Raw genomic sequence first — 57,724 nt, 5'->3', positions numbered from 1 at the left:
CACCACGATTGCTCAAGGAAAGGTACAGGCTCAGTAAAGACCTAAACAGCCTTAAATTTATACCTCAAGTTCATCATCAGCACAGAGACAACATGCGGCACAATTAATTTTTTTTAAAGTAAACATTGAAAAAAACAAAAAAACATAATATTCAAGTGAAAAAGAAGAAAATTGGACCCTTAATTAACACCATATATAAAAACCAGCTCAAAATTAATATAAGACCTAAATATAAGATCTGAAGTTATAAAAGTCTTGGAAGAAAGTGAAGCACCGGGCAAAAGCTTGATGTTGAGTATTCCTAAAACCCAAGAACAAAACCAAAATAAAATTTTTAAATACTGAAGATACTTGAATAGACATTTCTCCAAAGAGGATATACAAAGGATCAATGATTAGGGACATTAGGTACATGATTAGGGAACATCCCTAATCATAAGAGAAATAGAAATCAAAACTACAATGAGATACCCTCTCACACCTGTAAGAATGGCTACTATGTGAAGTAAAACAGATGACAAGTGTTGGTGAGGAGGTGAAGAAATTGGAATCCTTGTGCATTGTTGGTAGGAATGTAAAATGGTACAGCCACTATGGAAGGCAGTATGACAGTTCCTCAAAAAATTAAAAATGGAATTAACATATAATCTAGGAATTCCACTTGAAGGTATAGACTTGAAAGAATTTGAAGAGATATTTGTAGAATTCTATTCACGGTAACATTAGCTAATACGTGGAATCAACCCAACTCTCCATTGACGGATGAATAAAATATGGTACATACAATGAAATATTATTTAGCTTTAAAAGGAAGGAAGTTCTGAAATGTTTACAAGACAGGTGAACCTTAAGGGCATTACTATTCTATGTGAAACGAGCCAGTCAGTAAAGGACAAATACTGTAAGGTTCCACTTGTGTGAGGTATTTAGAGTAATCGAAAAGTAGAATTTAGAGACAAAAAGTAGAATAGTAGCCTCCCAGGGCTATGGGAATGGAAAAATCAGAAATTATTGTTCAATTGATATAAAATTTCAGTTTTGCCAGTTGAAAAAAGTTCTGGAGAATTTCTTGGCCTTTTGGCTAAGATCAAGTGTGAAAAGAGTTCTGGATATGAATTGTGGTGATATTTGCACAACAATATGAAGAGACTTAGTATGACTACACTCTACACTAAAAGATGGTTGTGATAGAACATTTTAGGTTATATATAATTTGCCATAATTTTTAAAACTGAAAAGAAAAAAAGAATCATCCAATTTTGACTTTTGGACTGTGCTATTTCTACTCCCATGATAAAGTGAATGATACTACTGTCTGAAATACTGTCCAGATTTCAGACATGTTTAGAGAAGATTTTTTCTCATCTTTGTATCACTTGCAGTTAACAATGAATAAGTAATATTTATTTATTCAACAGAAAGCTATTCAACACTTTCTAATGTACTCGACACTGTGCTAAGATGAGTAAGACATAGCTTCTGAGATATTTGCAACATTTTCTGTTCTTTATATTTATTTTATAATTTTTATTAAATTGGTTGTAATGATGCCCATTTATTTTGTTATGTTTTTTAACTCAAGAAAGTGTTGTTTTACTCTATTTTAGTTTACAGTTTAGGTTGTTGCTTTTGATTCATTTATTTCTCTACTTTTTTGTTCCAGGACAGCACCTGTGTTGTCTCTGCAGTACGCTTTCCATCTTTGTCTTCATTATTCTAATCAGTTTTTTTATCTTCCTATGTTGAGGAAGCTGAAATTGTATCATTTGTTCCTAATCTTCTGCGGAAGTGTTGGGTCATCAATGCTGCTCTTCAATGCCTTCAATTTATCCATTTCCTAGTAGTCTTTGGTTACCTGTGTACTTTCCCCACACACACATTTGTCCTTATATCTTGTTATACTTTGTCTATTTTTGGGTTTCAATATTTTAAGCCATGTGTCCTCATAATTCCTAAAATTCATATGAGATTATATTATTTTAGTGATCTTTCCAGTAATGTTTTTTACCCCGATCTACATGGTCCTCCACTGGCCTTAATTTCGTTGTATTTTCTAGTTTCTCTGTTTCATATAAATGAGAACAATCTGGGCTTGATTTTCGTAGAGAGGCTGATGAATTTTTGGCCCCTTTTTATGTCTATTTCTGTGAAAATCAAATTCCTTAAGAGCTACACAACTTAAGGGAAGATTCATGTGCTCAGGTACCTCTTTCGATTCCCACTTTACCGGTTATAAAACTAAGGTACTAAGAAACTTGCCCAAGATTACACAACTGGTGAGCACGAGCAATGAAGTCACCAGTGAAACCCAGGCAGGCTGTCTTCAGAGTCTGTGACATAAACCACTGTGTCAAATACTTCCTGGTGCTTTTTTCTTTTACTTTTCATCAATGTATGCTATAGCCAGAGAAGAACACATACACCATCAATTTACAACTTAATAAATATTTAAAAACACAGCATAACTATACAGTCAGGGTCCGCAATATTGCTAGGTCTCTACCATGCCCCTTAGTTTTACCATTGTTCTATTTTTTTTAATAGGAAAAGATACTTTCACCAGTTTTTGTGCTTTACACAAATAGAATATCAGTATTTACTCCATTGTGCCTGGTTTCTTTCTTTCTTTCTTTTTTTCTTTTTTTTTTGGAGATGGAGTTTCGCTATTGTTACCCAGGCTGGAGTGCAATGGTGCGATCTCGGCTCACCACAATCTCTGCCTCCTGGGTTCAGGCAATTCTCCTGCCTCAGCCTCCTGAGTAGCTGGGATTACAGGCATGCACCACCGTGCCCAGCTAATTTTTTGTATTTTTAGTAGAGACAGCTTTTCACCATGTTGACCAGGATGGTCTCGATCTCTTGACCTCGTGATCCACCCGCCTCAGCCTCCCAAAGTGTCTTTCTTAAAAATTATGTTTACTATATCCATTCAATAATTCTGTTGCTATAAAGTAATGGTATTGTAGGAATATCTTCAATATGTATTAATATATTTACTCTAATACTGATGGACATATGGGTAGTTTCTATGTGTTTTTTTTCTGGAGGGAGGGGGCTATAAAAATATTGCATTTTAGTTAAGATTTCAGATGTGTATATGTCTAAGGGTGAAGTTTCTGAGTCTTAGGCTATTCCATTTTTCAGCTCTATTAGATCATCCTGAGTCATGTTCCAGGGTGGAACCAGTTTAACTCAGCTATAGTGTGTATAAAGGATTTGGTTTACACTCTCAGCTGGTATTTTATAATCATTTGTTGGTGTTTATCTTTTCAAGTAAACCAGATTTAAAATGTGTTTCCATTATATCTAAAGAACTTAACATCTTTTCACACATTTATTACCTATCTTGGTATCCTTTTCTTTTTCTTCTTTTCTTGAGACAGGGTCTCGCTCTGTCACCCAGGCTGGAGTGCAGTGGTGTGATCATAGCTCACTGCAGCCTTGACCTCCAGGGCTCAAATGATCCTCCCACCTCAGCCTCCTAAGTAGCTGCAGCTAGAGGCATGCAGCACCACACCAGAATAATTTATTTTTTATAGATATAGGATCTCGTTATATTGCCCAGGCTTGTCTTGAACTCTTGGACTCCAGCGATACTTTCACCTCAGCCTCCCAAAGTGCTGGGGTTATAGACAATGAGCCACTGCCCCTGGCTACGTTTTGGTGTCTGCTTCTTGTGAAAAGCCAAGACTTTTGTTCATTTTCCAATTTGGTTGTGTAACCTTTTCTTACTGAGTTGTAGATGTCATTAATGTTTTCTGAGTATAATGCCTTTGTTATTTAAGGATGATACAAAAGCAATTGCAGTTTTTTCCATCGAAAGTAATGGAAAAACAGAATCACTTTTGCACCAACTTAATATATTTATTGCTATGTTCTTTTAGCCTATAGTTTGCCTTTTTATTTTTATTAGTGTCTTGTGAGGATAATGTTTTTTTATTTTAGTAAATTTTAATTCTTCAATTTTCTTTCTTGTTACAGATTTTATATACTGTGAAATATCTTTGCTTATCTATCACAAAATGATATCTTCCACTATTTTTCTATAAATGTTTTTACTGCCTTTCCAATCATTTTTAAATTTGACAAACTTTTTCAAAGTGAGTATTGAGTATGAAGTGAAATAAGGATCTAGATATATACCTAATTGAGATATTTTCCTCGTTATCATACAGTTCATTTTCTCGGTGACTCACAGTGGAGATACAGGTGTAGCTGCTTTCTAGATTCTGTGTCCTTGATTGTTACTTCTCCTTGTGCCAACATAATGATGGATTTGCCGCAGACTTGAAGTAATATTGCTGTTTGATCCTGTACATTCTTCAGCTTTCTTCTTCTGCGTCTTCAACATTGCCTTGGGTTATCTTGTTATTCAATTTATATTTGAATTTTAGAATTAACTTGTTAATTTTGACTGTGACTAACGTACTCACACACACACATACACACAAACTACTGGTATGTACTCGATTTACAGATTAATTCAGGGAGGATTTGTATCTGTACAAAATGGAATCATTTAAGCCATAAACATTCTGCAGCCCTCCATTTCATTTGTTTCCTTTGGTATTTTTAGGGTTCTTTCAATAATAGTTTTAGGGGTTTTTTCTTTTTTTGGTTTTAGTGTAGAAATATCATACCTTTATATATATATGGAGAGAGAGAGAGAGAGAGAGAGAGAGAGAGAGATAGAGAGTGAGAGAGCACATATTTCTAAACGTTTGATGCTGATGTGTTAATGTTTTTGGAAATCACAGCATTTATAATTTCTTTCATGCTATTGTAAAGAGTGCCATTTATAACTTCATTTTCTAGTAGTGTGTATAGAATCAGGTGTGAAATATTTAGTTAACCATGTATTCAGTGACTTTGACATGTAGACCAATTAATATTAATACTTTGCCCACAGATTACTTTGGATTTCCTAGATAAGCAAGCTTCTATGGTAGTGTGGTAATTGTAATTTCAAATCGTAATTTTATTTCTTTTTTCTTCTACTTGGTAAGGTATTATTATTTTCTTGTTTTATTTCACTTATTGATACCTCCAGCACAATATTTTTAAAAAGAAATTTAAGATAGAGAGTAGAGTTTTTTTTTTTTTTTGTTTCCTACTCTCAGGGGAATTCAATATTCCACAGTTGTGAGTGATCACAGATCACATGTAAAGCAGTGAAACCTGGGCCTGGTTGTGTATGTGTAAGGAAGGGAGTCTATTTTATTCTTTCTTCTTTCCTACCACTGAGCTTCCGGTTAGTCTCCATCTCATTTTTAGCCAATCACACTCTGGCTGTGCCATCAACACTTTCACCATTGGTAGTCAGGTGATTCTTTTCCTCGGCAATACGTCACCAAGCCAGGTTTTATGGAACAACTCTGAGGATATTCCTTTCAAGAGGATGGATACCTAGTATGAAGTCCTCCAGGTCAAGTTCAAAATTTGTTCCTAGACAAATTGATGCCCAAGATACAACATATACTCCTTCTAAGGTCTTGTGGCCCTCCCAGGGTCCCCCAGAGTAATACCCTTACCCACAAACACACTTTCTCGCCCAGCCCTGTGTCCTCCACCACTTTGCCCGGAGCCACCCAGCCCTGTGTCCTCCACCACTTTGCCCAGAGCCACCCAGCCCTGTGTCCTCCACAGCTTTGCCCGGAGCCACCCAGCCCTGTGTCCTCCACTGCTTTCAGTTTCCTGGGGTCTTCTCTCCAGATGGTGTGAAATTTATGTTATGAGAGTTTCCCAGCTTCCTGGGTTTAAGGATGTCTTCTGATTTTTTCTGATTATTTGAGCAAGAATGACATCTTAATCCCTAATTATTTCCCTAGAATCTTTAGCTTCTGAATGAGTTTCTATTTTCAACTGCCAAATCTTTTTTTTTTTCCTGAGTCCTTGAATATTCTGTCCTAGAATCATCTGACCTACTGTGCAATGTATTAAGGTCTAGTTTTTGCCTTATTCAATCCAACAGTTTCTATCCTTAATAGAATTAATTTAAAATGTGAAAATGAAAAGAAAAATACTTTGTAACATGTATGTGACTTATGTTCTGAGAAGGAAAAATAGCAAGCAATTTTTAAAATTCCACTTCTTTATAGTTTCTCATTGTTTAGCTCAGAATGCAAATTGGCAAGATCTCTTAATAGTGTGGTAATTAATACTCAATGTGTGATGTCTCATTTTATTCAATTTATGCTTAGTATGCCCTGCCAAAATGCAATAAAAAGAAAATTAAAATAGCCAAGAAGGCATAAATTATTAAAGCTTTTTCCCCCTGAAGAGTAACTTTAAATAATATTCAGCAAGTACAATGTCATCCAGGGCATTTGGAAATTATACATTTTATTATTAACAAATATTTGGGCCAAGGCTCATTACATGGGCAGAGGTAAAGTAAGTTTTATGTATCTTTCTTTGAGTGTAAGTAGCTAAGTGCGTGAGGATGGGTGTTTGGTGCCCTTCATCTGTCAACTTCATGATGCAAGAAAGCTTAGTTGATGAGAGTTTCTGGAAAATATCTGAGAATCAGTGCAGTGGTGGTAGAGACAAGGCATCAGACCTGGTCTCACACTCAAACACACTTTATTCAAAGTGGACTTGTAGGCAGAATTGAAGAAGAAGAACCAGTGGTCTCAGGCCTCCACTTCATTTAGTATCCTAGGAGGAAATAATGATTATAAAGTAACTTAATCTTCAGTTCCTGAAAACGTGCTCTCTGGGCACCTTGTCAACACCATGGCTTCAGTGTTGATGGTTATTAGATATATTTTGTGTGTGCAACCTCATTTTCCTATGAAGAGGGAAGCAACAAAGAATAGAAGACACTAGCCTGAAAACAGGAACAGGAGGGAGCATAAGCAGAGAACAATGGGAATCCATCTGCTTTTCAAGATTTTTAAAGATATGGAGGATTTCTCTCTATCTGAAGTGCTGAAGGAAAAGAGGTGCTGGCCTCTGCAGAGATCAGATGATAGGAAAGAAAAAATTGTGATCTCATCCTATCCAAGTCTGGGGGATCCTAAAACTAAAACTGGATTTTGGCTTCTTTACATCCATGTTATGTCTGCAATTTGGACTGCCACAGAAGGGAGTAGTTGACAGAAGATGAACAGAGTTAGCACAGTGATTTTTATTTAGTTAATTTCAGAAAATAAATTGACTTGGAGAGTTCCTTGACCATTAGCTTTGTATTCCGCACCTCTCTGCACATTCATACGTAAAGACCATCACAGCCAAGATTTTCCTAATATGTCATTTTCATTTAAATAAGTCATTGGGCACTGTTTTTTTGTTTCATTCTTGTTCTCTTTTCTTCTCTCATCTCTCTTCTTACTAAATATATAGACTTGAAATGAAAAAAATATATGGTCCTTTTCTCATGAAACCTACAAGATAGGTTTGTATGCATAAAATGGGACCCCAGACTAAAGTCCTGATAAATCAACCTTGTTCAGATTAATCGTAGAAGAGTTTGGTTGGGAGTTGAGTATTGAGAAAGGTAAAGAACTTGGATAGCCAAGGAAAGTGGAGAGAAGTTAAGAGTATGAGTAAATTTCTAGTGTTTAGGGAGAAACACTGTATGTGCAGAGCCCAGCCTGGTTCAATCAAGGTATTCAGATAAAAACCCACTCTGGAGACCTAGGTCCTAAGCCACCGCCTGCTTTGGCACACCCCAATCATTCTCAAAGTTTTATATTCTTGATTGTGTTCTATTAGTCAAATTATGAATGAACTAGGGTCGTGAATCATGATTTTTTGGTTGATTTTTATCCCTAGAAGTGGACATAATGCTCTGGTATTGGTTACACAGCTGGGAGCTTTTGGGGAGTTTTCCAAGTAACTTCTAATCTACTTAGCATTTTTGCTACTTTCTCGACCTAAATATATGTGTGTGTGTATATATATATATATATATACACACACACATACATATATATATTTCCAATGACATTGGGCACAACAGAAACAGAAAATATCACATTACTATATATTACTATATATATATATGTATAAATGTATATCACATTACTATATTTATATATAATATATAACATATAAATAAATATATATATGTCATATGTAATTGGTGTGGTCCTGCAGGTCCAAACTGTGAACCTTGTATAGCCAATAAGAAAAACAAGAACTAAGGTGGTAAGAAGTCCTTGAGCCAAAGTTGTAGAGCCCTTCTATCACAAAATGTCCAGGAAATGACTGTTTATAAAGGGCATGAGATTGTCCTGACTGGTGAGTGGATACCAGTCAGAGGTCTCTTGTAGAGACATTTTCAAGATGATGGTTCCTGTCTCCCTGGAGGAGCATTTATCAGTCTTGCTCAGTGTGGCTTCCCGTTTTGAAGGGGAGGCAGTAGAGAAAACTCAATATGAAAACACAGTTTTACAATCTCCCTCACCCAAGAAATAGCTTTAAAATCTTAAACGTATTCTTTCTTTAAAAATGAACAAGCTGAGTGTAGTGGCTTACACCCATATATTCCTAGCTATTCAGGAGGATGAGGTGGGAGGAAAGCTTGAGACCACGAGTTTGAGAACAGCCTGGGCAACATAACAAAACCTTGTCTCTGAATAAATGAATGAATGAATGAATGAAAAAACAAACTGGTCAGATTTAGTACATTGTTTGCCTTTAATTGCTCGATTGTGAGTCTTACCCTATACACAGTGAAATTTTCCCTCCATTTCCCTTTATATTGATTCTCCCTGGAAGGCCTCTATACAAAATCATTTTGATATGTATAATAAAAAGTACATTATGCTTATGCATTATGATGATTGTTACAATTGAAACTCATGAAAAGAGGCCTTGAATTCATCCTTACTAATAATAGCATTGAGTATCCCCACTGCATCTTAAAAGGGAGCAGAGGGAGTCCAAACTGGCAGCTTGTCATTCTTCAGAATCTGAATCTCTGCCTGAGAAAATATTTACAATGATGCTCATTGTAGCATTTCCTGTAATAGAAAAGAAGAGGAAATGACAGAAATTAGAAAATATAAGAAAATAGCCAAATAAATCATTATGTAGAATATTCTTTAATGTGGATATTTCATCATTACATAACAATGTGAAAGATTTCTAAAACTTAATATTGAGTGAAGATAGAAAATTGTAGAACAATATGAGCACTTTGAAATAATTAAGGAAGCCCTAAAGTAATACTGCATATACAAATACATGCCTGCATTTATATGTATAGAAATGGACCTGGAAGTGGGAGCATCAAGATGATAACAATGAGAACCTCTGGAAAGCATCTAGGATTGTGGGTGGTGAGAGACATACTTAAGGGAGAATTTAGTTATGTGGGATATATGAAAACATGAATAATATTCTGTATTTTAACTCTAGAATTAACCAATATAAAATCTTATCTATTTATTAAGGCTTAATTTTCTTTTTGTTAAAAGTGGTATGTGCCTTCCAAAACCAAAATTTTAAACAATGATGAAAATATCAAAATGAAGTTGTAATTTAAACTAATCTTTATAGTAAGCGGGAATCCAAATAACTCTCTAAGTATTGAAGTGTGAAAATAGGTAGATCCACATTAATTAAAAAATTCTAAGAGTCAGATCAGGTTTTATTAAAAATGTAATAAAATTTTTAAAATACAAGTTTACTTATAAGGAGAACAGACTGTAGTGATGGCTGAAATTCAAATAAACGCCACCTTATGATAAGATGTACCGTTTCCTAAAACACTCTTTCAAGGGCAGCTTTTCACACTGGATGCCATAATCTTTTTTCTCTATTTCTTGATTTTTCCTAGTTATGTTAATATTTTTAAACAGACAAAGTTTTTGAGGTTTTGTCCTATAGCCATATTTTTTAAAAATGTTGCCTTAAGTTCTGGGATACATGTGCTGAATGTACAGATTTGATATATAAATATACATGTGCCATGGTGATTTGCTGCTCCTATTAACCTGTCATCTAGGTTTTAAGTTCCATATGCATTAGGTATTTGTCCTAATGCTCTCCCTCCCCTTTCCGCCTACCCCCTGACAGGCCCTGGTGTGTGATGTTCCCCACCCCTTGGGCAGTATGGCTATTTTCATGATACTGATTCTTCTATCCACGTGCATGAAATGCTTTTCCACTTGTTTGTGTCCTCTCTTATTTCCTTGAATGGAGGTTTGTAGTTCTCCTTGAAGAGATCCTTCACATCCTTGTAAGTTGTATTCCTGGGTATTTTATTTTCTTTGCAGCAATTATGAATAGGAGTTCACTCATGATTTGGCTGTCTGTTTATCTATTATTGGTGTATAGGTAGGAATGCTTGTGATATTTGCACATTGATTTTATGTCCTGAGACTTTGCTGAAGTTGTTTATCAGCTCATAGAGTTTTTGGGCTGACACAATGGCACTTTCTAAATATACAATTATGTCATCTGCAAAGAGAGACAATTTGACTTCCTCTATTTCTATTTGAATAATCCTTATTTTTTTTCTCTTGCCTGATTGCTCTGGCCAGAACTTCCAATACTCTTTTGTAACCAGGTGTCCCAGGTTCTTGGGCTCCCTTTTTCCAAGAATGGGAGAGGGCCTGGCAGCTCGTGAGCATACTGGTTAAGTAAATATTGAACCCAAAGAGTTTTTCAGAGCACATTTATTAGGCAGAGAGAGAAAGAGGTAGAGAGAGAGCTCCCATGCTGTTGTGGGAGGGGATACCAGAGAGGGAAATCAGCACAGGTAGAGAGGAAAAGACAGCTCCCACGTTGTCATGGGAGGGGATCCCAGAGGAATCCGTACAGGTAAGGGGCAGTAGAGTTTAAACCTTGAAGTTATTCCCGCCCCATTTATGTTCTTGTCCAATGAGAGCAGTTCTTTGAGAATTCTTCTGGAGTGATTGATCTTTGACTTTGATCCCAGATTGGTTACTTGGGCTCACAACAGAGCCCCTTCTTCCAGGGCTTTTGGCAGTGTTTTCAAACAAAGGAGCACACCTGACATCTTATCTAGCCTGCATAGGGAAGTTAGACAAAAATCTCTAGGTTTCCAAGTGGAGAGTGTTAAAACATGCACTTTGAATGAAGAGACCCCCCCCAAACAGGCTTTGTGTGAGCAACATGGCTCTTTATTCACCTGGGTGCAGGTGGGCTAAGGCCGAAAAGAGTGTTAACAAAGGGCAGTGGGATAGGAGTTGGTTTTTTTTTTTTTTTTTTTTTTTTTGAGACGGAGTCTTGCTCTTTTTGCCAAGCTGGAGTGCAATGGTATGATCTTGCTTGGCTCACTGCAACCTCCGTCTCCCTGATTCAAGCGATTCCTCTGCCTCAGCCTCCTGAGTAGCTGGGACTATAGGCATGTGCCACCACACCCGGCTAATTTTTTGTATTTTAGTAGAGATGACGTTTCACAATGGCCGGGACGGTCTTGATCACCTGACCTCATGATCCACCTGCCTCGGCCTCCCAAAGTGCTGGGATTACAAGCATGAGCCACCACGCTCTTCCAGAAGTTGGTTTTACAGGTTTGGGGTGGGCAGTGGAAAGTTACAGAGTAAGATCAGTGACAGTGGTGAGGGTAGGGGCTAGGAGTATACATTACCATAAATTCAGTTACAGTGGGGGGTGGGGTAAGGCATAGAGTAGTTAAGATGGCAGGGTCGGGTGAGGAATAGTCACATTATCATAATAACAGTTAAGATGGCAGGGTAGGGTGAGGGGAAGCTTATGACCAGGGGAAGCTCAGTTGAGTTATCAGGGATAATGGTAAACACAGGCAATGAGTTGGGGGTGATTAGCCAAGGCAGGCAAGACTTCAGACTTTCTGGGTCCGGGCTTGCACATGGAGGCCTGACAGGGAGGTGGATGGAGGCATGGCACTGGGAAGTTCTTGCCTTTGAAACCATACCCCCTGTGGACCCAGGAAGAGAAGTTAACATAGTCCCTCACTATGTTGAATAGGAGTGGTGAGAGAGGGCATTCTTGTCTTCTGCTGGTTTTTTAATGGAATGCTTCCAGTTTTTGCCCATTCGGTATGATATTGGCTATGTTTTTTTTCATAAATAATTCTTATTATTTTGAGATAATTTTATGTTAATATTGAATCTAAATTCAAATGGATTCATTTCTTACTACCAGTTTCCAGTTAAAAAAAAAAATCAGTTTCTTCATTCCTACATTCTTTCTTTGATTAACAAACTTTAGATACTAATCTTTTATCTTTTTACATTAAGTTTGGATGTAGGAAAGTCTGAAACTAGTCTGATTTAAAACATATAATATATATATAAGGTTTCTGTTTTCATGGGCTAATTGTTTTCTTATTCTTGTAGTTTAATAGCTTAACTTTCATATGATTTAGAATTTAGTATTTTCTGTCTTTTTTTTGGTATAGTGTATGTCCCTTTAAATAATATTCCGGTTTTAAAAATTAATTTTAGAAATATAACTTTACATTTTTAAACAAATTATTTCTTGACCTCTTTTTTTTTTCCCACAAACAACAAATTTTCTTACATAAATCTTTTATTCATTTGCTTTCTCTCTAATTTTATAATCTCTGTTTATCTCTATTTGCTCTGGTTACGTTTAAGTTTTTTTTATATTTCAGTTTTTTTCAAGGTAACTATTTTGTTCCATGTTTTCCTAATTCATTTATTACTTCTGCCTTTGTACTGGATGTTCCACCTTGGATCTATCTGGACTATTACCTTTCATTTACTTCTGACAGCATTTCCTCTTCTCAAGTTCATCTTGAAGTTCTTTATTGGCTGTTATATAATTTTAAATGTTGAGAAGATGTAATTAAAATATCTTCCTCCCTACCCACAAAACCTCTTCAAAAGGTAGAAGAGAAAGAAACCAATATTATTATTAAATGTGCATTAAATCAGAAATTGATTGCATCACAAGCAATCTGCTAAGAAATTGTAGCCTGAAAGAAACCTACATTTTTATATTTCCAAGAAAATACAATCCATTACATACAAGTTCTCAAGACAAATAAGAACTAGTCCTCAAGTAATAGAACTGAACAGTACCATTGTCACGCATAGTTCACATGGTTACTACCTGTATTTGCTGTTTGGTTTTATCCAGAGGAAAAATAAACTTCTAATATCTTTATGACAAAAAGTATTTTTTCAACTTAGGACAAGGCATTTGTGAAAGTAGCTACCCTCCTGCAAACATTGGGAGAGATGAGTGCTATCGTGATCACTACATTTCAGAGATAGCCCCCAGGTTTTTGGAAAGAAATGCTTAAGTCTTAAACCTGGCAAGAGGCTCATTTAGAGTTTAGAAAGACTAACCTGCATTTCAAAGAGACAGAAAACAACTTGAGTTTTCTAAAGTAAATGCTTTAAGAAATGAAGGAAGGAAAAGTTTCTTTCTCTATATTCAGGAGATAAATGAAACCTTACTTTAATTTATATTTCCACTTCCTTTCACTTGAGCTGCGTTTTCTTCTACATCTGAATCTTTGACTTTCTTATTGTTGATGCAAACAGCCAACCTCTGTAAAATATTTGAAGATGTTTCATCTGAGCCAGATATTAGTGACCATGCCCATCACACAGCCTCACAAGGTCCTGAGAACACGTGCCCAAGGCGATTGGGCTACAACTTGGTTTTATACATTTTAGGGAGACAGAAGTTGCAGGCAATGACACACATTAATACCTGTAAAGTATACATTGATTTGTCCTCGAAAGGCAAGATATCTCAAATCAAGCTTCTAGGTCATACGTGGATTCAAACATTTTCTTACTGGCAATTGGTTGAAAAAGGTTAACTTTGCCTAAAGAGTTGAAGTCAGTAGAAAGAAATGCTTGAGTTAAGATAAAGAAGGTTGTAGTCAAGCAGAAAAAGCTGCAAGACAAACCTCTAGAACACTGAACTGGGAAGGAATGGGTGATTTATGTGACTAGGAGCAACAGCAGCATAGTTGCCTAACAGCCCAGCTCACCTAACAAAAAAAGTCCCTGCCCTTTTAAAGGCTTACAACTCTAGAAATTACATGTGAAAGGGTCTTGGGCTTACAACTGTATGTGAATAGGTCTTGGGTTTACAGCTCTAGAAATTACATGTGAAAGGGTCTTGATCCCCGAAGTAGGCACAGAGTATGTGACTTAAGTGGGGGTTTGATCCTGTCTAACTAAAAACAATGCCTTTGGAAATATTCCTCTAGGGGTCTTATCCTTAACCTGGCTGTCTTGCCAACTGGTCCCTCCTCTGGCTAACTTCTAACTTCTCCTTTTGAGATAAAGTGTAGAAGGTGGAAGGTGATTAAGGGTCTCCTTCCACAGCAGAAGCCAAGGTTCTTGTTATGTAGATGATGTCTTTAAGTAGCAGACTCCAGAGAGAATAAATGTAAATGTCTTTTATCAGAACTTAAAAGGTGTCAGATGCTCTGGAAAAGACCTTGTGGGGGCCATAGGGTCTTAGCTCCCTAAAGGTCCACTGAAAACCACTGACATCAGGCAGATTGATTAATAGGAGAATAGGCATACAAATTTATTAAACATGTGTACATGTGAGCCTTCAAAATGAAGACCCAACTTCCCAATGAATTATGGAAACTTATATGCTATCCTGAGGTGAGTAAATTATGCAAACTCAAAACATGACCAGAAGAAATAGGTAAGTCAGGTTCAGTGGCAAGAGAGGTTAAGAGAGAGAGAAAATAAGGAGCTTGGCTAGCAAAGATGGCCTTGCTATGTAGATGAACGTTCCTTCAGAACGTTCCTTCAGAGTGAGTAGATGGTAAATGTTTCTTTTCAGATATTTAAAGATGTCAGACTCTCAATCTTTTCTGGATCAGGGAAAGCATAGAAAGGGAAAGGACTTGCATTAATGGGATTCTCTACAGGTGCAAATTTTCTTCACTTAAGACAGCTTTGCAAGGCCGCTTCTGCCTGTTGGTCAAACCGTAGTAATTTCAAAATACGTCAAAGAAATAAATTTTGGCATATATTATTTTAATTTCCTTAATCTAGTAAGGGAAGGAGATCATCAACAGAATGCAAATTTCTCCCACAAGAGATGACATTGTAGGGCCATTCCAAAATGTGTCAAAGAAATACATTTTGGTGTAAAAGATTTTAATTTCCTAAACCCAATAAGGGAAGGAGATAATTCACAGAATGCATATTTTCCCTACAAGAGTTGGCTTTGCAGGACAATTCCAAAATATGTCAAAGAAATATATTTTGGGGTAAAACACTTTGATTTCCTTCAGGGCCTGCTATCTGTCATGTGACTGTGTACCATGCTCAGGTTGGAGTTTAGTATCCAATTGTTACAAAGAGTCTATTTTGTCAGTCTTCTGACCTCTTTTTACATGTTAATGTTGGTCAATTATGTCTAAATTTCTATCTTGACTTGTGAACTGCTTAAGTAACAATCAGAATGTCAAAAGTCTCCTGGCCCTCAGAAGGTCTGGAGCCCCTCACCCTCATCTCCGCCCAGGAGGTGATTTACAGAATCTACTAGCCCTTGGAAGGTCTGAAGCCCCTCACCCCCACCCCCACCCCTCACCCTCACTCCCGAGGTGGTTGTATGGGCATAAAAGGTCTTGACACCCTCCTTTTGGGGCCACGAGTTGGAGAGACGTGAGTCCTCCGTGGCCGCCGGCAATAAAGACCCTGCAATTTTGCATACTTTTGTCTTGGTGTTGACTTTCTATGCTCAGTTCAGTACAACATTAGCTCCTATTGGAATCCTTCATTATGTTTCACTAAAACTCAGATTTACTCATTTACTTCATTTATTAAATACATTTTAAAGATTTCAAAGAAAAAAAAGACACTGACTACTGGTGTGGTAGAGGAACAGAAAGACTGTGTGAATGTTTTATTTAAATTCTCAGCCCTTGGTTTCTCCTATTAGCTCTATCTCTATCTGACTTCTCCCTTGACCTTAGATTCTAGGCCGCATTATTTTCACTAACTTGCTAATTATAAACTGACGACCATTGGTTTCTATCGGCTCAATTTTGTCTTCTGTTAAAAAGAAAATTGTGTCTCTTCTCCTCTTATGTCTAACCATTCATTGTGTATTGCACTCCACTCCAACCTCCTGTTAAGAGACGTTGGTTCCTTGTTTTTGCTCCACTCTTTCCTAAATGTTCGAATACTCTTTAAAAATTAAAAATTAAAAAAAAAAAGAAAACCTCTACAAATCTCCTATTTCTCACCAACCCCTGCCATGTTTCTCCCATCTCTTCATAGAGAAAATATGTAAAAGGGTAGTACACAGTCGTGGTCCCCATTTACTCAGTTTCCATTAATTTTCCTGACTTATCTCCAGTCTGTGGTCTGAAATAACTTCCCTATTGTTAAGTTCCAATTGGATTTTCTTAATCCTATTTTCCCCCAAGCTCTGGGTAGCACTTAACATTGTTGAATACTGTGAAACAAAAAGTGTTTGAGACAGGTCTCAATCAATTTAGAGGTTTATTTTACTGTGGTTGAGGATGGGCCCAGGAAAAAGAGACACAAGTCACAGTAGGATCTGTGGCCTCCATTTTTCCTAAAGAGGGTTTCGAAGGCTTCAGAATTTAAAGGAGAAAAATGCAGGCAGGAAAGAAATGAAAGAGAAAAAAAGAAGAGGGAGGGCACATAGTGAGGTAAGTGCTCACATGCTTGTGAGGTTTGCTTAGCACATGCAGAATCCACATGCTGCATGTGAAAGGAGAGGACAGTGGAAGAGTATTTGTCTTGTGCTGAGTAAGTCTCCATGTTACATAAGATAAGGTAAAACTAGAGTCAAGTAGTGGAAGAAGCCAGCTCTCTACATATCGCCCTAACCTCTTTCTATCCCTACTGTAGTGTATTACTTGACACACTATGCAAGTCTCTCCTTCAGAACTTAGTCAACTTTCCTTTTGCTTTCAGAAGTTTTGCTTGGTGCTAGCTTTCATATGAGCTTCTCCCCAGCAGTTGCTCCAGCTGACAGGTACTGTCTCATTTGATTTCAAACTCCTCCCCCTGACAGCCAATATCATATGAACTGTCAATGTATGGTACAAAGGCTCATCATTCTTGTTTTAGTCGGAAACATCTCTAACAGGTCATTTTCGTCCCTGTAGAATGTGTTGAAACCTCTAATTCAGCAGCATCATAGTTCAATATCTCCCTCTGCCCAAGCTGGTTTCCTTCATCCAAGCCCTCCAGTAAACTATGTGTTTCTCTTTATCAGAATCTGTTTCGTTGTGGAACCAACCTGTCACTATTCACATTTACACCACTGTGATCTCTTCCTTGTCCCTCTGACTTCACTCTGGCTCTGAAAGTACCTTCTGTACACTGTCCCTTAAGTCACCCTACTAAAATAGCTCTGGATCCCATCAAAACTTACAAAAGATCATGAGATAGATTCCCAACACAGTTTAGATTTTAGTGCCCCATACTTTATATTATAAATAATGTGAGTTAAAAGATTATGCTTTTCTAATCAATTTCTGCATCCCAAGTGCCTGACACACAGTAGGTTCTTAGCATTTTTTAATAAAAGTAAATGATTGATTAACTTCTCTTTAATTAAACTCATCAATCAATCTTCAACAGTCAAGACAATTTTAATTTCCTAATTAAGTAGTCTTTCACACAATAAACAATCTTAGCTTAGTATCTAAGATGTCGTGCTTAGCAGTACATTCTTTGACACCAGAAATAGCAATGGAATTCCAGGGAGTGACATATTACCTCCGGGTATCAGGCCTCAAAGGAGCAAAATATATTAACAATACTGTCATGAATAGCTTAAGAATTGGTAATGATTAGTAAATTAAAATAAATGCTCACTACCACGCTACGATAGATGTGGTAGTCTCCACACACAGTAATAACTAAAAGCTGATTCCTGCGGTGAAAAATAAATACAACAGCAGCAGCTAGAGGGGTTACTCTTAGTCATGTAATGTGATAGTCCTTGTCTGCTCTTCACATAGGAGTTGAGTGACACTGGGAAAATCGTGCTGGAGAAAAAAATGACTTTCGGTGTCTCTCCATTTTACCTTGGTGGCCTGCAAGAGATATTTCAAATTAAAACTAGAATGTTTAGCCATTGTATCATAGATTGACAGGTCATACAACATGGGATATGCCTGGGGAGGAGCTTGAAATTGGGTGACACAGCACCTGTCAGCTTTGAAAACTGCTGGGGAAAAGCTCATATGGAAGCTAATACCAGGAAAAACTTCTAAGGAATGGCGGCTCGGTTCTGAAGGAGAGACTTCTGTGGCATGCCTGGCCAAGGTATGCATTACAGTAGGGCTGGAGAGAGGTTAGGGAGAAAGTTAGAGAGTTGACTTCTTCCTCTATTTGACTCTATGTTTACTTTATCTTATGGGATGTGGAGAGGTTAGGGAGAGCCTCTACCTTAATGCAAAATATAAATAAGATATGTGAAGAACTTAATGACATTGTATAGATGTTAATCTCTCTTGGCTTTTGTAATTATCTGGTTACATAAAATGTTAACTATTTCGGGAAGCTGGTTGAAGGGTTATACAGGTGTTGTTTGTTTAAAAATAAATGAAAATGCATTCTGCAGGATTCAGTTCTGCTATCACAGAGCAGGAAAAAGAAGGACTTGTTTGGAGCTGACAGGTAAAAAATTAGTAACTGGCCTAGTTCCTCTAAGGAGCTGTTGCTCTGTCCCTGGATCCCAGCCTGCTCATCTAGGACATATTGCTCCATTAGAGGTGAGAGTCATGACTTCAAAACGGGTTGCTGGCTCCTCTCAAGGCCTCCCACTGTGGCTTTAGCAAGTATAACTGCTTTTTAGAGAGGTTGTCACCTCTGTAAAGGTCAGCCTCCTATTTCTCTGAGACTTGAACGTTGCCATTACTGCCCAGAGAATGGGAATAGAGAGGATTTACTGCTTGAAAGTCTTCTTAATAAATCATTAGCTCAGCAGAAATGTGTTTCCTTAATCTATAGAGGAAGTGATGAATCGCTAGAAAATACATTCTTCCCATTAAAGTGACTCCTTGGCTTCTTGCCCAGCCCCTCCTGGTAAACGGGATGGTGTAGACCAAGGACACCTGGAGCTGTATCGATGCTCCAGGGGCCCTGAAAAACTGCCATTCAAGAAAGCAGGTTATTGATTGTGTGTGTGTGTGTGTGTGTGTGTGTGTGTGTGTGTGTGAGAGAGAGAGAGAGAGAGAGAGAGAAAAGCAAGAAAGAGAGAAGAGAGAGAGATAAGAGATGTGAGGGGAGAAGAGGTTCACATTTCATGGGGCAAGGCTGAGAGGGAAGCTCTGACTGTTCACTCAGATGATGAGGAAGCAAATGTGAGTTAATGACTCCTGCATCTGTGGCCAGGTATTCATCTAGAAGGTTAGGATATTTGAATTTGGTGGATATCCAGGGGTCTGTGGGACACATAAGGAGCCTTTGACTATTGCAGAGAAAGAGATAAAAGCATGCTAATGAGATAAAAGCATAGCAAATTTATTTGAATCATATCTTTACATGCCACAAGAGCCTCCAGATTAAAAACCCCAAAGATGGCAGAGAAGCGATCTGATTTGATGCTTATGTTTGATGAAGTGGGAGCAACCATGCAGAAATATATTTGGACAAAAAGCCTAATAGTTAATGGAAATTGAGTGAGTGGGGAGGCCCAGCAAGGCCTGTCTGTTTATGTTCTTCTTGGCTTTTCTGTGGGGCATTTCCCTCTTCCTGGGTTTGTGGCTTGACCCTTCTGGGATGAGGTTTTTAAATTTGTGAATGGCTAGATGCTACACAAAATAGCTAGGGAAGCTTAGAGTAATGTTTTTGGCTTCATGGCTGGCCTTGTGGGAAACAGGCTCTGGTTTCAATGATCCACCTTGGAAAAGAGGAATTTCAGTTTCTGTGGGTTTCTTTGGAGAATAAGGAGAGATAACAGGGCAAAAGAAAGTCATATAGAAACTGTGCTTCTGAGACTGCTTCTGAGGCCTTCATTCGGTGGTATTGTTTTCTGAGCCCCAACACTATCCAACCTCTATTTCTCTTATAGAATAAGGAAAAAGAGCAGGAAAGAGACGAAGAAAGAAGAAACTGAGAAAAATAGAAAAGACAGGATGGATATAAAGGAAAGTAAAAGAATGGTTGCTTTTAAAAGAAGGCTAAGATACAGCAAATTGAAATCTGAAATCATACTGTTTCTTTAATAACCAGTTGCCTACCACCTTGGGTGAAATCTGATGTCATTTTTATTTTTAAATTGTTCAGGAGTTATCAGAAATGCATTTGTTCTGTCCCCTCTAATTTATAAAAATGAAAAATCCCAGACATAATGACAGCTTGGCAGACATTTCCTGACACATTGGCCTGAGCTCCCGCTAATTGTTCTAACCTTATGGCAGCAGATTTGGGGGTCTCAATTTGCTTAGCCCACAGGTTTCTGCAGTCAGCTCCTTGGGCGGGCTGTAATCTCTGTACTTTGGGAGGCGGAGGTGGGCAGATCACCTGAGGTCAGGAGTTCAAGACCAGCCTGTCCAACATGGTGAAACCCCATCTCTACTAAAAATACAAAAAATTAGCTGGGCATGGAGGCAGGCACTTGTAATCCCAGTTACTCAGGAGGCTGAGGCAGGAGAATCTCTTAAACCTGGGAAGTGGAAGTTGCAGTGAGCCGAAATTGCTCCACTGCACTCCAGCCTGGGCAACAAGAGCAAAACTGTGTCTCAAAAAAAAAAAAAAAAAAAAAAATCAACTCCTTGACTACCAAATAAAAGACAGTCTAATATGAGCAACTGGAAATACTCTCCCTTAATTCTCTCCAAAGATATTGCTTCACAGGCTTTCTCCAAACTGTGTTACAGAATGCCTCCTTTTCTTCCCTGTCTGTAGATTAATTAGGGAGTCTCAAACTCCTAAAACTGGGTGGTCTGTTTCAGAGAAAGCTTTTCTTCATACCTACCTATGACACTTCTTCCTGATTCCAAGTTTCTGTGATCTTATGTGTTCTCATAATTCTGAAGGTCCTTCCCTTCTAGGTCACTATTAACCCATGATGGTTAACTTTAATTATGAAAATTTTAAACATCCTGTCATTCCTGTGTATTAACTACACTCACAGCAGTACATAAAAAGGTATTTTGAATGCTGCAGATTGACTTGTTAGATATCTCTGCAGACCACTTCTCTTAGCTTTTGCTTAACCTACATTCCTACCTCATCTTTCTTACTTACCTATTTTGGATCCTGCCTTCTGCTTTCGCTTCTCCTGGGTGGTTGTTATTTTTCCTGCCCATTTCCTTTCCCAGTCAACCATTACTGCCCAGCTCATTCTAAATGTTTCCCCAAGCACAAGACATTTGTGTAAACACCCACAATTTCCTTCTAAATTCCTCCATAAGAAGTTCCCTCTAAATGATCAGGTCTCCTCACATTTTATGATACTTTCCTTATGAAAGATAGTGTTGAATCTCTTAGTATTTTAAAAAATTATTTCTTATCTAAGTTTGTGTAGGTCTCCTGTCTCACTCACTGTCTATATTAGTCTGTTCCCATACTATTATAAAGAACTGCAAGAGACTGGATAATTTAGAAAGAAAAGAAGTTTAATTGACTCACAATTCTGCATGGCTTAGGAGACCTCAAGGAGCTCACAATCATTGTGGAAGGCAAAGGGGAAGTAAGGCACCTTCTTCACAAGGCAGCATGAGGGAGAAGTGCCAAACAAAGGGGGAAGAACCCCTTATAAAACTATCAAATGTCATGAGAACTAGCTCACTATTATGAGAACAGCATGGGGGAAACTGCCACCATGATTCAGTTACCTCCACATGGTCTCTCCCTTGACATGTGGGCATAATACGAATTACAACTGAAGGTGAGACTTAGGTGGGAAGACAAAGGCTGATGATATTATTAAGCGCTGCCCCCCTCCCATATCTCATGTTTTCTTCATATTTCGAAACCAATCATACCTTCCCAACAGTCCCCAAATGTGTTAATTCACTTCAGCATTAACCCAAAAGTCCAAGTCTAAAGTCTCATCTGAGACAAGGCAAGTCCCTTCTGCCTGTGAGTCTGTGAAATCAAAAGTAAGTTAGCTACATCCTAGATGCAATGAGGGTACAGCTATTGGGTAAATATACCTGTTCTAAATGGAGAAATTGGGCAAAATTAAAGGACTACAGGCCTCATGCCAGTCCAGAATTAAGCAGGGCCATCAAATCTTAAAGCTCCAAAATGATTTCCTTTGACTTCATGTCTTACATCCGCATCATACTGATGCAAGAGGCATGTTCCCATGGCCTTGAGCAACTCTGCCTCTGTGACTTTGCAGCATACAGCCCCCCTCCTGGGTGCTTTCACAGGCTGGCATTGAGTGTCTGCAATTTTTTCTAGGTGCATAGTGCAAGCTGTGGTTGCATCTACTATTCTGCGGTCTGGAGGATGGTGGCCTTCTTCTCACAGCTCCACCAGACAATGCCCCAGTGGGGCCTTTGTGTGGAGGTGCTTCTACTACACTGCCCTAGCAGAGGTTCTCTATGAGGGCTCAGTCCCTGCAGCAAACTTCTGCCTGGACATCTAAACTGCCTCCATGATTCAATTACCTCTACCTGGTTTCTCCCCATGGAAGAGCATGGCAGTCTCCCCCATGCTGTTATCATGATACTGGCTGAATTCTCCTGAGATCTGATGGTTTTATAAGGGGCTTTTGCCACTTCACTTGGCAATTTTCTTTTCTGCCACCTTGTGAAGAAGGTGCCTTGCTTCCCCTTTGCCTTCCACCATGATTGTGAGGTCCCTGAGGCCTCCCCATCCATACTGAAATGTGAGTTAATTAAACCTCTCTTTCCTTTATAAATTACCCAGTCTCAGGTGGTTCTTTATAGCAGTATGAAAAAGGACTAATACATCCTGAAAACCTGATTTATCTTCTCTTTGTTCTGAACCTTCCAACTTTCTCCTTCAAGTTCTCATTCTATATTGTCAATGTAAATAAATTATGTGTAGTTTATAGTATTAAAAATAGTATTTTTTTGTATCCTTAAAATAGAATTCTGTTAAGATATTCAATATGCGTGTTCAGTTATGTGTATTTCTACTAACAGAAAGCCAGTTTGTGTCTACTTCTCATAAAGTGCCAATGTCTTCAGTGGCACTTTGGCTGCCATTAGAATTACTGGGGAGTTTACCAAAAAACACTGATTCCCAGACCACACCATGTATAATTTGCCTATATTGTATACAAACTGAGTTCCATGTTCAACTCAGGTTTTCTAGGGATATTTCTCAAATGTGTAGAAAACCAGAGTACCAACAGAGAGCTGAAATTTCACTTCATGAAAGAAACATAGCAAAGTTCAGAGATGTTAAGGCAACTGTAATTTGCAAGGTAGAATATTGTAGAGTAGTATGTAAAATTTGTTTGGGGCTAGCCCCTTAATTCTTGGCTAAATTTCAGATTGCATGTGGGCAGGAATGAGATAGCCCAAGGTCTAGCAGAACATAAATGAGGGTTTGAGAGCTGAGAAAAAGATGTTAGACTTGGAGATACCTGGAGATAGCTGGAGTTTTGATGTAAAGTTGAGATCTTAGCAAAACATTCTCTTGAGAGTAATGTTCATAACATACTAGTAAAGGCTTTTCCTTAGTAGAAAGAAGAATACTAAAATAGACTTTCCCTGACAAAGTCAAAACCTAGTCTTTAGCAGATTAAAAGAATATGCTAATAATATTCGTGCCTTTAAGAAAAATACATGCAGAATATGTAAGTACAACTGTGTGTTGCAGAGAAGAAGGAATAATATCTTCAATATATCATACAAATTCTAGTATTATTTTTAGAAGTAGGCATTAATAGGGTCAGAAAATGTAATCTATATGGAAAAAGACAATAGTTAGCAATAGATATATGAACCAGACATAGGAATTAACATATGTGGATTTTAAAATGACTATTATAAATATGTTGAAGAAATTAAGGAACTTTAGTCTGATACATTTAAATTTAAAATCAATCAAATGAGAGTTTTAAAATTAAAGTTATAACATTTAAAATATTTAATCCATTGGATATGTTTAAAAGCAGATTGTACACTGAAAAATTTGAGATCAGTGAAAGCCAACATGGATCAATAAAAATGATATAAAGAGAGATTGAAAAATCAACAGGGCATCATAGAATATTGAGACAATATTGAACATTCTACCATACATGTACTGAAGTCACAAAAGAAGAAGAGAGAGAAAATGAGGCAAAGTATCACTGATGAAAGACATTAACCCACAGATGGGAATCTTAGAAATCCACAAACAGAATAAATAAAAACAAAGTCACACTGAGTACTTCATAAAGGAACTGTTGAAAACCAAAGTAATGGCAAAATAGGCATTTCATAATGCCATGAAATATCTGTTCACCATGAAAACAAAAAATAAAGAATGCATGCCTATCTAAACAACATAGTTTCAAAATAAATGAAGAAAAATTGACATACATAACTTAAAAGAGGAATAAAACATCTAACAAGTATATTTTGAATTTTCAATATTTCTTTCAAGGCACATAGCTCAATGGAACAGAATACAGTCCAGAAATAGAAAACTTGTAGAAGAAAATATAAAAAAATGTAGGTGATGCTGGGTTTGACAATGAATTTTAAGATACAGCATCAAAAGCACAATACATGAAAAAAAATGGATGAATTAGACTTAATTTCAGCTTCTGCTCTGCTGAGTACATTGTTAAAAATCAGAAAACATACACAGTCTGAAAAAAATATTTTCAAAATAGACATCTAATAGGATTAGAGGATTTATGTTCAAAATAAATAAAAATGATTAAAATTTACTAATAAGAAAGTAAATATTCCAATTATATAACTTGGCTTTGGCACTGGATTCTTAGTTGTGACACAAAAAGCATTGCTTGAAAAGAACAAGTAAATAAATTCAACTTAATCAAAATTAGCAAAATGTGTGCATAAAAAGACACTATCAAGACAACCGAAGACATTGTACAGACTAGAAGGAAATATTTTCAAATCATACATATGACAAGAGATTAATATTCAGACCATATTTAGAACTACTAAAACTCTGCAACAAAAACCAAACAACCCAGTTCAAAAATAAGCAAATAATTTTGATAGACATTTCTTCAAAAAAATATACAACTAGCTAACAAGAACATGAGCAGATGCTCAATATTACCAGGAAAGTGAGATGAGATGCCATTCACTCTCACTAGCATGACTATCATCAAAAAAAACAAGATCAAAACATAGCGACAACAAAATGAGAAATAACAAATGTTGTTCAGGATGTGTAGAAGTTAGACCCTTCACACATGAATAATGAAGATGTAAAACGGTGTAGCTTCTGTGCTGAGGAATGATAGTTCCTCAAAAAGTTACATAGACTTGCCATTTGACTCAGCAATTCTACTCCAAAGAATCTACCCAGTAAATTAAAACAGGTATTTAAACAAACTCTTGTACATGAGTGGTCAGAGCAGCATTATTCACATTAGCCAAAAGGTAGAAACAACACAAATGTCTACAAACTAATGAATGAATCAACAATATGTGGCATATTCATAAAATGTGTATTATGCAGACATAAAAAGTAATTAAGTATTAATATACTCTGTGATGTTGATGAACCTAAAAAATTATGGTAAGTGAAAGAAGCCAGAAACAAAAGAATACATACTGCATGATTCCACTGACATGAAATATACAACACAGATAAATCTTTGTCACAGAAAGCAGACTAGTGGTTGCTAGGAAGTAGGGAGAGGAGAGAGAGAGGAATTTCCTCTTGGATAATGAAAATGCTGATGGTGGCACAGAATAGTGAATGTACTAAATGCCAGGAAATTATACATTTTAAAGGGGTTAATTATGTGAATTCTAACTCAATTTAAAAAATATCAAAAAGTGGGTAAAGAATATAAAGACTCATTTCTCCAAAAAAGATAGAAAATGGAAAATAACTATATGAAGAGATACTTAACATTGTTTATTGTTTATCATTAGGGAATTTAAAATTAGAACAGCTGTGAGGTATCGATACACATTTATTAAAGTGGCAGAGAAAAAAAGATACCACCAATTACTGGCAAGAATGTACAGCAACAGTTCTCTTTCTTTGCTGTAGGAATTCAAAATTATACAACTACTTTGGATGACAGTTTTACAATTCCCTACAAAGCCAAACATAGTCTTACTATATGATAGACCACTAAGTAAACAAAGCTAGTCTGAGAAAACTATATATTATATAATTCCAATTACATGATATTCTGAAAAAAAGCAAAAAACAAAAAATAGAAATCAGTGATTGCCACGTGTAAGCACAGGGTAGGGAGGAGGTAGGCTAAGTGAAGGACAAGACTTTTTCTAGGGTGGTGAAATTATTCTATATGACAGTGTAATTTTGGATAATTAACACTACATATTTGTCAAAACCCACAGAACTTTATTGCACAAAGAGTGCTGCATCATTTATTAGGTCAGAAAATCCCAGGATGAATTGAAAATGGTGATAAAATACCATATCAAAACATATGAAACAACCTTATTGAAGGGGAAGAGGGAAAATAGTAATAACTAAGAAACCTTAGTTATAAGTAGAATCTGGAAGACTAACTAAAGGCAAAAGGACCCATCTATAAGCATTGCCCTCTAGTTGATAACCTCTTTAGAGGGAATACTGGTTAACTATTCTGATAGGGCTATTCATGTATGCTGAAATCGAACAATTAAGTAAATGAATGGTGGACCGCGGGAGCAACTTTCTTATTGTGACATCAGAGTTTACAGATAATCAAGGAAAGACAATGAGAATGACCCATGTGGTCGTGGATTTCAGTTAGAGACCTCCAGATGAATTCTTGTTTACCTTAATACAGATATAAGTAATTACACACACATATTTATAGATATGTGTATAAATCAGCTCCATCATCCCATATGTCACTAATTATGTAGCTTCTAGTTGATAACCCCTTTAGAGGGGATACTGGTTAACTCTTCTGATAAAGCTATTCATGTATGGTGAAATTGAACAATTAGGTACATGGATGGTGGATTGTGGGAGCAGATTTCTTATTGTGAAATCAGAGTTTACAGATAATCAAGGAGGGGCAATGAGAATGACTTATGTGATTGTGGATTAGAGATAGAGACCTCCATATGAATTCATATTTACCTTAATAGAGATACAAGTAATTACACATAGACATATTTACAGATGCATGTATAAATTAGAACCATCATCCCATATATCACTAATCATTTAGCTTCCTGGAAACCCCTAAGTATGTATTTAAATTTTGTATCCTTCTTCAGAATGTTGTAATTGGAAAGTGTATTTGTTAAATTCTTCAGGGAGAGGATGTTAAGACAAAGTTTACAATGTAATGTTTGTTAGGGATCCATGCTTGATTAAGACAAAAGTGGAGAAGGCAGGATGGAGCAAGGGGAACCTCAGACAATTATGCAGATCTGAGGCTTCAACTAAGCTAATGGGGAATGCCAGGACAAAGATGTGCCAATGGAGAACCCACATGAAGAGAAATGGCAGAGCCCTAGTAAGTTCCTCCTGTGCAGTCAACTGGTGGGAGGCTGCCCGAAAGTCCATGACCTTGACTCAGAATCTCAGGTGGTTCCCACAGGTTCTAACAGCTAGAGGATCTTAGCTCTAACAGCACACCTTGAAACTGAATGACAAAACCTTTCTTTAAGAAAGATCTGAGCAGCAAGAGGTAGGAAGAAAGTTAGTCAGCCAACATTTATTTAGACTCAGTCTGTGTGTCTTGTATTGTTCCCATCTGTGAGTAGGTCACTACCCACGCAGGGCTGGGGTTTGTGATTTGTATGCCTTTTGCTGTCCCATTGCTGTCTGTGTGAATATTGAGTTGTCCCTATCAATGTTCAATAAATAAAGCAAAGACAACAGATTATTACTCTGTGTCAGGCACTATAGCACAGTTTTGGCACTGGAGAAATTAAAGATGAGAAAAATACAATCACTTCTCTATTTGTTTACATAGCCTCAAATTCACTACTAAGAATAAGTGGGTGAAACAGAAGTAAGTCACCATTTGTTTAATATTGCTGTGCCATGCTTCCTTTGCTGGAAACGTCATTGAGGACATTGGCTGAGACCTACTCAACTCTACATCTCTGGAAGTGCCTTTCACCAGCATTTAAATGGTCATTTTGGAGAGACTCATCTATCCTGGAAAGAAGTGTATCATGTATATGGAAGAGTCGAACATCATAAGAGATACAGATCATACTGATAGGACAATATAGAAGGGAATCAGAAGATAACTCATGCTCAAGAAATTGAATTAATTTTTGAAGACAATAAAGAAATTGAATATCTAGTTGTTTAAATTATAGATCCTCAAAACATGTAGGAAAAATGGAAAACACAAGGACCCAAAATAGCCTAATTTATTTTAAAAGAAGTATGTGAACATGTGGAGAAAGATAAGAGCGTGCGGGTTTTGAGAACAACTGTGGATACAGGTTGTTTTTTTCAACGAAGTGTTATTGTGTAAATTATTTGATAATTTGGTATTATTTGATAAAAGTGCACCTCAGATAAAGGTAAATGAGGGGGAATGTGTGAGGATGGGGTGGAATGGGGGGTTAAGTGACTCATAACTTCAAAAGTCAATAACTGGCAGGCAATAGGCACCCCTTTTTAATCCACGGTCACACATTTCATCAAGTTGAAATGTTTTTAAAGTATTCTGCTTCCAGCATTAAGAACCACAGCATCTCACTGAGCACTAGGGACGCCACCTGCTCTTACCTCGTCTCTCCACTTAATACTGATGATTTTCACCATCAGTTTACTTACTATCTTAGAGCTTTTCATGGTTTTACACAACGTGTTAGCTCCTTTTATCAACTTTTATTTTAAACCAAAGTCAACCAACCAATGAACCAAACAACGAGAAAACACAACTCCTGTTTTAGATTATGCTGACTCCTAAGTTACAACAAGGCCAGTAATTTAGTACATTTTGCTTTACTGTCTGTTTAAAACACCCAGTAACCTTGGCTGGAAAATCTCCTTTTTATTCTTCAAATGACTTTCAGAATTTCTACATCTTCTAATTTATCTATCTAACCCTTTTCCCTGAAAGTAGGGTCCAGCAGTTTTACCATGATTTATGGAATTGTATAGATGTTATTTTACAGCCTCTCTAAAGAATTTTAACATTTGTGCTTCTAATTGTCTCTCATATTTGAATAGGCAAAATCATTCTAAGAAGTTGAGGATTCTGCCATTTGATTTTCTCTTTGCATCCTTTCCAAAGACATTAGAAAGAATTGTGAGTCCAGGAATGGAGACAGAAAGCAAGGGAATGCTTTCACTGGTATAGTTTCATATTCCCTGCTGCTGCTATGAGAAAAGCTTTTAGATGGGAATAGGGAAGTGGGGCTCTGAGTTTGGTGAAGACTAAAGATTGTGCTTTTTTTTCCTTTTTTCTTTTCTCTTTCTTTCTTTCTTTCTTTCTTTCTTTCTTTCTTTCTTTCTTTCTCTCTCTCTCTCTCTTTCTTTCCCTCCCTCCCTCCCTCCCTCCCTCCCTCCCTCCCTCCCTCCCTCCCTCCCTCCCTCCCTCCCTTCCTTCCTTCCTTCCTTCCTTCCTTCCTTCCTTCCTTCCTTCCTTCCTTCTTTCTTCTTTCTTTTTGAGACAAGGTCTTGCTGTCTATCCCAGATTGAAATACAGCAGCATGATATCAGCTCACTGTAATTTCTCTGCCTTCAAGGCTCAGGGGATCCTCCCAGCTCAGCCTCCCAAGTTGTTGGGACCACAGGCGCATGCCACCATGCTCAGCTAATGTTTTAATTTTTATGTGGTGACAAGGCTCCACTATACTGCTCAGGCTGTGCTCAAACCCCTGGGCTCAAGCGATCCCCTTTCATGTCAGCTTCCCAAGTGCTGGGTTTACAGGCATGAGCCACCATGGCCAAACAGACTGTCCAATTTTATCACAATTTTATAAATGCAAATACAAATTTAGAGACAAAAGTTTACATTTCATTAGTTCCCAGTGAAATAATTTCATCCATTGTAGCTACCCACTGCTACCAAACCTCAAGATCTTGTGAGGATGATTGACAAAGCGGTTAAACGCCACGTGAGAAAAGACCCCTGGCATTTGGGGATGAAGTGGTAAAAGAAGACATCCTGTAGTGGGTGAGACATGGTTCAGTTCACCCAGACTACCTGGACCCCGTCTGACACTGTTTTTCAGACCACTTCTTCCTGAGCTCACTGGGTCCTGCACTGGACTGTTTGTTCAATTTAGGTCATTGTGCTGTCAACTACTGTTGAAATTTAAGTTTGACTCAGATCGTTTACAAAAGTTGGGAAGCTTCTGTTTCTGATTCTGCTTTCTTGTGTATTAGCCTGACTACTCTAGTTTGTAGGAAAAACTCTTCACCAAATTAATTTCAACACAGTGATAATAGTTCCGATCATGCTTATGTGTTTCATAAGTCCCTGTGTCTTCCTCTCAGGACATTATAATAATTCCTTTATTTTCATTCCTCCCAATGTTTATACACCGTTCCCCTATGAGTGCCTCAGGAACAGACCTCTTTCGCTCAAAAGCAGTCCCATTGTTCATGCATTACGGGGATACTCACCATCACTGATTTTCTATTCATGGGTTCTATTTATTCATGACTGAATAATATAGCATCTGAATGATTGATGACTTCTGCACACCTATGCAATAGCAAGATATCTCTTCATTCTTGCAATTCAGAGTAAGCTTGAATCTAAGTTTCGCAGTTAAAAACAAGTTATATAAGGGAAAAATGTTATCTGGGAACCTCTGAAAATGCTATGGTTGTTACTCCCAAGTATCCATGTAAGCAGGAGCTAATAGCATATTGGCTGCAGGGAACAAAATGTTATCAAAGATGCACATCACTGCTCTGTGAGTTTACACTTTGAATAGCTGTGTATGCATTTCAAAATACTTATGTATGTGTGTGTGAAATGTGGTGTACACATAACACAAACACACAGAATCCATGGAAAACCAAAGAAGGAAATGGACTGAACACTCTAGAAAATAGTAATATTACAATATTAGTTAAGGGTGTGCTATGTGCATGAATTGGGGTGTGTTTCTAAACAGATGGTATCACAAAATTCAGAATTTATTAGAAGGCATTTGTGAGACCCTTAGAACATTTTCATTGATTAAAGACGTGCAAAAATTAGTTTTCAGTGGGACACTTAAAAAAATTTTTAATTTGTGTTAGGTAGGTGATAAGAGACCAAATGTTTAGTAAAGCTACGTAGAGATCTCTAAATTTGAGCAGTTTCCATCTGGTCATTCCCAGTGCCTCACATGTTATGATATGCCTGTTTTAAGCAACATCCAAGTCATTTAGCCAACAAAAATGGAGAGTATAACCACTGCATACCACTCACTGCTCTGAGTTCCATAGATACAATGGTGCACAAAAGAGACAAGGTTCCTGTTCTTTTAGAGTTTACAGTTTAGATGGGAAGGCATATTTACTTGTGTGAATATGTGTTTAATTAAAACTGCCATAAAGAGAAAGCTTGAGGATGAGGAAGGAGAACTAACCTAGTCTAGGGATGAAAGTGGTCAGTTTTTTGGAAAATAAAAATACATATACAAGGATCTAGCAAGTGTAGGAGTTAATTAGCAAAATTAGGGAGGGCAGGATAGTAAAATTTAAGGAAATTAAAGCTTATAAAGGCCCTTTAACTATGAAGACCACATACCGTACATATGTGGACACATCTGAGAACATGGATTATGGCCAATGTGGACAGAATGCAGGTAAGACAAACCCATGGGAGGCTAGAGAGATAACAAGACTAGATCAGGCAGGGTGTGGTTTATCATGTTAAGGATTCTGTATTTTATCTCAAGAGCACTGTAAGCCCATGCAATGTGTTAAATGGAGCTAGAATTTGTTCATCGGCCTAGTAACTGTAGATAATTTGAGAATTATAAATTATGACTCCTTTTAGGTGGCATGAATAAGCAATACTTTGTTTCTCTTCTTTTCAATTCATTTCCCAAAGAACCTTAGAATTGCATCTGCTGCCTTTATTTAAACTTGCAACATCCATCTGGAATCTTTGCTATTGACCACACTCATATGTAGAACGAGGAAAAATTTGGTTCTCTTTCTTCCTTGGGGATTTGTAGAGTCCTCTTGTGAGCTGCCTGTCTGCCCTCTTGTTGTGAGGTCGAGAAATCCTTGCTCTGAGGATTCAGGGTTTGAAAACTAATGATCTTAAAGCTGTGATCTCAGGAGTTGGGAGTAGCGGGGGGGAGGGGATGAATAGGGTCCTGCAGGAGAGTAACAGCTCTGTACCATGTGGAGGAGAGTCAAACCACTTTCTGCAGTCATCTCCCCAATTGCCCCCCTTCTGGGACCTTGTTCAAACTTTGTTTCTACAGTTTAACATGGATAGCAATGGGACTTTTTTTTTTTTTTAAATGGATCAATATTAAGTCAGCTGGCTGAGAATTTACCAACTTGACAGCAATGACCAAAATCAATGTCTAAAGAAATATTTCAGCTGAGAGAGAGCCCCGAGTAAGGGAGAAAATCTGCTATCGCTTCCAGACCACTGCTGCCTCCTCAGATCTGTTCTTATTCGTATTCAAAGTCATATTTTCTTCACTATTCCTTTTTGTGTGCTTTTTAAAATATACCTTGGCACTGCCTCCTTCTAAACTTTCCTGGCAGAGATAAACAGTTCCACCTCTAAATCAATATTTTTCTCTTTTTAATTTAGTTTTAATTTATTTATGGAAATAAATTGAATAAAGGAGAATTTATATCAAGAAATTGAATCCAGCTATAATATAACAAGAAAGACTATATAACCGTTAACTCCCTTATCTTAGTGAATGGGTTCCCACCTGAAATTATGAGACCCATCACCTGATTTATTTAAAATCAACTGGAAAAAATCATTCCGTGATGGGCTACTAAAAAGTCCCCACCTCCAGCTAAACTGGAATAAAGAAAATAATCACTATAATAAATGTTTTTTTTAAAAAATTCAAGTTTCTGTAGACTGAATCTTTTTAACTCCTGCTGCAATCAGTTTTATTAATCATCAATATTCACATATGTTCTTTGGCATCATTAATCAGGAACTAGAACACAAGAAGAATAAGTGATGTTTAGGAAGCTGTTCTTCACATACCAGCTTTGGTCCCATAGGTAAAATGTTGACTTTGCTGTGGCAGGATCTGTGCTCCTTTTTTTTTTTTTTTTTTTTTGATCATGGCTCCTTGCAACTTTGATCTCCCAGGCTCAAGCCATTCTCCCACTTTAGCCTCCCAAATAGATGGAACTAAAGGTGTGCACCACCATGCCCAGCTAATTCTGTTATTTTTATTTTTTTAAGAGACAACATCTCCCTGTTACCCAGGCTGGCCTCAAATTCCTGGGCCCAAGCAGCCCTCCCACCTTGACTCTCCAAAGTGCTTGTGTTACAGACATGAGCGACCACTCCCAAACAATCTGAGATCTTATTCTTGTTCTGCTCCTTTTACTGTGAACAACAGGAAAATTCCCTGAAAACAGAACAGTAAGTCTTAACATCTCATGGTAAAATTGCTTGAGAATACATCATATCTTGAAGTGTCTAAATATCAACTTCATTGACCAAAAGCAAAGCTTCCACCTCCATACAAGTTTTTTCCTATTCTAAGTTCATGGCAATTTTACTAAGGTTGGTTTGCTTGTTTGATTTTTGTTTTTGTTTATACATCAGCCTTGAAAAGCATTACAAAAGTTTTGCTTAACTTAAAAAAAAAGAGGGAATAGAAGCATTGCTATATTGGGGCTTTCATTGCTGACATTATCAAAACCATAAACCTCTCCAAAATTTCAACAGCAACAATATCTGTTATTTTATGAACTAAGTAGACTATGTACCTAGTATTTATAGTTTATGAAGCACTTCTGCAAATATCTCATTCTTTGACCTTCAATTTTGGTATTAATACTAACCACATGTTGCAGATGAAGAAACCATGGTTCAGAAACAGAACTAAATTGGCTTCTGTTATACTCCTAGTTGAATAAAAAGAGTCTAGTAGACTCTACACCTAGTAGAATGAAAAGAGTCTCTGAAATCAATAGATCTAGGTGTGTGTTGCTGAATGCCACTTATACACCTAGTAAGTGGCAGACAGTTACACACACCTAGATCTGTTGATTTCAGAGACTCTTTTCATTCTACTATTCTTTTCTTTTGAAGCCTTTCTGGGGGGCCTCAGCCTCTGGTAACAGTCAGATGATTCATTTTATCTGCTAAATGCTTACTCTGCTGATTACCTGCATTCTGTTCTGCCTCTATATGTGCCAGTCTAAATTACCAAAACAGGTAATGCATAGTGTTGCTTATCTACTTTCCTGCACTTTCTCATTCAGGAATAAATTCTCATGCAAATTCTCTAAGACTCTAAGGATTTCAAGTTGAAGGAACTATCTTCTCACCTGATCACACTAGAAGAATATCTATCCACTCTACCTACTCACTTTGCATGGCTCTCTGATCTTAACATTTATCAGGTTCATGTTCCTCTCCTTCCCCAGACCAGGGTACTCTAGGACAGGCACATGCTCTGAGAAGGCGTAATATGAGGGTCACAGTGACCCATGGTTTATTAGGCTTAAGAAGAGCAAAACAACCTCAAAGCCAAAGAACGATCAAAGTCTTCAAAATCCTGACGACAAAGATAAGAAGGAATAGATACAACTGAGCGAACAAAGAACCAATGCTTTGAGTTATGTGAGTGCAGTGTGGGAAAAGGATCTTAAGTCCTTCTGCAGGTGTTTCCAGAAAGATCTTAAGTCCTTCTCTCAGTAGCCTTTTAGTGCTCAGATTCTTGGTGTGCACCATGCGTGCTGCTCTGACAGACCCAATTCTGTCTTTGTCATCTCCAAAGTCTTCCTTTGTCAGGAGGATCTGGTTCCTCATTTACTTGATGATAACTCTTCGGGCAGATATTGGCTGCAATTCCTGAGTTGCAGGTCTCCGTTAAGCAAGTTTAGCTTAGAATAAAAAAAAAAATCTAAAATCTGCTTCTTCCTTTATTGTTTGTAAGGCATTCATCCAGATTTTAATAGAAAGGATTGCCTTTTTATTAAAATACAGACGAAACTTCTGTCTCCAGCCATAGCCAACAAATGTAAATCCCAAATGTGATCAGAAGGCAGAACAGGGCAAGCCTTTAGGTATTCCAGAAAGCACTAATATAATGACTGTCCAGGATTCATTTAGTCACTCTGTTAAAAGAGTAATACTAATCACAGTATAAGAATAATACTAAATACAACCATATCCTAGTAATAACAGCATATGCTTTATATATTATCCCTATAACTAGTATTAGAATAAGTACGTTAGCACATTTGCTCAGTTGCTCCATCTCACATCAATCCTATCAAGCAAATGCTGATACCTTCATCTTTTCAGATGCTAAATCCAATCCTTGAGTTGTGCATCTTTCTGAGAATCACTCTCATAAACTTAATTCTTATTTTCAAGCCCTCTCTCTGGCTGCTTGCACATGTGAGTGCCCAAATAGCTTTCATAGTTGGTGGTGTATTGTGAGCCATATGTATCTCACTCCCATTTGCACCACCATGGTGAGTAGGGTCGAGGAATAAATTGGTTGGAGCTCACAGTCAAGATAAGAAGTGGCAAATAAAAATTCAGGTAAATTGCTCGAAGGAGATATCTGTCCATAAGGGTGGGACAGAGAGAAAGAGTCTGACTATGAGGTTGGTGGTATGGAAGTTGGCCTGATTAGGCAGAACCAAGATTAGAGCAAGGATGAGGGGCAGCACTAGAAGTAATCCAGAAAGTCAATCAGCAGCATCTTATTGTATTCCTATGTTGGGAGAATAATGCTAGAGTTTTAAGACACAACACAGAATGGCAACACAAGAGTGGTGCTTTCCCATGTAAACAGTGGGTCACTGGTGAAACCCACGAGAAATGGATGGCTGGTATAGATATATTCAAGTAGGTACATGACTTTAGAAGAAAATGAGAAAAAAACTTAGAAAACATAAATAGAGCATCAAACTCATGACATCCTAAATAACACATCTCTAAGTGATGAATCGGGGAGATTTTTAAAAAATTTAACAAATAATATTGAGTTGGTACTATATAGCTTGGAAGTTTGCACCCTCCAAATCTCATATTTAAATTGGCTCCCCAGTGTTGGATGTGAGGCCTAATGAGAGGGCATAAAGGGAGATGTTTGTGTCATGGGGTGTATTCCTCTGCACAGGTTAATGCCCTCTCTCATAGGGGGAGGAAAGTTAGCAAGTTCTCATTCATATTAGTTCCTGTGAGAGCTGGTTGTTAGAAGGAGCCCAGTAACCTCCTCCCTTGCTTTCTCTCTTGCTGTGTGATCTCTGAACACACTGGCTCTCCTTTACTTTCCTCTGTGAGCAGAAGCAGCCTGAGGCCCTCATCAGAAGCTGAGCAGATGCTGGCACCAAGCTTCTTGCACAGCCTGCAGATCTGTGAGCCAAATAAACCTCTTTTCTTTATAAATTACACAGCCTTAGGTATTCTTTAATAGCAACACTAAATAGACTGAAACAAGTGGTAAATGAGAGTGTCAGCAGTTATGAAAGCAGTCCTAGAATACTGTGTAAAGTGTGGAAAACACTTGATTACACTATATGATTGAGCATTCCTTATTATGCTGCACTCGTCAGAGTGCTAGATAGAAACAAACAGGGAAGCAAAGGTTAAATCTCCACTTATCTTTTTCAAGAAATTTGAATGTTTAAAATTCACATCATTCCCATTTTTTCTTCATTGAAAATATTTTAATGCATTTCATATTATTATCTTTTGTACGATCATCAAATATGTTACATTTGGACACATACTAATTTAACTTCCTAATCTAATATAAAAATACTGATTTGCATAGACTTGACACTTGTGCCTCTCTCAGTGCCCTGGCTACTAATTTTTACAAGCATTTATTTGTTAATTTTTGTTTTCAAGTGGCAAGTCCCTGGGTCTGTGCTCACCAGGCCTGAGACCACAGCCACTTGAACCTTTTGTCTCATGAACAGTAACCCTGGATCTTGAGAAGAGTCATCTCCCATAATCCTCTCTGTTACAGCATCTTTATTCTCGAATCCTAAGCTTAAAACAAGGAATAGATAGTCACCATTGCAGTCAGAATACCAAGGCTGACAGTACTAAAGCCGATAGAGTACCAAGACTGAGAGAGGTCTATTCTTTTTATGTTTCAATTTTCTTTGGAAGGTGTATTTTTTTTCTTTTTTTCCCCTTCTTTCCTTCCCTCCCTCCATTCTTTCCTTCCTTCCTTCCCTCCCTCCCTCCCTTCTTCCTTCCTTCTTTCGTTCCTTCCTTCCTTTCTTCCTTCCTTCCTATTTCTTTCAGTTTCTTCTCTCTCTCTTTCTTTCCCTTTCTTCTTTTTTGTCAAATAGTTGTGTGCAACATTCCTCAGGGTCAGAGTCTTCTATCTGTGCTAACTTGGAGTTGGGAGGAGAGCCCACTGTCTTCCATAAACAAATTGGTAAAGTGATAAATACCTAAAGTTTTTATAACTTTGCATCATTGCCTTCATTTGTATATATATATTTTCTTCATTAGTCAAATCAGTGAATCTAAATTGTCTCTGCTATGACTCCACCTTCAAATATTTCTGACTCTCACATTTTAAACAGGCATCTACTGTATATTTTATTCCATGAATGTTTATGGGATGGAAGAGCTCTGTATTGAGGTTCCTTCTGTTTTAGTTCCCCTTTAGACAGTCTTTGGTAAAGAGGTCAAAGCACCGTCAGGAGAAAAGAAGAAAGATCACATGGTTGTAGGAATCTGTAAAGTTCCTCCTCGCCCTCTCACTCTGAGAGTAAGTACAGAGAGTTCTTCAACTCTGCAGAGCTACCTGTCAGAGCCGGTAAAGATGCTGGTGAAGTTAAATATGTGTTAAAATAAAGCTGAAGCTCTTTCTAAAGCCAAAAATATCTTCATTACTCATGGTATAGACCTTTGCTAGTGTTCCTCCTTCCTGAAAAATGCAAGGGGGTCTCTATATCTTATTTTAAGACTAAACAGTTTTTTTTTTCATTCTGCTCCATTCTGCTGTGACATGCTCTTATCCTTGGGCATGAGGTTGATATCTTAAGGTATTTGATCACTAAGCTGAAAATGACAATTGCTTCATAAAATCATGTTGGTTGATATTACAAATGTGTCCTTACTGAATAGAAAATGAGGATGAGGTGAATTCACAGACAACTTTTTGAGAGAAGGCAAGTCATAAAGGCATAACTTGTAGCAAAGCATTTCCCATCATCTAATGCCAAGCATAAAGACTGTAACTTCCTGTGACCGAGTCAGATGTAACACCAATTTGTCTTCTGGGCTCAGGTCAACTCTGGCTATTTGATTCCTTGAACATACCTGGGAGATCTCACCATTCCCATGCCCCGCAAATGACGGAGTATGCAAGTATACCAAGAAGATGGGTCAAAATGTGTTCACCTTAAAATAGTAGATATACAATGTTTTTATATTTGACATTCACTAATCTTTAATGTGGTAAACTGGTGGCATGACTTTTTCTCCGAATGATCATCCATACTCTGAGCAGGCTCTTGGTCCATGGGCTTTGAATCGTTAAGGTTGATCTTATTCACAGGAAAGGTCTTGTATAGCAAATGGTTCTTCATGCTGTGTACACACTGGAATCACCTGGAAAGTTTCAGGTGATATAAAAGGAAGAGGGGGAGCTTGTATCGTGTTTCTTTCAGCTCTAATTATTATTTCTTTTATTCCTATTTCTCTGAGTTTCATTTCTCTTCTTAATTTTTTTAAAGTGGAAGATTGTTATCTAAACCATTTTTTTATAAATATTGGCATTTACTGCTATAAGTTTCCCCCTAAGGACTGATGACACAGCATTTCATAAATTTTGTTATATACTGTCTTAATTTTCATTTCTCTTGAATTATTTTTCTAATTTATCTTTGATTTATTCTTTGAGCTATTAGTTATTTAGAAATGTGTTGTTTAATTTTCACATGTTTGTGACTATTCCAAATTTTCATATTATTGAGTTTTGAACTCATTGTAACATGGTCAGAGAAAAAATATATGTAATTTCTATTTTTTAAAATGTATTGAGGTCCTTTTATGGCCTGTCATATTGTGTATTCTGGATAATGTTTGATGCACCATTGAGATGAATATTTATTCTACCGCTATTGGGTGAATTTTTCTACGATTATCTGTTAGGTCTCATTGTTCTTGTTGTTCATGTCATCTAGGTACTTGTTTAACTTCTGCCTAGTAATTTTGTTTATTACTGAAAGCAGGTATTGAAGTCTCCAGTTATTATTGCTAAATTTTATATTTCTCAATTTAATGCAGGCAGTTTCTGCATAATACATTTAAAGGCTCTGTTGTTAGGTATTTATTTGCTTATAATTTCTATATCTTATTGATGTGGTGATGTTTTATTATTATAAAATATCTGCTTTGTCTATGGGATTTTTTTTTCCTTATAGTTTGTTATTAGCATGGCTACTTCATTTAGTTCTCTTCTGAGCTGAGGTAACTATCCTAACAGTTGCTGTTTTTATTTTATTCATTAAATTTTATTTTCCACCCATTGACTTCAAATGCCTTTTTTTTTGTTTGTTTGTTTGAAAAACAAACAACTTCAAATGTTTGTTTTTTTTGAGACAGGGTCTTTCTCTGTCACCCAGCCTGGAATGCAGTGACACCATCTCAGCTCACTGCAGCCTCCATTGCTCTGGCTCAGGTGATCTTCCCACCTCAACCTCCCAAGTAGCTGAGACTATAGGCAAGCACCATCATTCCTGGCTAATTTTTGTACTTTTTTGTAGAGATGAGGTTTCACCATATTTCCCAGGCTGGTTGGTCTCAAACTTCTGAGCTCAAGCAATCTGCCTGTCTCGCCTTCCAATGTGCTGAGATTACAGGTGTTAGCCATCAAAGCCACCTTTCTGTTTTTAAAACTAAGGTGTGTTTCTTTTATATACCATATTGTTGGAACTTGAAAAAAATGGATTCTGTTAATCTCTAACTTTTAATTGAATTTTTAATACATTAAAATGTAATATTATTTACATGGCTAGAATTATTTCTGCCTTATTTTTTTGACTTTCTCATACAATTTTGTTCTTCATTCCTCTTTTTTTTTACTTATAATAAATATGTATTTTCTAATGTGCCATTTTAATTCTGTTGACTTTTTCTTTATATTTTTCAGTTTATTAGAGTTTGTACTAGAAATTTCTATTAAATTCATACCCAAAACAATGTAAATTGGAGTACTAAAATTAATTTCAATTGCATACAAATAATTTTCTTCAGTATAGCTTTATTCTCTCCTTCTTTTTGTGATTATTGTTGTCATACAAATTACATCTTCATAAATTAGAAATCCATCAATGCATAATTACATCTTTATTCAACTGTCTTTTAAATCAGAAGAAACAAATAAAAGTACATCATAACATTTATTATATTTACCAATATACTTTTACTGATTACCAATACACTTTTACTGATTGCCAATACCTTTACTGATTTGCCAGTATACTTTTACTGATTACCAATACCTTTACAGATAGTGTTTATTTTTTCATGTGGATTTGAGTTGCTGTCTACTGTTTCTTCACTTCAACCTAAGAGATGTTTTGAGAATTTCTTGTAGACCATGTCTGTTGGTGACATATGTCTTAGTTTTGGTTTATCTAGTGTTTTAGTCTGTTTTCACACTACTATAAAGAAATGCATGAGACTGGGTAGTTTATAAAGAAAAAAAGCTTTAATTGATTCACACTTCTGCATGGCTGAGGAGGCCTCAGGAAGCTTACAATCACAGTGGAAGCTGAAGCACACATGTCTTAATATGGAAGCAGGTGAGAAAGAGAATGAGAGAGAGAGAGAGAGAAGAATAAAGGAGGAACCTCCAAGCTGGGTAAGATGGCTCATTCCTGTAATCCCAGCACTTTGGGAGACCAAGGCAGGTGGATCATGAGGTCAGGAAATTGAGACCATCCTGGCTAACAAGGTGAAACCCCATCTCTACTAAAAATACAAAAATTAGCTGGGTGTGGTGGTGCATGCCTGTAATCCCAGCTACTTGGGAGGCTGAGGCAGAGGCAGGAGAATTGCTTGAACCAGGGAGTTGGATGTTGCAGTGAGCCAAGATGTCGCCACTGCACTCCAGCCTGGTGACAGAGTGAGACTCCATCTCAAAAACCAAAACAAAACAAAATAGGAGGAACTTCCAAACACTTATAAAAACATCAGGTCTCATGAGAACTTACTCACTGTCATGAAAACAGCATGGGGAAAAACCACCCTCATGATTCAATCACCTCCTTCCCTCAGCATGTGGGGATTACAGGTCCCTCCTTCCACACATGGAAATTACAGTTCAAGATGAGATTTGGGTGGAGACACAGAATCAAACCTTATCATCCGGGAATTTATTAATTTTGCTATGATGTTTTAAAGATAGTTTAATTAGATATAAAACTTTTGATTTATGATAATTTTCTTTTATTAATAGCACTTTAAACATGTCATCCCATTGCCTTCTGGTCCTTACAGTTTCTAACATTGCAGCTTGTTAATCTCATTGAGGACCTAGTATGTAAGAAGTTCTTGCTGCTTTCAAAATTCTCTCTTGGTCTTTCTTCTGAGCAATTTGATGATGATGTCTCTAGTGCAAATACCTTTGAGTTTATCCTGTTTAAAATTTGTTGAGCTTCTCAGATGTGTAAATTAATGTTTTCCTTCAACTTTGGAACTTTGTCAGGAATTATTTCCTGACTTTTTTTTTTTTTAATTTTTTTCTCTCTTCTCTCCTTTTAATATTTCTATTATACAAATGTTGGGTTGTTTGAGGTGTCCTGAGTTTCTCTTAATTTTTCTTCATTATTTTATTTTTTACTTTCTATTTAGCAGAATGGATAATCTTAATTGACTTATCTTCACATTTGCTATTTTTTTCCTTTGCCAGCTTATAGTTTCTGTATTTTTGTAAATCTTAGTTATTGTACGTCTAAACTCCAGAATCTTTTTGGTTCTTTTTAAAAATCATTTCTCTCTGTCGTCAATATTCTCTGTTTAGTAAAACATCATTCTTACGTTTTCCTTTAGTGTTTAGACATGCCTTTCTCCAGTTCTTTGAAGAGCTGATTTAAAATTTTTATCCAATAAGTTCAATATATGAGATTCCTCAGGGATAGCTTCTGTTGATTTATTTTCATTCACATGTATGGGACATATTTTCCTGTTTCTTTATGTGTCTTGAAATATTTTGTTAAAAATGAGACGGGTATTTTTCTTCAACAAATATTCCTCAGATTGTTGAAAGCCTTTGGTTAATTTTCAGAGTCTTGGAAAAAAATGGCTTTCATACTAATAGTCTTTAAGGAGGAGTAAAATTTTAAATGTTTTTGTTCTAGTGTATTGAGGACCACGATTATGTGACATTTCCTCTGTTGTTCCATTATTTTTATATGCAAAGTTGTTACATTGATTCATTAACTTTTTCTTGCCATCAAGGAAGATTCTATTCATGTAATTTGAAGTGTTAGAAAACATGTCAATCTATTGATATAAACTAATGTTATATCGGATGAAAGTGTATTTGGAGAGTCTGCTTAGATGTATTTAATTTGGCATGTGATGCCAAAAACATGTGAATAGCCAGTTTCAAGGACAAAGATATATATATATATATCTTTTATATATATATTTTAAGACTAATTACTTGTCTGTTGTGGAATTTTATCTCTTAAAGGCAGTGTGTTGGTGAGGTAGTATTCTGCCATTAGTACCTTATTTTCTATAAAAATTAGATGTCATATGTAATGCTCAAGAGATACTTGGCCTTGAGAAGCCATTAGAGGATCCTTTAAACTGGAGTTTTTCCCTTTAGCTAAAAAAAGCAATGCTTGGGTGAACTCAGTTGTCTGAAGCTGCAACTCATACCTTTTTCTTTTTTCCAGAGGTCAGGTTGTTATTCTGATTTAAAGCCTTCTGTGATTATTATGTAGGCCAGTGGTTTCAAACAAAGATGATTTTTTCCTTGGCCTCTAGAAGTAATCCAAGCTACTTTTGAATTTGGGAGGATGGAATGAGAAAAAGAAATGCTGGCTAATTATTTCCAGGAATGCAAGAGCTAGAGTGTACTATTGGTGTTGCTTTATAATCCTAGAACTTGATAAGATCATTATAACATTTGTCATAAAATATCATTTAATCTTCATCTGTAAAGAACTGTTTTAAAATAGAAAACACTGTTGTTCATCCTTCAAAAGCCAGTCTAGTAATTATATAACCATAATTACTATGACAAGGAAAATTGAAATAATGAGTAAAAGTTCTATCTTCACTTTTTTCCCAATCAGCTTACTACTATAGCAAACATATAGACTAACTAGTATGCAATAACTAGTAATTGAGATATAATTTGAGTATATTACTGAAAAGAAAAACAACATGTGGAGAAAATAACTTTTGTGAAACATTATAGAATAATTCTCATTCTTGGTAGCCAGGAAGAAAATAATATTATCAGTGAATGACGATTATTTCATTAAGAATTGTTAAAGTAATATGTACAATTACAGAGTATCTTTAACTTAACTTATTAAATAATAATGTTTAGAATAGAAGATTATTATGGAAGATAGGAGGAAAAGGTATGTGTCTTTTTGAGGGAAAAATGGATATGAATTAAACCAAATGCTTCTCTCTTATATGTGAGCTCAGAACAAATTATCTTTGATATTCTTAATTCCAAGTCACTTTTCTTAGAGGATAAAATGCTCCTTCAATAGCAAATTGCAACATCTATGATCCTCAAATTAATATCACAAGAATAATCAAATACAATTAAACAAAAGTGCACCAGTTTACCATGGGTTTCAACTATTGTATTGAATATTTAAGCTTAATAAACTTTGCGACTTCTTAGAAGCTGTGATGGACTGCCCTCTAAAATTTTATTTTGTTTGGCAGTTTCTCTCTCTGCTGTCATCCCCAGGGAAAGGAAAACCAGCCAACTTGTTTTGATAATATGCAACAAAGCCAAGGATAAAATAATGAAGGAAGGTGAATTTACAGTCAAAACATTATCATTGTTGGGCCCAGATTGGTTTAGTATAAATTTATGAGTGAGTAACATTTGAACAATAAATTAACTCATCAGCTCAGATCTTTAATCATGTTTATGAGACTGACTAGGGGAAACAGTCTCTTGTTCAAAGTTGATGGCGTTATTTTTGATGCTTGGATAATTTTTATGATTGGGTTGAGAACCGTGAATGTAATGGATTTTCCATACACAAATTTTTCAAACAACCTGTTTGAAAGTGGGGGCTAAGAAAACTTGTTTTGGAATTGTAGTTGAATATGAAGAATGCAAATTTTGTTGGGGTTATGGGGTTTTTGGACTGGTAGGGACTGAGGAGATTCGATTTGGCACAGTTGAGCTCTCACAGGTCATTTTTCTGCACGATGGGTAGGAAACTAGGTTTGCCTCTGTCCCCTTCCAGATGGACAGACCTAACACAGTGACCAGTTGCTTATTACTGTAAACATCCTGCCATTGATGCTATGAGAGACGACACTCACAGCTTCAGTGGTATCACAAGCAAACTGGGGCTCAATTTCTCTTCCTAGCTTCTCATCCTTTTCACTAGTTTGCCTAGGTAGAGAAAACAGTAGAGTCTTCCAACATTTGCCTTTCTAAACTAGGCCCGTTGAACATCTCCAAAATGAAAAGCCTGCTTCAGTAGCTGATTTCTTCTTTGTATCCAAATTGTGTTTCTCATGTGCAGCATAATATTTTGAAGAATGGGTATACTGTGGAATATCTAAATTGAGATAATTTACAAATTCATTACTTCACAGTTGTCATGTTTGTGTGGTGAAAACATGTAATATCCACACTTAGCATTTTTCAAGAATATAGTGTATCATTGTTAACTGTAGTCACATGCTATACAGTAGATTTCTTGAACTTATTTCTTCTAATTGTAATTATTTATACTTTGAAATATGTATCTTTGATCCTCTCCCCTACACACCCCAGCCTCTGGTATCACCATTCAGCTTTCTATGAAATTAACTTTTTTAGCTTCCACGTATGAGTGAGATCCTGTGCTATTTGTCTGTATGTGCCTGGCTTATTGTATGTACATATGTATATAATATGTGCACACACATGTACCCCCCACAGGTTTTCTGTATCCATTCATCAGTTGACAGTCACTTAAGCTGATTCCATATCCTGGCTATTGTCAATAGTGCTGCAGTGAACATGGGAGTGCACGTATCTCTTTCACATACTGATTTTATTTCATTTGAATATATAGAAAGCAGTAGGATTGCTGGATCAAATGATAGTTTTAGTTTCAATTTTTTGAGGAATGTTCATGTTGTTTTTCATAGAGGCTCTACTAATTATATTCCCACAGTGTGCAAAGGCTCCATTTTCTTTGCATTCTCATCAACAGACATTATCTTTTATCTTTTTGATAATAGCCATTATAACAGGAGTGAGGTGGTATTATCATTGTGGCTTTGATTTACCTTTCTCGGATGATTAGTGGTTTCTTAATCAATCATTTTCTCCACCACCACCACCAACAACACTACTAACGACTTAAGGGCACAGTTCAGAGGTGTATTCCCAGATGCTGCACCCACCCATAACTCTAACGCAATTAACACTAGGCCATCTCTGGGCCTGGAATTCTAAGCTTCCTGATTAGAGAATTTTAAGGCAGGAAAGGTCAAAATGCTTTTCTCCTGCTTTTATACTGTCAACCTTCAATTGTCCTGATGCCTTGGCCTCTCGTATTCCTGTCTCATTAGTTGCACCAAATTAAAATTAAAGACATTTAAATAAATACAATCTGTAAAAGGGAGCATGACAGTGGTACCAGCAAGAGGAATGAGGGGTGACATGACATGGTTTTTATTTAAAAACCATACTATCTATGTTTCTTCTTTCACTGATCCTTGTTTGCAATACAGGCTGAAATCTGCTGCCTTATTTACTACGGCTGAAAATACGTATGTAATATGGTGCATTCTGTTCCTCTAAGTGGCCTCGCTCCCTACCCCTGCATTCTCTGACCATGATTAGCTTTTAGCAGTGATGTCTGAGTTATCACAGATGTATTACAGGGGCTCATGTTTTCTTCATCTAGAAGTTTCTCAATTTAGAATCTGCCATATACATTGGGTGCAATGGTATTGACGGTATTGAAATACACAAAGGATAGATGTCATGCTCTAAATTTCATTTAGCGTTAAGTATTAAGACTCTGGAACTAATTGCAAAGCTACATTTCATTCAACTTAGAGGGCAGGACTAGTCCTACAGGCACAAAACTGGGCCTTATTTTCTTTTTTTGAGACAGAGTTTTGCTCTTGTTTCCCAGACTGGCATGCAATGGCATAATCTCTGCTCATAGAAACCTCCACCTCCCAAGTTCAAACAATTCTCCGACCTCAGCCTCCCAGGTAGCTGGGAACACAGGCATGCGCCACCATGCATGGCTAATTTTGTATTTTTAGTAGAGATGGAGTTTCACCGTGTTGGTCAGGCTGGTCTCAAACTCCTGAACTCGTGTGATCTACCCGCCTCAGCCTCCCAAAGTGCTGGGATTACAGATGTGAGTCACCGTGCCTGACCACGCCTTACATTTTGAGAAGGAAATTATAAAGTTTGAGAAGTCAGGGAAGCTGCATTCAAAGAAGCTAGAAGATCGTTGATAGAAAGAGCCTTGGGGGAGAATGGAATAATTTGGGAAGGGGCAGACAGAAGCATGTAGTGAAGTAACCCAAGTGGTTTGTTTTGTTAGTGGAACTTTTTAAAATATAATCTAACTGTTCTTAGACACCAGGAATGGAGTACTCTATAAAGGCAGTAATCTTTACAACTACGGTTAACTAAGACATTTGTTATATAAACCTAAAACTAAGGGCTTTGCATAACACGCAGACTCTAAAGAGTAAGTATTATACTTTTATTTTATGCCATGAAAACAACAAAATTCATAGCATACATGCATAAATTCTGGCATATATGTTTAAAAACTCAGTTTCTTTATTTTTGCAGGAATTTGAGATTTGTAGAATGTCTTAAGAGCATTGATAAAACATTACTTTCGCTATTATAAATGAATATATGATAAAACTGCAAGTAAATGTTTAATAAAAGTGTTTACATGGCACATAATGAGTGAACCACCTGGCACTTAAGGCCTTTACTAGACTTGCCTTTGTGGGAAAAAAGGTGCTTGAGATTTCAGGATCACCTACAATTCTATATTCCTAAGTGTCTGCTAAGAAGCCTATCTCCTTCCCACAGTAACAAGACTCTTTCTATCTCTGGTCGTCATCGCAAAATATCATTCCCTAGGTACATAGTCATCAGCTTATCCAAAGTCAAGATGAAGGAAAGAATCTTAAGAGCTGTGAGCCAAAAGTATCAGGTAACCTGTAAAGGAAAACCTATCAGATTAACAGCAGGTTTCTCAGCAGGAACCCTACATGCTAGAAGGGATAGGGGTTCTATTTTTAATGTCCTTAAACGAAACCATTATAAGCCAAGAATTTTGTATCCAGTGAAACTAGTCTTCATAAATGAAAGAAAGATAGTCTTTTCCGGGCAAAAAACGTGCTGAGAGAATTCACCACTACCAAACCAGGACTATAGGAACTGCTAAAGGAGCACTAAATCCTGAAACAAATCCTCAAAATACATCAAAACAGAATCTCCTTAAGCATAAATCTCACAGGACCTATATAACAATGATATAATGAAAAAAAGAGAAGGTATTCCCACAACAAATAGCATGGTGAATAGAATGGTACCTCACATCTCTACACTAACATGGAATGTAAATGGCCTAAATAGTCCACTTAAAAGATACAGAGCGGCAGAATGGATGAGAATTCACCAACCCTGTTACTGCTGTTTTCAGGAAACACATCTAACACATAAGGACTGACATAAATTTAAGATAAAAAGGTGAAAAAAGATATTCCATGCAAATGGACACCAAAAGCGAGCAGCAGTAGCTACCCTTATATCAGACAAAACAAACTTCAAAGCAACAACAGTTAAAAAAGACAAAGAGGGACATTATATAATGATAAAAGGCCTTGTCCAACAGAAAAATATCACAATTCTGAATATATAGGCACCTAACACTGGAGCCCCTTATTTTTAAAATAATTACTACTCACTGTTTACTGAATTCACCGTGCAGTCCTTTGCACCTTCGTTTTTGAGGGCTCCGTCGGGCTGCCTTTGCAGTGATGGTCACGGTGAGTTCACTTGCCGTGACCTCTGCACCTGCTGGGTTTCCTCACGTGGGGCACCACTGTCGGGGTCACCACCTGTTTGCGTCTGTCCTGCAGACCCCGACTCAGTGATGAATAATGTATACTCAAGCACAGAATACAGTGAATGAGCAGGCTGGGCTGTCCAGGCCACTCACTAAAAGGAGTTAATAGCAGCCGGCGGCCCTGACACGCTGGCCTCTCTGGCCTTTATTCAGCACACATTAAATAACAAAAGCTTTGAATGCCCGCTGAAGGGGAAAGCCCCTTCCAAAGCCATTCAGATCTCATGAGAACTGACTAACTATCACTAGAACAGGATGGGGGAACCACCCTCATAATTCAGTTATCTCTACCTGGTCCTCCCATGACACATAGGAATTGTGGGAGTTACAATTCAAGATGAGATTTGGGTGGAGACACAGCCAAACCATAAAATTCCACTCCTGCCCCCTTCAAAATCTTATGTCCTTACATTTCAAAACACAATCACTTCTTCCCAACAGTTACCCAAAGTCTTAACTCATTCCAGCATTAACCCAAAAATCCACGTCCAAAATCTCATTTGAGACAAGGCAAGACCCTTCCACTTATGAGCCTGTGAAATCGAAAGCAATTTAGTTACTTCCTAGATACAGCGGGGATACAGGCACTGGGAAAATACAGTCGTTCCACATGGGATAAATTGGCCAAAACAAAGGGGCCAAAGGCCCCATGCAAGTCCAAAATCCAGCAGGGCAGTCAAATCTTAAAGCTCCAAAATGATCTCCTTTGACTCCAGGTCTCACATCCAGGTCATGCTGATGCAAGAGGTGGGCTCCCACAGCCTTGGGAAGCTCCACACCTGTGGTTTTGCATAGTGCAGCACCCCCTCCTGGTTGCTTTAAGGAGCTGGCTTCGAGTGTCTGTGGCTATTGCAGGTGCACAGGGCAAGCTGTTTGTGCATGTACCATTCTAAGGTCTGGAGGACAGTGGCCCACTTCTCACAGCTCCATGAGGCAGTGCCCCCTATTACTCTTCTGTACTGCCCTAGCAGAGGTTTTCTCATGAGAGCACCACCCCTGCAGCAAACGTCTGCCTGGAAATCTGGGCCTTTCTATACATCCTCTGAAATCTAGGTGGAGGTTCTCAAACGTCAGTTGTTGACTCCTCTGTACCTGCAGGCTCAAGGCCATGTAAAAGCTGCCAAGGCTGGGGCTTGCACCCTCTGAAGCCAAACTCCAAGCTATACCATGGCCCCTTTTACCCATGGCTAGAGCTGCTGGGATGCAGGGCACTAAGTCTAAGGCTGCACACAGCGAAGGGGCCCTTGATACCACCCAGGAAACCATTTTATCTTCTAGGCCAATGGGCCTGTGATGGGAGAGGCTGCTGAAAAGGTCTGACATGCCCTGGAAACATTTTCCCCATTGTCTTGGCAATTAGCATTTGGCTCCTCATTACTTATCAGCAAGAAGTGCCAAGCAAAAGGGGGAAAGCCCCTTATAAAACCATCAGGTCTTGTGAGAACTGACTTGTTATTATGAAAACAGTGACATGAGGGTAACCACACTCATGATTCAATTACCTCACCCTGGTCTCTTCCAAGTCACATGGGGATTATGGGAACTACAGTTCAAGATGAGATTTGAGTGGGGACACAGTCAAACCATGTCAGTGCCCATGCGCTTAATCTGACCTTGTCCATAAAATATTGTAACAAAAATGAGAGTCTCATATAGACAAAATCACATAAGCTTTGACAATACATAATTGATGCTTAAAACAGATCTGTAACATCTTAGTTATGTGATATTAAGTATGGTACTTAGCCTCTCTGAGCTGATGTGTTTTCATCTATAAAATAAAGCAAATAAAGCATAGTACATTAATTTAATGTGAACATTAAACAACATTTAAAGTCTCTAGTACCGTCTCTCAAAGCCTTTAAGTGCAAGTGTTTCTTGTCTCTACCTGGGCATTGTGCATTTACTCTGCTTCCCATCAGAGGTGACAGACGTCACTTGTCATCATCATAGAAAAAGTGAAAGTATCTTATAATAATAATTATTGTTACTATTAATTGAACAACCTTAAAAAATTCATGAGCATTCTGTTTAGGGTTTTATATGGATTACATTGTTTAACACTTGCAGCCATCCTGAGAGAAAGAAAATCCAGCACAGGCTTGTCCTTGTGGAGATGTTCCATGTGGTTTTTCTGAGCTTGGGATTATGACCAGCTTGTTTAGAATCCGGAGTAGTGGGTGCTTCTGTACTATAAAATGGCATTAAGTTCTGTCTTAGTAACATATGCTGTTCCTCAGGTCAAAGAGCGTTTGATGCATTTAATGAAACTTGCAGCAAGTTCAGGAAATCATATGTTTCTTCTCTTGGGAGGTAGTGAATATGTATGCGGTGAGGCCATCAGTGAGTATTGACTGAGGATTGCATTACTTGGTAACATGAAAAGAAAGAATGCATAAATTTGTCAAAAAGCAATATAGACCAGGAGACTTAGTTTACTGAGTAGATGAACTGAGTGATCCCCCCACCAACCTCCACGTCACAAAGTACTTGACATCTCTGACCTTGAGTTTCTTCACTGTAATAGATTATGCATCTTCTATATGTATAATACAGAAAAGTTGTTTAAGATTTTTGATACCCAAACTTGGCTGTGTAAGTTCAATAAAGTGATGTCCAAGTTTCAGCAAAATAATTGAATTAGAATCTCTGGATCATGATGCCTGCTCTTAGATATCCAGTTTCAGAACTACTGAGAAAGATGGTTCTAAGGTTTAGCTTAGGACAAAGATTTTTAGCTCAAGATATTAGACAGCAGAAGGGAAGGAAGCCAGCATATCTTTAAAAGCCTGAAAGCCAATACAAATAATGCAGTCCAAACAGAGATCATGACATCCAGATTATTTTGGGAAACTGTGAGGCTGATGCCAATGAGATGAAATGTGGTATGAGTCCGGATGGAAAAGAGAATTCTTAATCACCTAAGAATGATTCTGTTAGAGATTTTTTTAAAAAAACTATTCATTTAGTAATATTTATTGAATATATAATATATGTGAGTCCCTGCTGGGGTTTTTAGTGTATCAGAAAAAATAATTTCTTATAATCCTACAAAAATTTACAATCTCTTTGGGAGAAATTATGGACATAAAGAGGTGTTTTGCAGGGAGACTTTAATTTATGTCCACAGGCATCAGGAAATATTTCATGAAGTAATTTGCCATGGACTGAATGTTTGCTTCCCCCTAAAATTTATATGCTGAAGCCCTAATCCCCAATATGATGGTTTTTGGAGAAAGGGCCAGTGGGAGGTAATTAGGATTAGACAAAGATATTGGGGTAGGGACCTCATAATGAGATTAGTGTCCTTATAAGGATAGGCTATAAGGAGCTTGCTGTCTCTCTCTTACCTTTCATGTGACACAAAGAGAAGAGGTCACGTGAGCCCACAGTGAGATGGCAGTGCATTCCAGGTGAGACAAAAAGTCCTTATATCAACTTATCTTGCCAGCTGCTAGATGTTGTATTCCCAGTCTCCAGAAATGTGAGAAACATCTTTCTGTTGCCTAATCACTCAGTCTATGGAATTTTTTAATGGCAGTCTGAGCAGACTAATAGGTATGTAGTGTTGGAATTGAACATTAGGAAATGGTTGGAAACCACATACCCATGAGAAACTCAAAATTGGGGTGGGCATGTTGTCACAATAATGCTGAGTTATAAAACTTCTGCTTGATTGTAATGCAGGTTCTATAAGGACAGAAATTTTATGTCTGTCTTATTCACTATTGTAGTGTCTGCCCTAAAGCAAGGGTCTACACATAATTGACCCTCACTATTCATTTTATTACAAAAAGGAAATAAGTGCATGGGAAATGGCATTTTGTTTTTGGTTTCCTGTTACATTTAAAAGCAGAACAATGGGAGTTGGGGCTAGAAAGTTTGTCTTCTACTAAATTAAATCAGTCTGATTTTTGTAGAGTAGTAAGTAGGCAAACATATTAAATGGGATGTAGTACTAAAAGAGAACTGCAAGTAGACTTACATTTTAGAAAAAAAAGTGTGTGTGTGTGTGCTTTACCTTTTTTGTAAGAAATGGAGTGACCATAGCATGCATTGAAGCTTCCTAATCCGCCTATCTGTAAACAAATCAGGCAAAATTTATATATCACTTTGATATTTAAGCCCCACACTGCAGAATTCTTCTGAGAAAAGATATTATGTACTTGTAAATGTAACACCAGTAAGTCTTTCCTTGTCATTAAATCAATAAATGAATTACAGACATTTCCAATAACAGCATGTCTTGGAATCTATATTCTAATGGCATTTTTATTATTTTGATGACGATAATGACGGTGGTGGTGGTAGCAGTGATTGTGATGGTTAATTTTATGTGTCAATTTGACTGAGCTATGGGGTCAGGTATTTGGTCAAACTTTATTCTGGATATTTTCATGAGGTTGTATTGAGGTGAAATTAACATTAAATTCATGGACAGAGTAATCATATTACCCACCTCTAATGTGGGGGAGCTTGATGCAACCGATCAAAAGACCTGAATAGTGTAAAAAGGCTTATCCTCCTCTGAGTAAGTTTGAATTCTTCCTGATTGCCTTTAGAATGCCTTTAGACTGGAACACAGGCGTTAGGTTCAAATGTAAGCATTTGCTTTCCCTGGGTTTCAAGACTGACAGCGTTGAGGTAGAAGCACCATGGGACAGCTTATAGGAGCCATGGGAGGCCTGGTTCTCAGGCCCTTGAGCTTTAACTGGAACTAAACCATTAGCTCTCCTACGTCTCCAAGTCCTCCAAGTTACTGACTTACCATGCAGATCTTGAAACTTGCCTGCCTCCACAATTTCATGAGCCAAGTCTTTATAATAAATATATAGAGATATATAAACATTAGAACTGAAAAGATTTAAGAATTCTCTAATTTAACTTTTTCATATTGCAGAAAATAGAGGTCTTAGGTATTATATTTGAAAATAGTATATTAACTTGGAAAATGTTCTCTCTCTTTTAAAATGTACCTAAATTTAATCATGTGACCTGCAAATCTGAAAGAAAATACTTATATAATTAGATGGTTATTTAGAGGATCTTCTAATTTATTATATTGGTTGCTGATAACAATGATGCCTTCCTTAAACTCTCTGGGTCAGATTCATGAATAATCATTATTAGATCAGGAATGCAGATGGATTATTATGAGCTGGAACAAAACAATGCCAATTTAAAATTTCTTCAAGTTTTCACTTTGATTCCCTTATGAAAAGAAAGATAATCAAGTATTTATTGAGTATCTATTGTGTGCTAACACTAGAGTATGCATTTGTATGACACTTATTTTGTTTTCACAGTTTTCTGGAGATATAATTTATCATCTTTTTTATTCCTATAATTTAGTCTGTCTGCACAAAGCAGGTATTGCTTAATTCAATGAAAGGAACCATTGTGTGTATAGTCAATGACATTCAATTCAACAAGAATAATAGGAAAAACAGAGAAGTAAAAGTTTAGAAGATTTCAAGATGAATATAAAGTATGCATTTCCTCTTGAGTCCTTATAATTTGAAGGGAATCAGTCTTCTAGACATAAAACAACCAAAAACAATTCAAACAACCTTGATTTAAGCTACAGGTATCACCAAATTGAATCAGAGTCCTTAGATTTCAGACTCCCACACACTGATAGATGAAGCAATTGGATACAGCAGAGCAACAAACGTTGACAGAGATATAAAGATTATTGCAGACACAGAAAGAGGCCAAGAAAATTCATTCATTCTCTTGCAATGACCTGGTGGACTTCTTGGAAGATGTATACTTCAAATTGTCATTAAAAGAAGGATGTAGATTAAAGAGAAAACAAGAGTATGACATTCCAGAATGTAGAAAGAGCATAACAAAGATACAGAGACATATTGATGTTGACCACTGCCAATAATAAGATAAAATTTTTATATGTAGAGTGAACTAAGGATTAAGTATAACAGCAAGTGGGAGTTTGGGAACCAAGAAATAGGAAAAAGCATTAAAAACTGAATAATATATAGAGAATGTTGAATAACTTTTTTATTAAATAGGTAAACTATTGGTAGGGTAGAGTGTAGACTACTGACATATTGCCTTAAATGAAATAGATAGTATTTCATCCACAATAATTGGAGGCTAAGCAGGCCCGCACTTACAGGATGATTCTGATATCCTCAATTTGTTGGTTTATCATGGGCAACGAAGGTGGTTGTTCCAGGAGTGATGGTTAATTTTTTGTGTCAACCTAACTGGTTTAAGGGATGTTCAGATAGCTGATAAAACCTTATTTCTGGGTGTGCCCATAAAGGTGTTTCTAGAAAAGATTAGTATTTGTGTTGATACACTGAATAAAGAAGATCCCCCGAACCAATGTAGGTGGGAATCATTCAATATGCTGAGAGCCCAAATAAAACAGAAAGGTGAAGAAAGGGAAAATTTGCTCTCTCTGCTTGAGCTGGGACATCCATCTTCTCCTGCCCTTGGATATTGGTGCTCCTGGTTCTGGGTCCTTTGGATTCAGACCAGGGCTTACACTATTGGCTCTCTTGGTCCTCAGAACTTCAGGCCTGGACTGGAATTGTAGATCTGCATGCACAAGGAATGTTGCAGGAGTTTAAATGGAGTGGGTGGGGCTTGAGCCAAAACATGGAAAACTGGGCAGATTTGCATAGGTGGAATAGCATGATCAGGTTCCTAGGTGAAGAGCAGTGTGCTTTTCTATCAAGACAGTAGGGCAATCATAACCATAGACACTTGACCCAGTTATAATACACTCAGACCTAGTATTTGCAAAAGTCTTTTCCTTTTGAGTTGTAGGTGACAAATCAATGTCCATAAATAGAAGTTCTTCAATTGGAGGGGATTCTTTTTTAGGGGTGGGGAAGAGGGAGCAATGAAAGCATTTGAACCAAATTATATCTAAGGGGTCATTCCAACTGTGGTACACACATTTACATAGCCTGTGGAGAGTATAAGGTAATATAATCTTTGTGTAACTTACGAGTGAAGAAAATATGTTACCTTTCTCCAAGACTTACACAGACTCTGACTATCCTTTTTCTACCTACATCCCATTTTGACAATGTTTCCATGTTTTGGATTTTAACTGTGGCAGTTCACTGACCTTGTCTGTCTAGATTACTGGACTCTTATCAGTTTGGTGTGCTCTCCCATCTCCACATTGAGAAGCTGCTTCGTGGTTCGGCCCTGTATTTTTAGGATACTCCAAGGGTGTTACAGAGACAGTGAAGGCTGCATGTCAACATTCTCCTCAGCTCCTTAGAGTAGCTGTGGTCAAAAATACTGTGCTGGCCATTTGGGCAAAATGAGGAATCATTTCAAGGAGAGAGTCTGCTATAATCTTTTCTAAGGTGGCTGTCTTCAAATGAATGTAACCTGGCATTTTGATTTATGCAGAGTTTTAGTCATTAAGCTGGAACTAATGATGAGATCATAACTGCCACATTCTAGATGCACTTCATAAAATGTGTGAGAAATGAGTATGGATACTTCGCCTGGAAGAGCAGGCTTCTTGTATGACATCAAACTCAGAGAGCACTGTCTTGTCACAAACAGTCAGAGGTCACTTCATGTGAGTAAAGAAAGTTTCTGGCTTATGGAAATTCATCCTTAGCCCCACAGCTGCATGCTTTTCACACCGACTTGTCATTTTTTTTTTTTGAAACAGAGTTTTGCTCTTGTTTCCCAGGCTGGAGTGCAATGGTGCAATCTTGGCTCACTGCAACCTCCGCCTCCTGGGTTCAGGCAATTCTCCTGCCTCAGTCTCCTGAGTAGCTGGGATTACAGGCATGCACCACCATGCCCAGCTAATTTTTTGTATTTTTAGTAGAGACGGCGTTTCACCATGTTGACCAGGATGGTCTCGATCTCTTGACCTCGTGATCCACCTGTCTCGGCCTCCCAAAGTGCTGGGATTACAGGCTTGAGCCACCACACCCGGCCCAGACTTGTCAATTTTTGAGGACACATTTGATTGCCACTCCCAGAGGATCAATGGAAACTATTAGTACTGAGATGTTAATGCGCAACTATACATTTATAAGAGTTGAGAATTTATTATGCAGAGATTGGAGTTAAGTGGCAAAGCATGTTTCATGGATAATCTCCTTGAATCTCATGTGCAATCTTACAAAAACCTCTTGTAAATATAAAGAATCAGAGACACAGAGAAGTTAAGAACACATACTAAGTAGAGAGATGGGAAGGAAACCCAGGAGGTTTTGATTCCAAAGCCCAGTCTTAATCTCCATGTTTTTCTTGCCATATGCCAAGGATAGAAGCCAAGTACCAGACAAAACACATTCTTTCCACATACCTCTTCATTTCTAAGAATAATGTGGTTTTTATCACAGAGCCCCAAATATGTATGGGACTCTTCACTTAAACACAGTTATTGATTCTTCTCTCCTATGGGGAACAACTTAAATTGGTTATTACAGACAGAGAGATGCGGGGAAGAGGACTTTGAAACCACCTGGATTTTATCTCACTCTCAGCTGCCTCCTAGAGTAGTTTTTAACTTTGGTGTCAGGGGATAAGGAAGACTTTATATTATTGTTCGTCTGGAACACAGAATAAAGGGCAAATCTTTATCATGACTTTCTGGGCCATCATCAGTCATATGGCCTTCTCTAACCTTCCCAATCTAATCCTCAACATACTCCTTCCCATATCACCTAATGCAGTTGCATCTGGTTTACCATAAAGCTGGTAGACTACAATGGCATATGTTTTAAAGAATTAAGTGTTGGGAACTAAAGCGCCTACTAGGGAATAAGAAACCAACATATTAGTTGAATGAGATTGTTTGAGTCCAACTCTTTCACACTTTGCTTCTCTATTTGAGATACTGAATAGTTGTATTATTTAATACAAAAAACAATTTGTGCCATGAGCTGAGAACTTTTGTTATTCTTGTTGTTTGTTTGTTTTGAAACGGAGTCTCTCTGTCACCAGGCTGGAGTGCAGTGGTGCAATCTCAGCTCACTGTAACCTCTGAATCCCTGGTTCAAGCTATTCTCCTACCTCAGCCTCTCTAGTAGCTGGGATTATAGGGATGCACAATCATGCCCAGCTCATTTTTATGTTTTTAGTAGAAATGGGGTTTCACCATGTTGACCAGGATGGTCTCGATCTCCTGACCTTGTGATCTGCCTGCCTCAGCCTCCCAAACTGCTGGGATTACAGGTGTGAGCCACCGTGCCCAGCTGTTAGTGTTTTTTATGACACTGGGACACCTTGGGACCAGTAAAGACTCAGGATTTTCTTGTGCC

At 37.4% G+C, this 57,724-nt stretch overlaps 1 long non-coding RNA gene across 1 annotated transcript; it reads right to left on the bottom strand.

Moving 5' to 3' along the window:
* Window positions 1-8,619: 8,619 nt before the first annotated feature.
* LOC128929207 (uncharacterized) lies at window positions 8,620-48,571 on the bottom strand. The gene is made up of 3 exons (XR_008475270.2): window positions 48,289-48,571; window positions 13,386-13,479; window positions 8,620-8,969 (listed from the first exon to the last, which is right to left on the bottom strand). It is a non-coding gene; the product is annotated as an uncharacterized LOC128929207 (long non-coding RNA).
* Between the last annotated feature and the right edge of the window lie 9,153 nt (window positions 48,572-57,724).

Source organism: Callithrix jacchus, chromosome 12, assembly GCF_049354715.1.
Source record: "Callithrix jacchus isolate 240 chromosome 12, calJac240_pri, whole genome shotgun sequence".
NCBI lineage: Eukaryota > Metazoa > Chordata > Mammalia > Primates > Cebidae > Callithrix > Callithrix jacchus.
This window is presented reverse-complemented; position numbering and strand designations above follow the sequence as displayed.